General features: G+C 44.1%; 1 protein-coding gene and 1 long non-coding RNA gene across 2 annotated transcripts; both read right to left on the bottom strand.

Moving 5' to 3' along the window:
* Positions 1 to 4,883: 4,883 nt before the first annotated feature.
* Positions 4,884 to 10,703, bottom strand: LOC115207059 (uncharacterized). Its single transcript, XR_003880897.1, has 2 exons — positions 10,561 to 10,703; positions 4,884 to 5,264 (listed from the first exon to the last, which is right to left on the bottom strand). It is a non-coding gene; the product is annotated as an uncharacterized LOC115207059 (long non-coding RNA).
* A 27,078-nt stretch (positions 10,704 to 37,781) lies between these two features.
* On the bottom strand, positions 37,782 to 68,219 carry ecm2 (extracellular matrix protein 2, female organ and adipocyte specific). The gene is made up of 11 exons (XM_029774194.1): positions 68,005 to 68,219; positions 58,494 to 58,899; positions 52,960 to 53,148; positions 50,905 to 51,606; positions 46,023 to 46,138; positions 42,809 to 42,944; positions 42,417 to 42,574; positions 40,715 to 40,854; positions 40,439 to 40,551; positions 40,128 to 40,341; positions 37,782 to 38,736 (listed from the first exon to the last, which is right to left on the bottom strand). Exons 2-11 carry the CDS (start codon positions 58,870 to 58,872, stop codon positions 38,568 to 38,570), a joined length of 2,316 nt encoding a protein of 771 aa, XP_029630054.1. The 5' UTR covers positions 58,873 to 58,899; positions 68,005 to 68,219; the 3' UTR covers positions 37,782 to 38,567.
* Positions 68,220 to 72,089: the final 3,870 nt, after the last annotated feature.

Raw genomic sequence — 72,089 nt, 5'->3', positions numbered from 1 at the left:
GGGACATACAACAGATATGGTGCAACAATACAAGACAATGAAACAGATTGTCACTCAGTTTGTCGTCCAGCATCTCAGCTGTGATGAGACCACCCTATGGTGTCAGGGAGGATATTGGACAGATACGCGTGTGTGTGTGATCATGCATGTGGGTGTTACTTCCTGCTGTTGTTACCCAGCTGTACCCCGTGTGGAACACATATGGAATCATGTAGGAACCAAAAAGTATTTTAGATTCTCCGGGACAAGTGTCTGAATGTCCATGAATCGCCCAGCCAGAGCCTGGACTTGAACCTGATCTAACATCTCTGGAGAGACCTGAAAATAGCTGTGCAGCGACGCTCCCCATCCAACCTGACAGAGTTTGAGAGGATCTGCAGAGAAGAATGGTAGAAACTCCCCAAATACAGGTGTGCTAAGCTTGTAGCGTCATACCCAAGAAGACTCGAGGCTGTAATCGCTGCCAAAGGTGCTTCAACAAAGTACTGAGTAAAAGGTCTGAATACTTACGTAAATGTTTTTATAAATCTGCTAAAATTTCTAAAAACCTGTTTCTGCTTTGTCATTATGGGGTATTGTGTTTTAGATTGAGGGGGGAAAAACAATATCATCCATTTTGGAATAAGGCTGTAACCTAAAAGGCACTGCGTATTGTGAATCACCCATAAGGCCATATCGCCCAGCCCGAGACCCACACCATATACTGTAGCATGTCACATCCGAGAGACTCTATCACTTTGGTCTCTGTCACTAGACCAGAAGTCACCAGCGACTTGGCTGGCTTGTGGACCGTACCCAGAACATGCGGCCTCCTTCTGGACCTTGTTGATCTTGTTGTCATGGATCGGCAGCTCCAGGATGTTCCCGGGGCAGGTTGGCAGGTATCTGGGTCAGCTGGTTGTAGGAAACAGCAGCTGCAGCTGATCCATGTTAAGGAAGACCTTAGGATGGATTTTAGAGATCTTGTTGTTCAGCAGGAACAGGGCCTGGGAATGGGAAATATATTCAGCAACCCTTGGAAGACAATGGAGGTTGTTTAGGAAAAAACTTTGACCTAAGCTAAAAGGGTCCGTCTTTATTTTCAAGGCCGGGTGAAGCTATAAGGCCCTCAAAGCAACATCCAGAGTCATTTTTTTTTCTTGGGCAACATTGCTTGGCAATTACAATCATATAGCCTTCTACAGGGTGTTTTACAGAGCTTGTATAGACCGATGGATCTGAAGGTAAACGCTGGTTCAGTTTTTCATTCTGTCCGGAAGGAGACTGCGATAAAGCTATTACTTGGCTCAGGCATTCCTTCATTTGGTTAATCGCAAGTTGTGACCGCAAGCACATTCAAAAGTCTCCGTCTGAAGAACAGATGTTAGTGGTTTGTTTTCTCTGTTGTTCACACAGTCAATCACTCCCTCAGCTGTTACAGTGTTAGACTGGGTCATGTAGTACAGTGTCCATATCAGGACAGAGTCACACGGCCATGGAAGTTCTGATTCTGTCCTAATATGGACACTGTGTTTCATAGAGGCCTATGGGGGAAATGGGGGAAATGGGTGAAATGGGGGAAATGGAGGAAATGGGTGAAATGGGGGAAATGGGTGAAATGAGTCAGGTGAAAAAGTCTACGTATACACAGGCAACCCAATTCTGATCATTTATTGGCAAAAAGATCTGGGCCCGCCGGTTCACCAAAATCATTCTAATGATGAACTTTGCTTTTTAATAAGATGCTTTTGGGAAAAGCAAATTGGGCTGCCTGTGTAAATGCAACCAAAATCACTCTAGTCCATTGGGGCCTGCGGGGCAAACGTAGCAAGTGACAACAAATCATTTACAGAATATTCAAGCCTTATGAACATAGAAACTTGGTTACAGTTACGATTGGAACCATTTCCCTGTCTGACCGCTAGGTGTTATGGGTATTATGACACCTCCACTGTGGGGCTTTAGTGTGTAAACCTTTGTCCATGTAAAAGCTGAAATAAAAAAATATTCAAAGTTGAAATATCGAAAAATGGCAAAAAATGCATTTCTGCTTCTGGAAACAAATTATACTGAACAAAAATGTAAATGTGACATGCAACAATTTCAAAGAATTTACTGAGTTACAGTTCCTATAAGGAAATCAATCAATTGAAATAAATTCATTAGGCCCTAATCTATGGATTTCACATGACTGGGAATACATATGCATCTGTTGGTCACAGATACCTTAATAAAATGGGCCTCACAACATCTGTTCATTCAAAACGTCATCGTTAAAATGCAATTGTGTTCGTTGTCGGTAGCTTATTCCTGCCCATACCATAACCACACCGCCACCATAGGGCACTCTGTTCACAACGTTGACATCAGTAAACCGCTCGCCCACACGACGCCATAGACATGGTCTGCGGTTGTTTGGACACACCTATTCATTCAAAGGTTTTTCTTAATTTTTTACTATTTTCTACATTGTAGAATAATAATAGTGAAGAGTCAAAACTATTAAATAACACATATGGAATCATGTAGTAACCAAAAAAGTGTTAAACAAATCAAAATATATTTTAGATTTTTCAAAGTAGCCACCCTTTGCCTTGATGACAGCTTTGCACAATCTTTGCATTCTCTCAACCAGCTTTATGAGGAATGCTTTCCCAACAGTCTTGAAGGAGTTCCCACATATGCTGAGCACTTGTTGGCTGCTTTTCCTTCACATTCAATATTTTCTTTCCTTTGACAACTATTCTATGTTCCACCCATGTCATTCGACTGTCAAAGCAGACCCCCAGGAACCAAACCTCTCCAGATTCCTTCCAACTTCAGGTATATTTCCTCCTCAACCTTCCTTCTAGAAAAAAAACACAGTCTGTGTTTTCTCAACTGAAAACTTGAAGTCCCACCTGAGGGACCACTGCTCAACTTCACTGATTGAATCTTGAACTCTCCTGGCTGTATGGGTAATATTTGTCCCTCTTCCACAGTGCCCTTGTCTTCCGCAAACAATGACCTCCCAATATCAGGTCTCACCTGAGAGAATACGTCGCCAATCATAATGGAGAACAACAAAGGACTAATGACACTTCCCTGCGGGGTACCGTTATCTACCTCATACCTTTCTGACTATGAGCTCCCCAAAACCTCACTTGAATTGATCGCCCAAAAATAAAATCCTTTATCCAGTTAAAAATCCTTCCTTCCAACTCCCATGCTATCCACCTTGATAAGTAGGCCTTCCTTCCAACTCCCATGCTATCCACCTTGATAAGTAGGCCTTCCTTCCAACTCCCATGCTATCCACCTTGATAAGTAGGCCTTCCTTCCAACTCCCATGCTATCCACCTTGATAAGTAGGCCTTCCTTCCAACTCCCATGCTATCCACCTTGATAAGTAGGCCTTCCTTCCAACTCCCATGCTATCCACCTTGATAAGTAGGCCTTCCTTCCAACTCCCATGCTATCCACCTTGATAAGTAGACCTTCCTACCACAACATACCATAACCCTTCTCTACATCAAAGAAAAATGGCTACCACCACGTTATTTGCCTGTGCCTTCCGTATGACTGTGTTAATTAATTATCATAGGCTACCCATACAATTAAGGCAAACCAGGTCCATAGGGTACAGCTGTCAGACGACGTCGCGAACAGGTTGACCAGAAACCCTTTTTCATTTACACTTCATGTAAATCCCCAAAACAACAACATCAATCTATCAATCAAATGTATTTATAAAGCCCTTCTTACATCAGCTGATATCTCAAAGTGCTGTACAGAAACCCAGCCTAAAACCCCAAACAGCAAGAAATGTAGGTGTAGAAGCACGGTGGCTAGGAAAAACTCCCTAGAAACAACAGCCCTGTACAGTAATTAGAACATCAAATTCATAATATTAATATAATAAACATTTACATTTGGATATTGTCATCCATGTATAATATGAATAAAAGACCATATTCATTTTTTATATTTTTTATTCTAGGTGCTCTCTCTTTTATTTATGTTGATTGCATGGCGTTGAAAAAATGACATTGATTCAAACATGTACCATTTTACTATCAACGTTGAAATGAGGTCAAATAAATTGTGAAATACAACATAATTTCAACCATCCAATATACAGTATATTGAATATATGATGAAAAACAGACATTGGTTAAACAGTGAGAATATGCAAAAATGTCAACATCTAAAATGTGACGACGTGGATCTGATGCTGCATGTTCACCGTGTTTACAACACCTCGTGGGATTAAGTGTGTTACAACAGCCATTATAAGTAGAATATACATCGTTTTGAGGACTACATTGAAATGAGATTAATGTAGCAATTCTTCATTCTCTCTTCATTCAAAGACTCAATCATGGACAATTACTGACAGCTGCTTCGCGTGATGTATTGTTGTCTCTACCTTCTTGCCCTTTGTGCTGTTGTCTGTGCCCAATAATGTTTGTACCATGTTTTGTGCTCTTGCCATGTTGTGTTGCTACCATGTTGTTGTCTTAGGTCTCTCTTTATGTAGTGTTGTTTTCAAAGGTCTCTCTTTATGTAGTGTTGTTGTCATAGGTCTCTCTTTAAGTAGTGTTGTTGTCATAGGTCTCTCTTTATGTAGTGCTGTTGTCTTAGGTCTCTATGTAGTGTTGTTGTCATAGGTCTCTCTTTATGTAGTGTTGTTTTGTCTATCTTGTCGTGATGTGTGTTTGTCCTATATATTTATTGTTTTGTTATCCCAGCCCCAGTCCCCACAGGAGGCCTTTTGGTAGGCCGTCAGTGTAAATAATAAAGTCTAGAAAGGTTAAATAAAATGAACCTAACCCGTTAGGCAGGTTGTCATTGTATTTCAGTTGAAGTTTTACCCTAATTTCAACACTGGTGGAAATGATAATGAAACATTACCGGTTGATGACTTTTTCCAAATCCAAATGTGTTTCAAACATAGATTCAACATCACAATGCGTCGACAAATTACGATGAAACAACGTTGATTCAACCAGTTTGCGCACAGTGGGCCTGCTCTAGTCCAAACTGAGAGGAAACAGTCAAGGAATTTACAGTGTTGATCAAAGTAGGAGATGTTTATGTTTCTTACATAGAGTTTGTTCACAGGAAGAGGGATGTCAGTGTTTCTTACATAGAGCTTGTTCACAGGAAGAGGGATGTCAGTGTTTCTTACATAGAGCTTGTCCATTTGAAGTCGTCCTCCTTGATCTCAGTGAGGGTCGTTGTTCTGGAGGTCGATCATCATTAATGTGTCGGCCCGGGGACTCTCTCAGGCACGGAGAGTAACCCTGTGGATACGAGATGTCAGGAAACACATTTGAAATGTAAAATCCAATCTACCAGCTGTGTATCTCCACGTAGCAGTAAAGACGGACTCGGTGTTTACCAATAAGATCACAGAGAGATATCATGTGTAACAAGAAGTGAACTGACCCTTTGCCTTCAGCTGAATCTCAGGCAGTAGTAGGTCTTTAACATATCATAGACTCTGTCATACAAATTATTCACCGTCCAGACTCATGTAGCTACTGTACTACATTGCCGTTAAATGCAGTATGATGTAGGATAATTGAACCCTGTCTCATTTGATGGTTGATGAAGGGCTGTTCATGGTGTTGAGGTGAGTCGGTAATGGAGCATTAGGAGCCCCCAGCCCTCCCTCTGACCCTGACTGAACCTAGGAGTAGTGGCTGTGTAATAAAACGCCCTGAACCTTTAATCACTGTTACTAGCTGGCTACCACCCAGTACTCTACCCTGAACCTGTTACTAGCCGGCTACCACCCAGTACTCTACCCTGAACCTGTTACTAGCCGGCTACCACCCAGTACTCTACCCTGAACCTGTTACTAGCCGGCTACCACCCAGTACTCTACCCTGAACCTGTTACTAGCCGGCTACCACCCAGTACTCTACCCTGAACCTGTTACTAGCCGGCTACCACCCAGTACTCTACCCTGAACCTGTAACTAGCTGGCTACCACCCAGTACTCTACCCTGAACCTGTTACTAGCCGGCTACCACCCAGTACTCTACCCTGAACCTGTTACTAGCCGGCTACCACCCAGTACTCTACCCTGAACCTGTTACTAGCTGGCTACCACCCAGTACTCTACCCTGAACCTGTTACTAGCCGGCTACCACCCGGTACTCTACCCTGAACCTGTTACTAGCCGGCTACCACCCGGTACTCTACCCTGGACCTGTTACTAGCCGGCTACCACCCGGTACTCTACCCTGAACCTGTTACCAGCCGGCTACCACCCGGTACTCTACCCTGAACCTGTTACTACCCATCTACCACCCGGTACTCTACCCTGAACCTGTTACTAGCCAGCTACCACCCAGTACTCTACCCTGAACCTGTTACTAGCCGGCTACCACCCAGTACTCTACCCTGAACCTGTTACTAGCCGGCTACCACCCAGTACTCTACCCTGAACCTGTTACTAGCCAGCTACCACCCAGTACTCTACCCTGAACCTGTTACTAGCCGGCTACCACCCAGTACTCTACCCTGAAACTGTTACTAGCCGGCTACCACCCGGTACTCTACCCTGAACCTGTTACTAGCCGGCTACCACCCGGTACTCTACCCTGAACCTGTTACTAGCCGGCTACCACCCGGTACTCTACCCTGAACCTGTTACTACCCGGCTACCACCCGGAACCCTACCCTGAACCTGTTACTAGCCAGCTACCACCCAGTACTCTACCCTGAACTAGTTACTAGCCAGCTACCACCCGGTACTCTACCCTGAACCTGTTACTAGCCGGATACCACCCAGTACTCTACCCTGAACTTTAGTCACTGTTACTAGCCGGCTACCACCCGGTACTCTACCCTGAACCTGTTACTAGCCAGCTACCACCCAGTACTCTACCCTGAACCTGTTACTAGCCGGCTACCACCCAGTACTCTACCCTGAACCTGTTACTAGCCGGCTACCACCCAGTACTCTACCCTGAACCTGTTACTAGCCGGATACCACCCAGTACTCTACCCTGAACTTTAGTCACTGTTACTAGCCGGCTACCACCCGGTACTCTACCCTGAACCTTAGAGACTGTTACTAGCCGGCTACCACCCAGTACTCTACCCTGAACCTGTTACTAGCCAGCTACCACCCAGTACTCTACCCTGAACCTGTTACTAGCCGGCTACCACCCAGTACTCTACCCTGAACCTGTTACTAGCCGGCTACCACCCAGTACTCTACCCTGAACCTGTTACTAGCCGGCTACCACCCAGTACTCTACCCTGAACCTGTTACTAGCCGGCTACCACCCAGTACTCTACCCTGAACCTGTTACTAGCCGGCTACCACCCAGTACTCTACCCTGAACCTGTTACTAGCCAGCTACCACCCAGTACTCTACCCTGAACCTGTTACTAGCCAGCTACCACCCAGTACTCTACCCTGAACCTGTTACTAGCCAGCTACCACCCAGTACTCTACCCTGAACCTGTTACTAGCTGGCTACCACCCAGTACTCTACCCTGAACCTGTTACTAGCCAGCTACCACCCAGTACTCTACCCTGAACCTGTTACTAGCCGGCTACCACCCGGTACTCTACCCTGAACTTTAGTCACTGTTACTAGCCGGCTACCACCCAGTACTCTACCCTGAACCTGTTACTAGCCAGCTACCACCCAGTACTCTACCCTGAACCTGTTACTAGCCGGCTACCACCCAGTACTCTACCCTGAACCTGTTACTAGCCGGCTACCACCCGGTACTCTACCCTGAACTTTAGTCACTGTTACTAGCCGGCTACCACCCAGTACTCTACCCTGAACCTGTTACTAGCCGGCTACCACCCAGTACTCTACCCTGAACCTGTTACTAGCCGGCTACCACCCAGTACTCTACCCTGAACCTATTACTAGATGGCTACCACCCGGTATTCTACCCTGAACCTGTTACTAGCCGGTTACCACCCAGTACTCTACCCTGAACCTGTTACTAGCCGGCTACCACCCAGTACTCTACCCTGAACCTGTTACTAGCTGGCTACCACCCAGTACTCTACCCTGAACCTGTTACTAGCCGGCTACCACCCAGTACTCTACCCTGAACTTGTTACTAGCCGGCTACCGCCCGGTACTCTACCCTGAACCTTAGAGACTGTTATTAACCGGCTACCACCCAGTACTCTACCCTGAACCCGTTACTAGTCGGCTACCACCCAGTACTCTACCCTGAACCGTAGAGACTGTTACTAGCCGGCTACGACCCAGTACTTTACCCTGAACCTTAGAGACTACTTTGCCCCATGTACATAGTAGAGTCATTGAACACTAGTCACTTTAATAATGTTTGCATACTGTTTCACCCACTTCACATATACACTACATTTGGAAAGCATTCAGACCCCTGGACATTTTCCACATTTTGTTACTTTACAGCCTTATTCTAAAATGGATTAAATAATTTTTTCCCTAATAAATCTACACATAACACCTCATAATTACAACACAAAAACAGGTTTTTAGAAATGTCTGCAAATGTATAAATAAATAAAAACTGAAATATCACATTTACAGAAGTTTTCAGATGGGTATGATGCAACAAGCTTGGCAGATATGTATTTGGGGAGTTTCTCCCATTCTTCTCTGCAGATCCTCTCAAGCTCTGTCAGGTTGGATGGGGAGCGTCGCTGCACAGCTATTTCCAGGTCTCTCCAGAGATGTTTGAGCTCTGGCTGGGCCACTCAAGGACATTCAGAGACTTGTCCCGAAGCCACTCCTGCGTTGTCTTGGCTGTGTGCTTAGGGTTGTTGTCCTGTTGGAAGGTCCTGAGCGCTCTGGAACAAGTTTTCATCAAGGATCTCTCTGTACTTTGCTCTGTTCATCTTTCCCTCGATCCTGACTTGTCTCCCAGTCCCTGCTGCTGAAAAACATCCCCACAGCATGATGCCGCCACCACCATGCTTCACCGTAGGGATGGTGCCAGGTTCATCCAGACGTGACATTTGGCATTCAGGTCAAAGAGTTCAACCTTGGTTTCATCAGACCAGAGAATCTTGTTTCTCATGGTCTGAGAGTCCTTTAGGTGCCTTTTCACAAACTCCAAGTGGGCTGTCATGTGCCTTTTACTGAGGAGTAGCTTCCATCTGGCCACTCTACCATAAAGGCCTGATTGGTGGAGTGCTGCAGAGATGGTTGTCCTTCTGGAAGGTTCTCCCATCTCCACAGAAGAACTCTGGAGCTCTGTCAGAGTGTCCGGGCTCTTGGTTACCTCCCTGAGCAAGGTCCTTCTCCCCTGATCGCTGTTTGGCCGGGCGGCCAGCTCTAGGAAGAGTCTTGGTGGTTCCAAACTTCTTCCATTTTAGAATGATTTAGGTCACTGTGTTCTTGGGTACCCTTCAATGCTGCAGACATTTTTTGGTACCCTTCCCCAGATCTGTGCCTCGACACAATCCTGTCTCGGAGCTCTACTGACAATTCCTTAGACCTCATGACTTTTGCTCTGACATGCACTGTCAACTGTGGGACCTTATATAGACAGGTGTGTGTCTTTCCAAATCATGTCCAATCAATTGAATTTACCAGAGGTGGACTCCAATCAAGTTGTAGAAACATCTCAAGAATCATCAATGGAAACAGGATGCACCTGAGCTCAACTTAGAGTCTCATAGCAAAAGGTCTGACTACTTATGTAAACAAGGTATTTCTGTTTTAAATTTTTTATACATTTGCAACAATTTCTAAAAACCTGTTTTTCGCTTTGTCATTGTGGGGTATTATGTGCAGATAGATGAGGATTTAAAAAAAACATAATCCGTTTTAGAATAAGGCTGTAACGTAACAAAATGTGGGAAAATTCAAGGGGTCTGAATACTTTACAAATATATATATACATATATACACATACACACACATATATAAATACACATATACAGATATACAGTATATACAGTACATACATATACAGTACCAGTCAAAAGTTTGGACACACCTATTCATTCCAGGGTTTTTCTATATTTTTACTATTTTATATATTGTAGAATAATAGTGAAGACATGACAACTATGAAATAAAACATATGGAATCATGTAGTAACCAAAAAAAGTGTTCAACAAATTATTCTTCAAAATAGCCACCCTTTGGCTTGATGATAGCGTGGCACACTCTTGGCATTCTCTCAACCAGCTTCATGAGGTAGTCACCTGGAATGCATTTCAATTAACAGGTGTGCCTTGTTAAAAGTTAATTTGGGGAATTTCTTTCCTTCTTAATACGTTTGAGCCAATCAGTTGTGTTGTGACAAGGTAGGGGCAGAAGATAACCCTATTTGGTAAAAGACCAAGTCCATATTATGGCAAGAACAGCTCAAATAAGCAAAGATTATTTTATTTATTTTTTTACTTTTGGATTATGTTGGTATTGTTTTGCATTGCTACGTATTATTACTGTACTGTTGGAGCTAGAAACACACATTTCACCTGCAATAACATCTGTGAATCTGTGTATGTGATCAATAAACTTTTGATTTGATACCCAGATCAGAGCACTGCACCACCCTAAGGGCAGTGACAGCCAGTCGTCATCCACTTCCTGCATCATGATGTCATGTTACCTCATGAAGTCCAGGATGTCGATTGGCTGGTAAGGTTTGGCGTGGGAGAGCGCCAGAAGACAGCAGGAAGGCTCTCATGGTAGTGGGCCAATAGGAAACAAGAGGACACAAGGGTTTGAGAAAGACCAAAACACTAAAAGACCTCAATGATATGAGAAGAAATCTGTACTAAATTTGTTGGGGTGTTGCTTTGCTATCCTCTATGTGAAAGACATAGAGCCATGGCTATTAAACTGGCGGGCCGCGGGCCAGATCCGGGCCGTTTATTCATTTAGCCTGGCCTTTTGATCAATTCGGAAATCTGAACATGAGTAAAATACATGCACAAAACACTATTAGTGTGTTTTCTAGCGTTTTTTTTATCTAGATTTAGGTTTTTTAGAGCCTATGTGGCATGTTGACTCTTTTTTTTCTCCCTATGAAGATGGACGTAGCGTTTGAACGGTTTAAGTAGCAAAATATTATGGCCCCATCCCTGAAAGCTACAATTGTCTTCTGTTCTCTCTGCTACCGCACGGCAAGCGGTACCGGAGCGCCAAGTCTAGGACCAAAAGGCTCCTTAAACAGCTTAAGACTGCTGCTGAACAACTAATCAAATCGCCACCTGGACTATTTACATTAATGTCCCTCTTTGTTTTTACACTGCTGCTACTCGCTGTTTATTATCTATGCATAGTCACTGTACAAATTACCTCGACTAACCTGTGCCCCCGCACATTAACTCTGTACTGGTACCCCCTGTATATAGTCTCATTACTAACCGGTACCCCCTGTATATAGTCTCATTACTAACCGGTACCCCCTGTATATAGTCTCATTACTAACCGGTACCCCCTGTATATAGTCTCATTACTAACCGGTACCCCCTGTATATAGTCTCATTACTAACCGGTACCCCCTGTATATAGTCTCATTACTAACCGGTACCCCCCTGTATATAGTCTCATTACTAACCGGTACCCCCTGTATATAGTCTCATTACTAACCGGTACCCCCCTGTATATAGTCTCATTACTAACCGGTACCCCCTGTATAGTCTCATTACTAACCGGTACCCCCTGTATATAGTCTCATTACTAACCGGTACCCCCTGTATATAGTCTCATTACTAACCGGTACCCCCTGTATATAGTCTCATTACTAACCGGTACCCCCTGTATATAGTCTCATTACTAACCGGTACCCCCTGTATATAGTCTCATTACTAACCGGTACCCCCTGTATATAGTCTCATTACTAACCGGTACCCCCTGTATATAGTCTCATTACTAACCGGTACCCCCTGTATATAGTCTCATTACTAACCGGTACTCCCTGTATATAGTCTCATTACTAACCGGTACTCCCTGTATATAGCCTCATTACTAACCGGTACCCCCTGTATATAGTCTCATTACTAACCGGTACTCCCTGTATATAGTCTCATTACTAACCAGTACCCCCTGTATATAGTCTCATTACTAACCGGTACCCCCTGTATATAGTCTCATTACTAACCGGTACCCCCTGTATATAGTCTCATTACTAACCGGTACCCCCTGTATATAGTCTCATTACTAACCGGTACTCCCTGTATATAGTCTCATTACTAACCGGTACCCCCTGTATAGAGCCTCATTACTAACCGGTACTCCCTGTATAGAGCCTCCTTATTGTTATGTACTTTTCTTGTGTTACTTTTTGATTGATTTGATTTTTTACTTTTGTTTATTTAGTAAATATTTAATATAAAAGCTATTTCTTGAACTGCATTGTTGGTTAAGGGCATGTCAGTAAGCCTTTCACTGTAAGGTCTACTACACCTGTTGTATTCAGCATTTCACTGTGAGGTCTACTACACCTGTTGTATTCAGCATTTCACTGTAAGGTCTACTACACCTGTTGTATTAAGCCTTTCACTGTAAGGTCTACTGCACCTGTTGTATTCAGGATTTCACTGTAAGGTCTATCTATACCTGTTGTATTCAGCATTTCACTGTGAGGTCTACTACACCTGTTGTATTCAGCATTTCACTGTGAGGTCTACTACACCTGTTGTATTCGGCGCACGTGACAAATACAATTTGGTTTGATTTGATTTGAGTTCCATTTGTGATCCTCTCAAGCTGTGACCAAAACAAAGCAGCTAATGACTTAGGGAAATGAAAACACACTTCCTTCAGATTGGTTTGGCATATCTTTAAATGTGATTTTTTTTTTTTAAACGCTTTAGTTTTCAGACGACTTTAAAATTACATTGCTTTTAAGGATCTTTTGAATGGTGAACATTTTTCTTTTAATCATCAGATTTTTTGGTTGTACCTCGACTCACGTCTGTTGAGCACCTACCATTTCTTTCATAATTACTTTTAGCAACATTACATTTTAAGAAAAGTGCTTTATATGGTGTGTGTACGTTGCTTTTTATACAGTTCTTCTGAAGAATAATTGCGTGTGGAAAATGTTTTTTATTTTATTTTAATTAATTTTTAACATCTGTCCCCAGTTGAATATAGTTGAATAACCCTGACCAGAGGGTTCCACTGAGGATTGTGGGTGAGAAGAGAATAAAACAACTGATGCCTGAACACACACAGAGAGGATGTGCGGGGGTACAGGTTAGTCAAGGTAATTATGTTGGTGTTACAGGACAGCATTTCTCAGACTTTCCAACAGAGAGAAATGGAGCAGAACTGTGGGTGGGTTGGGTTGTGTGTGATCATGGTCAGGAATTGCTCCATTCTGCAACCCAATGCTGTTTCTACCCACAAATACTTGATGGTGGTGGTTCAGAGTCATTGGAAAATATTTAACATCACAGACAAATGCTATGAAATCTACTAAATCTTTTTAGAATCATATAAAGTACTTGTCAATACCCAAATACTATTTAGTAACAAATTAAGTGGGTTAAAAACATATTTATTGTATTTTGTGCAAGCATAAATTTTATATTGATCTTGATTTTTATAGTTTCCCTTTTGTGTTTGGCAAAGCTGAACCCCCCAGAGGCATGTTTAAATTGCAACCTGGACTCAGGGGTAAACGTAACATAGTGCACGTAAATCTGAGACTCTCCAATTGCTATGATGTTACGTTTCGTATGGTATGTATTCATTTGTGGATGTCCATCATCCATTTTGTATGATATGTTACGAATTCCAATTTGTTATGACTAACGTTAGCTAGGCTAGGGTTAAGGTTAGGAGTTACACTACCAGTCAAAAGTATTAGAACACCTACTTTTTCTTTATTTTTACTATTTTCTACATTGTAGAATTATAGTGAAGATATCAAAACTATGAAATAACACATATGGAATCATGTAGTAACCAAACAAGTATTTTATATTTGAGATTCTTCAAATAGCCACTCTTTGCCTTGATGACAGCTTTGCACCCTCTTGGAATTCTCTCAACCAACTTCACCTGGAATGCTTTTCCGACTGTCTTGAAGAAGTTCCCACATATGCTGGACACTTGTTGGCTGCTTTTCCTTCACTCTGCGGTCTGACTCATCCCAAACCATCTCAATTTGGTTGAGGGCGGGGGATTGTGGAGCTCAGGTCATCTGATGCAGCACTCCATCACTTTCATTCTTGGTCAAATAGCCCTTACAGAGCCTGGAGGTGTGTTTTGGGTCATTGTCCTATTGAAAAACAAATGACAGTCCCCATAATTCCAAACCAGATGGGATGGCGTATTGCTGCAGAATGCTGTGGTAGCCATGCTGGTGAAGTGTGCCTTGAATTCTAAATAAATTACAGACAGTGTCACCAGCAAAACACCCCAACACCATAACATCTCCACCTCCATGCTTCACGGTGGGAAATACACATGCAGAGATCATCCGTTCACCCACACCGCGTCTCACAAAGACACAGTAGTTGGAACCAAAAATTTCCAGTTTGGACTCCAGACCAAATGACAAATTTCCACCGGTCTAATGTCCATTGCTCGTGTTTCTTGGTCCAAGCAAGTCTCTTCTTAATATTGGTGTCCTTTAGTAGTGGTTTCTTTGCAACAATTTGACCATGAAGGCCTGATTCACACAGTCTCCTCTGAACAGTTGATGTTGAGATGTGTCTGTTACTTGTACTCTGTGAAGCATTTATTTGGGCTGCAATTGAGGCTGGTAAGTCAAATGAACCCTGACCTTAGATTGCCGTTTATTTTCTCTATTTTGGTTAGATCAGGGTATGATTTGGGTGGGCATTCTAGATTTTGTATTTCTATGTTCATTTCTATGTTTTCTATTTCTTTGTGTTGAGCCGAGTATGGTTCCTAATCAGAGGCAGCTGTTTATCGTTGTCTCTGATTAGGAATCATACTTAGGCAGCCTTTTTCCCCTCCTTCAGTTGTGGGTAATTATATTCTTTCTGTGTGTGTTTTGTGTGCTCCTCAGTTGCGTCACGGTCATTTCTGTTTATTGTGTACTGTAATACAGTAGAAAAATAAGTCTATATACAATGTGAGGAAATGAGGTGAGATAAGGGAGGTAAAGGCAAAAAAGGTCATGGTGGCAAAGTAAATACAATATAGCAACTGAAACACTGGAATGGTAGATTTGTAGTGGAAGAAAGTGCAAAGTAGAAATAGAAATAATGGGGTGCAAAGGAGCAAAATAAATAAATACAGTAGGGTAAGAGGTAGTTGTTTGGGCTAAATTATAGATGGTCTATGTACAGGTGCAGTGATATGTGAGCTGCTCTGACAGTTGGTGCTAAAAGCTAGTGAGGGAGATAAGTGTTTCCAGTTTCAGAGATTTTTGTAGTTCGTTCCAGTCATTGGCAGCGGAGAACTGGAAGGAGAGATGGCCAAAGGAGGAATAGGCTTTGGGGGTGACCAGAGAGATATACCTGCTGGAGCGCATGCTACAGGTAGGTGCTGGTATGGTGACCAGTGAGCTGAGATAAGGGGGGACTTTACCTAGCAGGGTCTTGTAGATGACCTGGAGCCAGTGGGTTTGGCGACGAGTATGAAGCGAGGGCCAGCCAATGAGAGCATACAGGTCGCATACAGGTTGGTGACAAAATGGATGACACTGTGACAGACTGCATCCAGTTTATTGAGTAGGGTATTGGAGGCTATTTTGTAAATGACATTGCCGAAGTCGAGGATCGGTAGGATGGTCAGTTTTACGAGGGTATGTTTGGCAGCATGAGTGAAGGATGCTTTGTTGCGAAATAGGAAGCCAATTCTAGATTTAACTTTGGATTGGAGATGTTTGATGTGAGTCTGGAAGGAGAGCTTACAGTCTAACCAGACACATAGGTATTTGTAGTTGTCCACATATTCTACGTAAGAACGTAGTGATGCTGGACGGGCGGGCAGGTGCGGGCAGCAATCGGTTGAAGAGCATGCATTTAGTTTTACTTGTATTTAAGAGCAGTTGGAGGCCACGGAAGGAGAGTTGTATGGCATTGAAGCTCGTCTGGAGGGTTGTTAACACAGTGTCCAAAGAAGGGCCAGAAGTATACAGAATGGTGTCATCTGCATAGAGGTGGATCAGAGACTCACCAGCAGCAAGAGCGACATCATTGATGTATACAGAGAAAAGAGTTGGCCCAAGAATTGAACCCTGTGGCACCCCCATAGAGACTACCAGAGGTCCGGACAACAGGCCCTCCGATTTGACACAATGAACTCTATCAGAGAAGTAGTTGGTGAACCAGGCGAGGCAATCATTTGAGAAACCAAGGCTATTGAGTCTGCCGATGAGGATGTGGTGATTGACAGAGTCGAAAGCCTTGGCCAGGTCAATGAATACGGCAGCACAGTATTGTTTCTTATCGATGGCGGTTACGATATCATTTAGGACCTTGAGCATGACTGAGGTGCACCCATGACCAGCTCTGAAACCAGATTGCATAGCGGAGAAGGTGCGGTGGGATTCGAAATGGTCGGTAATTTGTTTGCTGACTTGGCTTTCGAAGACCTTAGAAAGGCAGGGTAGGATAGATATAGGTCTGTAGCAGTTTGGGTCAAGAGTGTCCCCTCCTTTGAAGAGGGGGATGACAGCAGCTGCTTTCCAATCTTTTGGAATCTCAGACGACACGAAAGAGAGGTTGAACAGGCTAGTTATAGGGGTTGCAACAATTGCAGCAGATAATTTTAGAAAGAAAGGGTTCAGATTGTCTAGCCTGGCTGATTTGTAGGGGTCCAGATTTTGCAGCTCTTTCAGAACATCAGCTGACTGGATTTGGGAGAAGGAGAAATGGGGAAGGCTTGGGCGAGTAGCTGTGGGGGTGCAGTGCTGTTGACCGCGGTAGGGGTAGCCAGGTGGAAAGCATGGCCAGCCTTAGAAAAATGCTTATTGAAATTCTCAATTGTAGTGGATTTCTCGGAGGTGACAGAGTTTCCTATCCTCAGTGCAGAGGGCAGCTGGGAGGAGGTGTTCTTATTCTCCATGGATTTTACAGTGTCCCAGAACTTTTTTGAGTTTGTGTTGCAGGAAGCAAATTTCTGCTTGAAAAATCTAGCCTTGGCTTTTCTAACTGCCTGTGTATATTGGTTTCTAACTTCCCTGAAAAGTTGCATATCACGGGGGCTGTTCGATGCTAATGCAGAACGCCACAGGATGTTTTTGTGTTGGTTAAGGGCAGTCAGGTCTGGAGAGAACCAAGGGCTATATCTGTTCCTGGTTCTACATTTCTTGAATGGGGCATGCTTATTTAAGATGGTGAGGAAGGCATTTTTTTTAAATAACCAGGCATCCTCTACTGACGGGATGAGGTCAATATCCTTCCAGGATACCCGGGCCAGGTCGATTAGAAAGGCTTGCTCGCTGAAATGTTTCAGGGAGCGTTTGACAGTGATGAGGGGAGGTCGTTTGACCGCTGACCCATTACAGATGCAGGCAATGAGGCAGTGATCGCTGAGATCTTGGTTGAAAACAGCAGAGGTGTATTTAGAGGGCAAGTTGGTTAGGATGATATCTATGAGGGTGCCCGTGTTTACGGCTTTGAGGTGGTACCTGGTAGGTTCATTGATAATTTGTGTGAGATTGAGGGCATCAAGCTTAGATTGTAGGATGGCTGGGGTGTTAAGCATGTCCCAGTTTAGGTCACCTAGCAGCACAAGCTCTGAAGATAGATGGGGGGCAATCAGTTCACATATGGTGTCCAGAGCACAGCTGGGGGCAGAGGGTGGTCTAGAGCAGGCGGCAACGGTGAGAGACTTGTTTTTAGAGAGATGGATTTTTAAAAGTAGAAGTTCAAATTGTTTGGGTACAGACCTGGATAGTAAGCCTGCAGAGTTCTGTCCATCTCTGCAGTTGATTGCAACACCACCCCCTTTGGCCGTTCTATCTTGTCTGAAAATGTTGTAGTTAGGGATGGAAGATTTCAGAGTTTTTGGTAGACTTCCTAAGCCAGGATTCAGACACGGCTAGGACATCCGGGTTGGCAGCGTGTGCTAAAGCAGTGAATAAAACAAACTTAGGGAGAAGGCTTCTAATGTTAACATGCATGAAACCAAGGCTATTACGGTTACAGAAGTCATCAAAAGAGAGCGCCTGGGGAATAGGAGTGGAGCTAGGCACTGCAGGGCCTGGATTCACCTCTCCATCACCAGAGGAACAGAGGAGGAGTAGATTAAGGGTACGACTAAAAGTTATGAGAATTGGTCGTCTATGACGTCCAGAATAGAGAGTAAAAGGAACAGGTTTCTGGGGGTGATAAAATAGCTTCAAGGTAAAATGTACAGACAAAGGTATGGTAGGATGTGAATACAGTGGAGGTAAACTTAGGCATTGAGTGATGATGAGAGAGATACTGTCTCTAGAAACATAATTGAAACCAGAAGATGTCATAGCATGTGTGGGTGGTTGAACTGAAAGGTTGGATAAGGTATAATGAGCTGGACTAGAGGCTCTACAGTGAAATAAGCCAATAAACACTAACCAGAACAGCAATGGACAAGGCATATTGACATTAAGGAGAGGCATGCTTAGCCATGTGATCAAAAGGGTCCCGTGAGATTCAGACAGCTAGCAGGGCCATAGGTAGCAAGCTGGCAGAAGATGGAGGGAGGTCTGTTTTTAGCCACCTCGTGCGTTTCCGTCTGTAGATTAGTGGAGTTCCGTGTGGTAGAGGGGACCAATCCAATTGACAAAATAGTTATAGTGGCCCAAGAAAATTGTCCGATAGACCTATTCAGATAGCAGCCGATAAGACAGCTAACGATTAGCAGGCCGCAGATGGGCGTTCAGGTTACGTCGTGACGGAGGGGCCAGTTGGATAACTCTCTCGAGCAGATAACGTCGTTAATCCAGTCGTGAAGGCACGATGGGGCTCCGCATCGGCAGTAAAACGGGTCCGGATAGGTGATTGTAGCCCAGGAGTGGTTGATGGAACTCTTCAGCTGGCTAGCTCCGGAATAACTGATGTTAGCTCCGGGACCAACGTTAGCCAATAGTCACTCGGGTAGCAGCTAGCTAGCTGCAAGATCCAGGTGTAGATGTCCAGAGCCTGAGGTAGAAATCCGGGGACATGGAGATAAAATAGGTCCGGTATGGTCTGGTCTGAGTCGCGCTGTACAAAACTGGCGATAGCTTTTCGAGTTAAGGGATAGCTGATGATAGCCAACCGTGACTAGCTGAACTGCAACGTTAGCCAGTGAACTGGCCAACCTCTGGCTAACCTCTGGCTAGCTTCTGTTGAGGATTTCAGATTTCAGATTTGAGGTAAATAGTACTTTTTTTTATTGGTGAGGCGGGTTTCAGGAGAGTGTTTTGAGGTTGTTTTTAGAAAAAAATATATAAAAAGATATGCGAAGAAAATATGTAAATATACATGGGACACGACAAGACGAAGGACAAAGACGTCTGACTGCTACGCCATCTTGGATTGATCCAGGACTACAATATGAAGCTGGTTGAGAGAATGCCAAGAGTGCGCAAAGCTGTTATTAAGGCAAAGGGTGGCTATTTGAAGAATTTCTTTAACACTTTTTGGGTTACTACATGATTCCATATGTGTTACTGCATAGTTTGATGTCTTCACTATTATTCTACGATGTAGAAAATAGTAAAAATATAGAAAAACCCTTGAATGAGTAGGTGTTCTAAAACTTCTGACCAGTAGTGTAGGTTAAAGGGTTAAGGTTAGGGTTAGGGGAATGTTATTATTTTTATTTAACTAGGCAAGTCCGTTACGAACAAACATTTTTAAAAAATGGTAGCAACACAACATAACAACAACATGGTAGCAACACAACGTGGTAGCAGCAACAAAACATGGTACAAACATTATTGGGCACAGACAACAGCACAAAGGGCAAGAAGGTAGAGACAATACATCATGCAAAGCAGCCACAAATGTCAGTAAGTGTCACGTTCTGACCAATATGTAGGTATTATATTATTATATTTGTATTATATTTGGTCAGGACGTGGCAGAGGTATATTTGTTTTGTATTGTGGGGTTTTGTGTGTGGTGTAGTGGGGTGTGTTAGTTTTGGTATAGGTTCTAGGTTTGTTTTTCTATGTGTAGTTTTGGGTGCTGGACTCTCAATTGGAGGCAGGTGTTTCTAGTTGCCTCTGATTGGGAGTCCTATAAGTAGGTGTGTGTTTGTTAGGTAGGTTGTGGGTAGTTGTATTTTGCACTGCGTTTATTCTGCCTGTAAAACTGTCACTAGTCTTTATTCGTTTTCTTGTTTTTCCTCCGTGTTCACATTCATTTAATAAATTAAGATGATGAGCACTAACTCCTCTGCGTATTGGCCCACGTTCTCCGACGATGATTTTGCTATATCGTCTGACGACGAAGATTTCTGTGACAGTAAGAGTGTCCATGATTGAGTCTTTGAATAAAGAGATGGAGATAAAACTGTCCAGCTTGAGTGTTTGTTGCAGCTCGTTCCAGTCGCTAGCTGCAGCGAACTGAAAAAAGGAGCGACCCAGGGATGTGTGTGCTTTGGGGACATTTAACAGAATGTGACTGGCAGAACGGGTGTTGTATGTGGAGGATGAGGGCTGCAGTAGATATCTCAGATAGGGGGGAGTGAGGTCTAACAGGGTTTTATAAATAAGCATCAACCAGTGGGTCTTGTGATGGGTATACAGAGATGACCAGTTTACAGAGGAGTATAGAGTGCAGTGATGTGTTCTATAAGGAGCATTGGTGTCAAATCTGATGGCCAAATGGTAAAGAACATCTAGCCGCTCGAGAGCACCCTTACCTGCCGATCTATAAATTATGTCTCCGTAATCTAGCATGGGTTGGATGGTCATCTGAAACAGGGTTAGTTTAGCAGCTGGGGTGAAAGAGGAGCGATTACGATAGAGGAAACCAAGTCTAGATTTAACTTTAGCCTGCAGCTTTGATATGTGCACCATCTAGTCATACTCCCAAGTACTTGTATGGTTAGCTAACATGCTAAGTACAGTAGTTGTAAAGTAGCTAAAAAGTAGTAAGTCGTTACAGAGTTGCTAATTAGCTAAAGTTGCTAAGACAACTAAAGTTGTCCACGATGAGATTTGAACACGCAACTTTTGGGTTGCTAGACGTTCGTGTTCTACGCCCACCAATCCACCCCGCGTCAACCTTATGTAACCATACCAAACGTAACATATCGTACTCATTTCAGTGTCCCGGATTTACATTTACTATGTTACGTCTAGTCTATGAGACCAGGCTGTAAATTGAAGGAGAAAAAAATCTCAATATACAGTATATTCAAACATTTGTGAGGTGAGGAAGCATTAAATCAAGTTGATAAATTCCAAAACATCACACTGATCTCTGTCTGCACCTGTCAGTCAGTGGCTGTTTTCCCAAATTAAATGTATTACTTAATTGATCCCTTTTAGGGGCAATTGAAAAGACATTACCAGATCACATGTAACAGAACATATAATATCACCAATAATAATAATAACACCCTCCACATATAAGACAACTGCAACAACAGTACAGAGACATCACAGCCCCTTAAAATACTGTATATTTCTTGAACTCACCTCAGTCAGGCAGGTTGATAGCCTCCAGGGAGAACATGAACTAAAGCTTTTTACTATATCCAAAGAAGGAGTCTGCAGGATCAGGATCAAGAGTGGGTGTGCAGGATCCGGAGTCAGGGAGAGCAGGATCAGGATCAGGAGTCTGGGTCTGCAGGATCAGGATCAGGAGTCTGGGTGTGCAGGATCAGGATCAGGAGTCTGGGTGTGCAGGATCCGGAGTCAGGGTGAGCAGGATCAGGATCCGGAGTCTGGGTCTGCAGGATCAGGATCAGGAGTCTGGGTGTGCTCTGTTCCTATGGTGATGTAGAGGTTAATCCAGGCCCTGTGTGTCCCCAGGTGCTCTCATTTGTTGACTTCTGTAACCGTAAAAGCCTTGGTTTCATGCATGATAACATCAGAAGCCTCCTCCCTAAGTTTGTTTTATTCACTGCTTTAGCACACGCTGCCAACCCGGATGTCCTAGCCGTGTCAGAATCCTGGCTTAGGAAGGAATACACCTCTGCTGTTTTCAACCAGGATCTCAGTGATCACTGCCTCATTGCCTGCGTCCGTTATGGGTCCGCGGTCAAACGACCAACCCTCATCACTGTCAAACGCTCCCTAAAACACTTCTGTAAGCAGGCCTTTCTAATCGACCTGGCTGGGGTATCCTGGAAAGATACTGACCTCATCCCGTCAGTAGAGGATGTTGGTTATTCTTTAAAAGTGCTTTCCTCACCATCTTAAATAAGCATGCCCCATTAAAAATTGTAGAACTAAGAACAGATATAGCCCTTGGTTCACTCCAGACCTGACTGCTCTCGACCAGCAGAAAAACATCCTGTGGCGTACTGCTTTAGCATCGAATAGTCCCAGCGATATGCAACTTTTCAGGGAAGTCAGGAACCAATATACACAGTCAGTTAGGAAAGCAAAGGCTAGCTTTTTCAAATAGAAATTTGCTTCCTGCGGCACTAATTCCAAAAAGTTTTTGGACACTGTAAAGTCCATGGAGAATTAGAGCACCTCCTCCCAGCTGCCCACTGCACTGAGGCTAGGAAACACTGTCACCATCGATATTCCACGATAATCGACAATTTCAATAAGCATTTCTCTACGGCTGGCCATGCTTTCCACCTGGCTACCCCAACCCCAGTCAACAGCCCTGCACCCCCCACAGCAACTCGCCCAAACCTCCCCATTTCTCCTTCACCCAAATCCAGATAGCTGATGTTCTGAAAGAGCTGGAAAATCTGGACCCCTACTAATCAGCTGGACTAGACAATCTGGACCCTCTCTTTCTAAGATTATCGGTCGCAATTGTTGCAACCCCTACTACTAGCCTGTTCAATCTCTCTTTCGTATCTTCTGAGATTCCCAAAGATTGGAAAGCTGCCACGGTCATCCCCCTCTTCAAAGGGGGAGACACTCTAGACCCAAACTGCTACAGACCTATATCTATCCTACGCAGCCTTTCTAAGGTCTTTGAAAGCCAAGTTAACAAACAGATCACCGACCAATTTGAATCCCACCGTACCTTCTCCGCTATGGAGTCTGGTTTGGGTGCACCTCAGCCACGCTCAAGGTCCTAAATGATATCATAACCACCATCGACAAAAGTAAATACTGTGCAGCCATATTCATTGACCTGGCCAAGGCTTTCGAATCTGTCAATCACCACATTCTTATCGACAGACTCCACAGCCTTGGTTTCTCAAATGCCTGCCTCGCCTGGTTCACTAACTACTTCTCAGACAGAGTTCATTGTGTCAAATTGGAGGGCCTGTTGTCCGGACCTCTGGCAGTCTCTATGGGGGTGCCACAGGGTTCAATTCTTGGGCCAACTCTTTTCTCTGTATACATCAATGATGTCGCTCTTGCTGCTGGTGATTCTCTGATCCACCTCTACACAGACAACACCATTCTGTTTACTTCTGGCCCCTCTTTGGACACTGTGTTAACTAACTTCCAGACAAGCTTCAATGCCTTACAACTCTCCTTCCGTGGCCTCCATCTATATATTTCACTGGTCACCCCCAAAGCCAATTCCTACTTTGGCTGCCTTTCCTTCCACTTCTCTGCTGGCAATGACTGGAACGAATTGCAAAAATCGCCGGAGACTCATATCTCCCTCTCTAACTTTAAGCACCAGCTGTCAGAGCAGCTCACAGATCACTGCAGCTGTACATAGCCCATCTGTAAATAGCCCATCCAACTACCTCATCCCCATACTGCAAATTTTTTTTTACTCCTCATCACCCCAGTATCTCTACTTGCACATTCATCTTCTGCACATCTATCACTCCAGTGTTTAATTGCTAAATTGTAATTATTTCACCACTATGGCCTATTTATTGCCTTACCTCCCTTATCTTACCTCATTTGCACACACTGTATATAGACTTTTCTATTGTGTTATTGACTGTATGTTTGTTTATTCTATGTGTAACTCTGTGTTGTTGTGTCGCACTGCTTTGCTTTATCTTGGCCAGGTCGCAGTTGTAAATGAGAACTTGTTCTCAACTGGCCTACCTGGTTAAATAAAGGTGAAATGAAAACAAATATTTAAAAAATGGTTACAGTTTGAAGCTTTTTCTTGAGTGAGTAGCTTGATGAAAGCAACTCAATATTTAGGTCTCCTAGAAAATATACTTCTCCGTTGATATCAAATACATTATCAAGCATTTCACATATATTATCCAGATAATGACAGACAGAAAGCCAAAGGGTTTGTCTTATCCCATCCAGATCACAGTTACTCTAATTTGACCTGATGTCTCCCTACATTAGAGAATAAATAATGAAGTCAGTTACTCCACTATGACCTGTTGTCTCCCTACTCCCTAAATTAGAGAGGAAATAATGAGCCATTGTTATTATGGCAGGGGAAGGAGCAACCGCCAATAACACTAAGTCAGCAGAGAATGTAACATAGTGTGATCCAAGAACACATTTTAATAAGCAGATTGTAGTTATGGAATAAATGTGACAAGATACTATGATGTTAAATTACTAGATAATATATGTCTGAATGGAGGTCCTTAAAAAAGGGCCCACATTAACATATGCAGTCGAAGAAACAAATGTTCATGAAATCAATAACTTGCTATTAACAGATAATATTCATGTTATGCACTTAAAACTTCTTTGGGATAGGGGGCGGTATTTTCACGTCCGGACAAAAGGCGTGCCCAAAGTAAACTGCCTACTACTCAGGCCCAGAAGCTAGGATATGCATATAATGGTAGATTTGGATAGCAAATACTCTAACGTTTCTAAAACTGTTAAAATAATGTCTGTGAGTATAACAGAACTGAAATGGCAGGCAAAACCCCGAGGACAAACCATTAAAAAAAAAAGAATTCAGCACACCACTGATTTCAATGCCTGGCACTTTTATAATCGGGCGAAATCGTCCTCGATTGCAGTTCCTAGGGCTTCCACTAGATGTCAACAGTCTTTAGAAAGAGTTTCAGGCTGGTTTTTGGAAAAATGAGGGAGAAGTTGAAGTTTTTCTAAGTGGCTCCCATTTTGGCTGTAGTGTTTCCAAGCGCATGGCCGAGAGAGCGCGTTCTTTTTGTTTATCTACGGTTTTTCTCCGGTAAAGACAATAACGATTCTCCGTCTTAAATTTTATTGTTTATTTGTGTATTAGGTCCGGACAACAGGCCCTCCGATTTGACACAATGAACTCTGTCTGAGAAGTAGTTGGTGAACCAGGCAAGGCAGTCATTGATTAGCTTGTTTGGATAAGATTAGCTTGTTTGGATAAGTTTATTGGTAACGTTTGGGATTCATTTTGTATGCATTTTGACGGAGGGAAACCGAGTGGATTATTCACTGAAGCGCGCCAGCTAAACTGAGTTTTTATGGATATAAAGGAATTTATCGAACAAAAGGACCATTTGTAATGTAACTGAGACCTTTTGGAGTGCCAACAGAAGAAGGTCTTCAAAGGTAAGGCATATATTATATCGCTATTTCTGATTTTCGTGTCGCAACTCCCTGGTTGAAAATGATTTGTTATGCATTTGTGTGCTGGACGCTGTCCTCAAATAATCGCATGGTTTGCTTTCGCCGTCAAGCCTTTTTGAAATCTGACACATTGGCTGGATTAACAAAAAGTTAAGCTTTATTTTGATGTATTGCCCTTGTGATTTCATGAAAGTTTAATATTTATAGTAATTTAATTTGAATTTGGCGCTCTGCCATTTCACCGGATGTTGGCCAGGTGGGACACTACCGTCCCAGCTTTCCCAAAGAAGTTTTAAATAATATCTTTGATGATACAGTGGAAGCAATACATGGTTTTAACATCTTCACAAGATATGGGAATGCCAATGGTGGAGGTGTTGCCTTTTATGCTCAGAGTCATATTCCTGTAAAGCTACAAGAGGACCTCATGTTAATGGCTGTTGAAGTAATATGACTACAGGTTCACCTGCCTCACCTAAAGCCCAGTATTGTGGGAAGCTGCTATAAACCACTCAATGCTAACAGTCTGCCTGCCTGCTTGCCTGTCTGTATGTCTGTCCACCTGTCTGGTCCAGTCTCAGGTCGCTATGATGACAAATGTGTCTAACCATGATTATGTGCCCCTGTGGCTTATTTTATGTTGGGAAGACATATTTGAGCATGATAGCCTATTTGAAGTATAATCCATTTGCCAGGCAGCTTTTGTGTGCTGTTTAGCTGGAATTATTTGTTTCATGGAAGCATTAATGTATTCTATTATTTTTATCATTAGCCTCTACAGATCGCTGGGTCCCGATGTGAAAGAATACCATGCTATTGTTTGAGGAGAGTGCACAGTTATGAACCTGAAAAGTTATTAACAAACAAATTAGGCACATTTGGGCAGTCTTGATACAACATTTTAAACAGACATGCAATGGTTAATTGAATCAGTCTAAAACTTTGTACATGCACTGCTGCCATCTAGTGGCTAAATTCTAAATTGCAACTGGGCTGGAATAATATATTATGGCCTTCTCTTCCATTTCAAAGATGGTACAAAAAAAAATACTAATACAATTTTTGTTTGTATTTTCCCAGATCTAATGCGTTATATTCTCACAGTCATTGCACATTTCCACAAACTTCAAAGTGTTACCTTAAAAATGGTATCAAGAATATACATGTCCTTGCTTCAGGTCATGAGGTACGGGCAGTTAGATTTGCGTTTGTTATTTTAGGCTAAACATTTTTTTAAAAGGGGCAGATTCATAAGAGGTTTTTAAGTGCTCAAACTAAGTTTCTAACTATTAGGCTACTATATAATGAGCAGTGCCAATGGGAAAGTTTCTGTCTCTGCTGTGTAGCTTAAATGGCCCCCATAGCTAAGCTAGTTAATGCATCCCTAAAATGGCCCCTTTGCTAAGTTAGTTAATGTGTCTCTAAAATGGCCCCATAGCTAAGCTAGTTAGTGTGTCTCTAAAATGGCCCCATAGCAAAGTTAGTTAATGCATCTCTAAAATGGCCCCATAACTATGCTAGTTAATGTGTCTCTCATTCACACTCTTTAGCAGCAGCTGGGATTGCATTCTCACTTCCCAGTTTCACTTCTGAGTTCCGTTTTAGGAATGAGTCATGGCCAAAATAACCATTGAAAATAGGTTGGAATTACCAGAAATGTCGCTAACTCAACAAAAAGCACAGAATAGGTTTAAGTGCATGTTTCCTCCAGTGCTTCAAACATTTTTTGTGTCATCTGATATTTGCTTGCCACAGCACAAACTGCAATCTGAAGGGTATATTATGTGAAACCCAGAGGGTCCAACTAGGGTTTGGCTGAAACACCCAGCTATAATGGACAGGGAGGTTTAATCATGTTTCAGTATCGTCTCTATTGTATTGAGTTGGTGTGTAATATTTTCCTACAGAAGATCAGTCGCTAACATCATAGCTTAGTATTGTGTACATTAAATCCGGCTTCACTCTCTATCAATCAAAGTCTTTCAAGAATCAGTACGAATCATTTTCAGTTGATTTTTTCTGCATTGTTCAGATTCATTAGACTTTAGGGCCATCATTGTAAAACAGATTTGTTCTTTAACTGACCTGCACGAATAAATAAAGGTTAAATAAAATAGAAGCGAATTATGCATATTCACAACACAACCAGATGATTCGGTATCAAGCATAGAGCCTGCTTCACACTTCCTCTCACATTCCGCATGCTTAAAATATTGAAAAGATCCAAATCATTCAAGAATCAATACTATCATATTTACTATATTGAAACATGAATAAAGAGCCCTCTCCATTTCTATTCTATGACCATGATGTCAATCAGATATGTCTGTGCTCATGAGATCTATAGATAGTCGACGAGTTCCATTCAGTATAAACAGGATATGCCCTTATTAAAGTCCAATTAGCTTAGTACAAGACAGTTATTTCCATGGACACCAATAAACTGTGTCCTCCAGACCTCGGCTCAAATACTATTTGAAATAGTTTCAAATACATTAGCTGTGCTTGATTGAGCCTGAAACCCAGCCCATTTAGCACCCCAGGAAGGATGAAGCAAACACTCAAATTACTTGAAAGTTTTCAAATAGTTTTTGAACCCAGGTATGATGTTCTCATTGAAATTAGGGGAAAATATGACTCGGCAGCTTACGGTAAAGTGAATTTTCATACCTACTTACTGCATCATCAGAACAGAAGTCATGTGACAGGAAGAGACATGATCAGTGGTTCATGGCTGATTACTGGTGACTTTCTACACTCTAAATAATGGCACTTTAATAATGTTCACATATCTTACACTACTCATATCACATGTACACTACCATTCAAAAGTTTGGGGTCACTTAGAAATGTCTTTCTTTTTGAAAGAAAAGCTAATTTTTTGTCCATTAAAATAACATAAATTGATCAGAAATACAGTGTAGACATTGTTAATGTTGTAAATGACTATTGTAGCTGGAAACGGCTGATTTTTTATGGAATATCTACATAGGCGTACAGAGGCACATTATCAGCAACCATCACTCCTGTGTTCCAATGGCACATTGTGTTAGCTAATCCAAGTTTATAATTTTAAAAGGCTAATTGATCATTAGAAAACCCTTTTGCAATCATGTTAGCACAGCTGAAAACTGTTGTTCTGATTAAAGAATAAATAAAACTGGCTTTCTTTAGACTAGTTGCGTATCTGGAGCATCAGCATTTGTGGCTTCGATTACAGGCTCAAAATGGCAAGAAACAAAGAACTTTCTTCTGAAACTAGTCAGTCTATTCTTGTTCTGAGAAATGAAAGCTATTCCATGCGAAAAATTTCCAAGAAACTGAAGATTTCGAACAACGCTGTGTACTACTCCCTTCACAGGACAATGTAAACTGTCTCTAACCAGAATAGAAATAGTGGGAGGCCCCGGTGCACAACTGAGCAAGAGGACAAGTACATTAGAGTGTCTAGTTTGAGAAACAGATGCCTCTCAAGTCCTCAACTGGCAGCTTCCTTAAATAGCACCCGCAAAACACCAGTCTCAAGGTCAACAGTGAAGAGGCGACTCCGGGATGCTGGCCTTTTGCCAACATTTATTTTGTCAAAATAATAGGCATTTCGGTGTCAAGTTATCAAAATCTATCCTTCTTGGTTCATTCTACAGTCTGATCATCTGGTGGTGTTAGTAGGGTTGTGTCTTAAGGTACGTTCATTCTACAGTCTGATCACCTGGTGGTATTAGTAGGGGTGTGGTTTAAGTCACAGGTGGCAAAGCAATTCACTTTTTGGCTTAAATGCAAAGCATTTATATATATTTATATATATTTGGGGCAAATCCAACACAACACATCACTGAATAACTGCCTCCTTATTTTCAAGCATGGTGGTGGCTGCATCATGTTATGGGTATGCTTAACATCGGCAAATACTGGGGAGTTTTTCAGAATAAAAATAAACTGGACAAAATCCTAGAGGAAAGCCTGCTTCAGTCTGCTTTACACCAGAGACTGGGAGAGAAATTCACATTTCAGCAGAACAATAACCTACAACACAAGACCAAATCTACACTGCAAGTTAAAGTTTGGACTGAAATCTGCTTGAGAATCTATGGCAATACTTGATCTGCCGAGCCGTGATCCCCAACACTGACAGAGCTTGAAGAATTTCACTGTAATCGATGCCAAAAGTGTTTCTATCATGTATTGACTGAGGGAGTACTTAGAGGTCGACCGATTATGATTTTTCAACGCCGATACCGATGCCGATTATTGGAGGGCCAAAAACGGCCGCTATCGATTAATCAGCCCATTTCTTTTATTTATTTATTTGTAATAATGACAGTTACAACAATACTGAATAAACACTTTTATTTTAACTTAATATAATACATCAATTAAATCAATTTAGCCTCAAATAAATAATGAAACATGTTCAATTTGGTTTAAATAATGCAAAAACAAAGTGTTGGAGAAGAAAGTAAAAGTGCAATATGTGCCATGTAAAAAAGCTAACGTTTAAGTTCCTTGCTCAGAACATGAGAACATATGAAAGCTGGTGGTTCCTTTTTAACATGAGTCTTCAATATTCCCAGGTAAGAAGTTTTAGGTTGAGGTTATTATATTATTATAGGACTATTTCGCTCTATACCATTTGTATTTCATATACCTTTGACTATTGGATGTTCTTACAGGCACTTTAGTATTGCCAGTGTAACAGTATAGCTTCCGTCTCTCTCCTCACCCCTACCTGGGCTCGAACCAGGAACACATCGACAACAGCCACCCTCGAAGCAGCGCTACCCATGCAGAGCAAGGGGAACAACTATTCCAAGTCACAGAGCGAGTGACGTTTGAAACTCTATTAGCGCGCACCCCGCTAACTAGCTTGCCATTTCACATCGGTTACACCAGCCTCATCTTGGGAGTTGATAGGCTTGAAGTCATAAGCAGCGCAACGCTTGAAGGACAGCGAAGAGCTGCTGGCACGAAAGTGCTGTTTGAATGAATGCTTACGAGCCTGCTGCTGCCTACCACTGCTCAGTCAGACTGCTCTATCAAATAATAGACTTAATTATAACATAATAACACACAGAAATACAAGCCTTAGGTCATTAATATGGTCAAATCCAGAAACTATCATTTCGAAAATAAAAAGTTTATTCTTTCAGTGAAATACAGAACCGTTCCGTATTTTATCTAACGGGTGGCATCCCTAAGTCTAAATATTCCTGTTACATTGCACAACCTTCAATGTTATGTCATAATTACGTAAAATTCTGGCGAATTAGTTCGCAACGAGCCAGGCGGCCCAAACTGTTGCATATACCCTGACTCTGCGTGCAAGGAAAGCAAGAGAAGTGACAAAATTTCCCTAGTTAAAAGAAATTCATGTTAGCAGGCAATATTAACTAAATATGCAGGTTTAAATATATATACTTGTGTATTGATTTTAAGAAAGGCTTTGATGTTTATGGTTAGGTACACATTGGTGCAACGACAGTGCTGACAGTGCTTTTTTCGCGAATGTGCTTGTTAAATCACCCGTTTGGCGAAGTAGGCTATGATACAATGATAAATTAACAGGCACCGCATCGATTATATGCAACGCAGGACAAGCTAGATAAACTAGTAATATCATCAACCATGTGTAGTTAACTAGTGATTATGTGAAGATTCATAGTTTTTTATAAGATATGTTTAATGCTAGCTAGCACCTTACCTTGGCTTCTTGCTGCACTCGCATAACATGTTGTCAGCCTGCCACGCGGTTTCCTCGTGGAGTGCAATGTAATCGGCCATGATCGGTGTCCAAAAATGACGATTACCGATTGTTATGAAAACTTGAAATCAGCCCTAATTAATCGACCATTCCAATTAATCGGTCGACCTCTAGTACTTATGCAATTACTATATTTTAGTTATTGCATTTTTTATTAATCTTTCAAATATGTTCAACATTTTGTGTAGATTGTTGACAAAAAAAATGACATTTAAATACATTTTAATCCCACTTCACTATGTGTGACGTAAAAAAAGTAAGGAAATCCAAGGGGTCAGAATACTTTTGCAAGGCACTACATCAGTGGAGTCTTTCGCTATTGTAGATCATAACCTTCTATGGGCTACGTGGGACGTTAGCGTCCCACCTGCGGTATCCAGCCAGTGAAATATCAGGGCGGCAAATTCAAAACAACAAAATGTCATAATTCAACTTTATCAAACATATAACGATTTTACACCATTTTAAAGATACACTTCTCCTTGATGTAACCACATTGTCCGATTTCAAAAAGGCTTTACAGCGAAAGCAAAACATTAGATTATGTTAGGAGAGTACATAGACAAAAATAATCACACAGCCATTTTCCAAGCAAGGACATGTGTCACAAAAACCCAAAACACAGCTAAATGAAGCACTAACCTTTGACGATCTTCATCAGATGACACTCCTAGGACATTATGTTACACAATACATGTATGTTTTGTTCGATAAAGTTCATATTTATATCCAAAAACAGCATTTTACATTGACGCGTGATGTTCAGAAAATGTATTCCCACCAAAACGATCGGTGAATGTGCACATCAATTTACAAAAATACTCATCATAAATGTTGACAAAATATATATCAATTATTTAAAGAATTATAGATTGACTACTCCTGGATGCAACCGCTGTGTCAGATTTTAAAATAGCTTCACGGAGAAAGCACATTTTTCAATATTCTGAGTACATAGCTCGCCACCACAGCAAGCTATACAGACACCCGCCAAGTTCGGGGTCACTTAAACTCAGAATTAGTATTATAAATATTCTCTTACCTTTGCTGATCTTCGTCAGAATGTACTCCCAGGGCTGCTACTTCCACAAGAAATGTTTTTTTTTTTTGAAAAAATCCATATTTATGTCCAAATACCTCCGTTTTGTTCGTGCGTACAGAGCACAATCCAAAGGCATAATGCGCGAGTGCGGTACCAGAGACGAAAAGTCAAAATGTTCCATTACCGTACTTAGAAGCATGTCAAACGCTGTTTAAAATCAATCTTTATGGTATTTTTAACATAAAATTGCGATAAAATTCCAACCGGACAATAGCGTATACATTCAAGGAGAAAAAGACGGAACAGCGTGCTCGCGGGATCGCGCATATCCAATCCCTTTGTCCCCAGGCAGTCCACTGATTGACTGAGCTCCTATTATCTGCCCAGTGACAGGAGAATGCTGAAAGAACTTTCTGAAGCCTGTTGACAGCCAATGGTAGCCTTAGGAAGTGCAACGTGACCCCACAGAAACTGTAGTTTTGATAGAGAATCAAAAGAAGATCTACAATTCTCAGACTTTCCACTTCCTGGTTGGATTTCTCTCAGGTTTTTGCCTGCCAGTTCTGTTATACTCACAGACACCATTCAAACAGTTTTATAAACTTCAGAGTGTGGTCTATCCAAATCTACTAATAATATGCATATTCTAGTTTCTGGGCCAGAGTAGTAACCAGTTTAATTTGGGTACGTTTTTCATCCAGCCGTGAAAATTCTGCCCCCTACACCTCAACAGGTTTTAAGAGGTGTGGTAAATCAGTTAGATTTCTACGCTCATTGAGGAGCGTGGTATTAAGTTGATTCATCTGTTCTCTTAGTCGAGTGACAATGACCAAAATATGAAGATGCGCCAAAGGACATGGCTGATGTTTTACAACCCAATTGTGCTATTTTGTTAGGTTTTTTTTTGCATTTTGTGTAACTTATTTTATTACTTATTTTGTACATAATGTTGCTGCTACCGTCTCTTATGACCGAAAATAACTTCTGGACATCAGAACAGCGATTACTTTTTCCTTTAGCGAATAAAAGAGAAGAAGAACATGCTCACACAGAATCGGTGCTCCTAGTGGCCGGGGACCTTAATGCAGGCAAATTTAAATCAGATTTACCACATTTTTACCAGCATGTCACATGTGCAACCAGAGGAGAAAAAGGAAACTCTAGACCACCTTTACTCCACACACAGAGATGTATACAAAGCTTTCCCTTGCCCTCCATTTGGCAAATCTGACCATAATTCTATCCTCCTGATTCCTGCTTACAAGCAAAAACTAAAGCAGGAAGTACCAGGGACTCGCTCAATACGGAAGTGGTCTGATGACGCGGATGCTACTCTACAGGACTGTGTTGCTACCACAGACTGGAATATGTTCTGGGATTCATCCAGAAATACTCCACCTCAGTCATCGGCTTCATCAATAAGTGCATTGACGACGTCGTCCCCACAGTGACAGTACATACATAGCCCAACCAGAATCCATGTATTAGAGGCAACAGCCGCATCGAGCTAAAGACTAGAGCTGCCACTTTCACGGAGTGGGAGAGTAATCCGGACGCTTATAAGAAATCCCTCTATGCCCGCAGATGAACCATCAAACATGCAAGCGTCAAAACAGGACTAAGATTGAATCCTACTACACCGGCTCTGATGCTTGTCGGATGTGGCAGGGCTTGAAAACTATTACGGACTACAAAGGGAAACCCAGAAGTGAGCTGCCCAGTGACGCGAGCCTACCAGACGGGCTAAATGCCTTTTATGCTCACTTCGAGGCAAGCAACACTGAAGCATGCACGAGAGCACCAGCTGTTCTGGATGACTGCGTGATAACACTCTCGGTAACCAATGTGAACAAAACCTTTAAACAGGTCAACATTCACAAAGCTGCTGGGCCAGATGGATTACCAGGACGTGTACTCAAAGCATGCGCGGACCAACTGTCAAGTGTCTTCACTGACATTTTCAACCTCTCCCTGACCGAGTCTGTAATACCTACGTTTCAAGCGGATCACCATAGTCCCTGTGCCCAAGGAAGCGAAGGTAACCTGCCTAAATAATTACCGCTCCGTAGCACTCACATCGGTAGCCATTAAGCTCGAGATCCTGAGTCTCGACCCCTCCCTGTGCAACTGGGTCCTGGACTTTCTGACGGGCCGCCCCCAGATGGTAAGGGTAGGTAGCAACACATCCACCACGCTGTTTGAAAGGCTGGTAATGGCTCATATCAACTGCATCCTCCCGGACACCCTAGACCCACTCCAATTCGCATACCGTCCCAACAGATGATGCAATCTCAATCACACTCCACACTGCTCTTTCTCACCTGGACAAAAGGAACACCTATGTGAGAATGCTGTTCCATTGACTACAGCTCAGCGTTTAACACCATAGAGCCCTCAAAGCTCATCACTAAGCTAAGGACTCTGGGACTAAACAACTCCATCTGAGACTGGATCCTGGACTTCCTGACGGGCCGCCCACAGGTGGTAAGGGTAGGTAACAACACGTCTGCCACGTTGATCCTCAACACTGGGGCCCCTCAGGGTGTGTACTTAGTCCCCTTCTGTATTCCCTGTTCACCCACGACTGCGTGGCCAAACACGATTCCAACACCATCATTAAGTTTGCTGACGACACAACAGTGGTAGTCCTGATCACCTGATCACCGTGCTTCTACACCTGCATTGCTTGCTGTTTGGGGTTTTAGGCTGGGTTTCTGTACAGCACTTTGAGATATCAGCTGATGTACGAAGGGCTATATAAATAAATTAGATTTTGATTTGACAACAATGAGACAGCCTATAGAGAGGAAGTCAGAGAACTGGCAGTGTGGTGCCAGGACAACAACCTCTCCCTCAATGTGAGCAAGACAAAGGAGCTGATCGTGGACTACAGGAAAAGGAAGGCCGAACAGGCCCCCATTAACATCGATGAGGCTGTAGTGGAGCAGGTCGAGAGTTTCAAGTTCCTTGGTGTCAACATCACCAACGAACTATCATGGTCCAAACATACCAAGACAGTTGTGAAGCGGGCACGACAAAACCTTTTCCCCCTCAGGAGACTGAAAAGATTTGGCATGGGCCCCCTGATCCTCAAAAGGTTCTACAGCTGCACCATCGAGAGCATCCTGACCAGTTGCATCACCGCCTGGTATGGCAACTGCTCGGCATCCGACCGCAAGGCGTTACAGAGGGTTGTGCGAACGGCCCAGTACATCACTGGAGCCAAGCTTCCTGCCATCCAGGACCTATATACACTAGCCTGTGTCAGAGGAAAGCCCATAAAATTGTCAGAGACTATAGTCACCCAAGTTATAAACTGTTTTCTCTGCTACCGCACGGCAAGAGGTACTATAGCGCCAAGTTTAGGACCAAAAGGCTCCTTCCTCAACAGCTTCTACCCTCAAGCCATAAGACTGCTGAACAATTCCTCAAATGGCCACCGGACTATTTACACTTACAACCCCCTGCATTTGTTTTGTACACTGCTGCTACTCGCTGTTTATTATCTATGCATAGTCACTTCACCCCTACCTACATGTACAAATTACCTCAACTAACCTGTATTCCTGCACACTGACTCGGTACCGGTGCCCCTGTATATAGCCTCCACATTGACTCTGTACCGGTACCCCCTGTATATAGCCTCCACACTGACTCTGTACCGGTACCCCCTGTATATAGCCTCCACATTGACTCTGTACCGGTACCCCCTGTATATAGCCTCCACATTGACTCTGTACCGGTACCCCCTGTATATAGCCTCCACATTGACTCTGTACCAGTACCCCCTGTATATAGCCTCCACATTGACTCTGTACCAGTACCCCCTGTATATAGCCTCCACATTGACTCTGTACCAGTACCCCCTGTATATAGCCTCCACATTGACTCTGTACCGTAACACCCTGTATATAGCCTCCACATTGACTTTGTACCGGTACCACCTGTATATAGCCTCCACATTGACTTTGTACCGGTACCACCTGTATATAGCCTCCACATTGACTCTGTACCGGTACCCCCTGTATATAGCCTCCACATTGACTCTGTACCGTAATACCCTGTATATAGCCTCCACATTGACTCTGTACCGGTACCCCCTGTATATAGCCTCCACATTGACTCTGTACCGGTACCACCTGTATATAGCCTCCACATTGACTCTGTACCGGTACCCCCTGTATATAGCCTCCACATTGACTCTGTACCGTAATACCCTGTATATAGCCTCCACATTGACTCTGTACCGGTACCCCCTGTATATAGCCTCCACATTGACTCTGTACCGTAATACCCTGTATATAGCCTCCACATTGACTCTGTACCGGTACCCCTGTATATAGCCTCCACATTGACTCTGTACCGGTACCCCCTGTATATAGCCTCCACATTGACTCTGTACCAGTACCCCCTGTACATAGCCTCCACATTGACTCTGTACCGGTGCCCCCTGTATATAACCTCCACATTGACTCTGTACCGGTACCCCCTGTATATAGCCTCCACATTGACTCTGTACCGGTGCCCCCCTGTACATAACCTCCACATTGACTCTGTACCGGTACCCCCTGTATATAGCCTCCACATTGACTCTGTACCTGTACCCCCTGTACATAGCCTCCACATTGACTCTGTACCGGTGCCCCCTGTATATAGCCTCCACATTGACTCTGTACCGGTACCCCCTGTATATAGCCTCCACATTGACTCTGTACCGGTACCCCCTGTATATAGCCTCCATATTGACTCTGTACCGGTACCCCCTGTATATAGCCTCCACATTGACTCTGTACCGGTACCCCCTGTATATAGCCTCCACATTGACTCTGTACCGGTACCCCCTGTATATAGCCTCCACATTGACTCTGTACCGGTACCTCCTGTATATAGTCTCCACATTGACTCTGTACCGTTACCCCCTGTATATAGCCTCCACATTGACTCTGTACCGGTACACCCTGTATATAGCCTCCACATTGACTCTGTACCATAACACCCTGTATATAGCCTCCACATTGACTCTGTACCATAACACCCTGTATATAGCCTCCACATTGACTCTGTACCATAACACCCTGTATATAGCCTCCACATTGACTCTGTACCATAACACCCTGTATATAGCCTCCACATTGACTCTGTACCGGTACCCCCTGTATAGAGCCTCCACATTGACTCTGTACCGGTACCCCCTGTATAGAGCCTTGTTATTCTTCTTGTGTTACTTTTTATTATTATCTTTTACTTTAGTCTATTTGTTAAATATTTTCTTAACTCTTTCTTGAACTGCATTGTTGGTTAAAGGGCTTGTAAGTAAGCATTTCACGGTAAGGGCTACACTTTTTGTATTCGGCATATGTGACAAATAAAGTTTGATTTGATCTCTGGACATGTTACATCCTTATTTTAACCCTCCGTCACCAGGACTGCGTCTCACAGGGCACCCTATTCCCTATGTGGTCAAAATTAGTACACTATAAGCAGCCCAGATCCAACCTCAGAGCTTTTGATTGACTGAGGTTTCTCTCCATGGTAAAAACAGTTTAATAAAGATGAATAAAACAGAAAGAAATGGAAGGTACATACAGTGCGTTTACATTTTCATAGCAGACCTTTTACTTTACAGTATATTAACATGTGTAGCAGGTTGTAAGCATCACTCAGTAATATTGAGACACAGTCGGAGGCTGGTGATGGTGATTCAGGGACATTTTCTGGATATACTGCAACAACCCGTACTTGACAGATTTCGGGAAACGGCCAGTGACAGTTTCTTTGGTTTTGAACTTTTACTAGAATAACAGACAGAATACACAGGCTGAATTCCACGTGGACTTCCAGGCATTCCTGTTGATCTGACAGGATCATCGTAATTTATTCTTCTTCCTTTGAGACCCTTCGTTTCTAGTCCCGTGTGGCTCGCTTGGTAGAGCATGGCACTTGCAATGCCAGGGTTGTGGGTTCGATTCCCATGGGGGATCAGTATGAAAAATGTATGCATTCACTACTGTAAGTCGCTCTGGATAAGAGTGTCTGCTAAATGACTAAAAATGTAAAATGTTTGTGATTGGATGAACCAATATGGTAATTACTTGATCTTGCCTTCTGATTGGCTGTGTGGAAATGTAGCCATATTGTTTCCACCTTTCAGATCTACAGGAGTGCCTGAAGAGAAGTGGCTAAGGGGTCTGTTTGGAATTCAGCCACAACGTTAGAGGCATGTGACTTTATCCACTGAGGTTTCAACACAACTGGTGATTTTATTTACATTTTTTTTCCTGGACTTTTAGTAAATTAACAGCGTTATTAATGTTACTTGGTCCGCTGAGGTTTCAAGACGATGCTGGAATAAGAGCGTACGCAGGAGAAGGCGTCGGACGAGAGCATCCTGGGGTTGATGTAGTTGTTCTCCAGACGCAGCGTCAATATGTTAGCGTCCTCGTCGTTCTGGGGGTCACAGATGGCGTCGTCTGCAAACGTCCTGTAAGATGTTGAAAAGTTCATTGGTTGTACAGCATGAAGTGATTACCGATACTCTGTACTGGACTGGTTTTTGAGAAGAAAGTCAATATTCTTGAATTGATCAATCTTATGTGTTCTGTGAAGGCCTATTCAAATCATGCTCCTCTCCCAAAGCTACAAACTGATCAGAAAGGGTTAGCACTGAAGGTTCAGATCTGCACATATGGTTATGCCACTTGGTTATTACAGCCCTGCCACTTGGTTATTACAGCCCTGCCACTTGGTTATTACAGCCCTGCCGCTTGGTTATTACAGCCCTGCCGCTTGGTTATTACAGCCCTGCCGCCTGGTTATTACAGCCCTGCCGCCTGGTTATTACAGCCCTGCCGCCTGGTTATTACAGCCCTGCCGCCTGGTTATTACAGCCCTGCCGCCTGGTTATTACAGCCCTGCCGCCTGGTTATTACAGCCCTGCCGCCTGGTTATTACAGCCCTGCCGCCTGGTTATTACAGCCCTGCCGCCTGGTTATTACAGCCCTGCCACCTGGTTATTACAGCCCTGCCACTTGGTTATTACAGCCCTGCCACTTGGTTATTACAGCCCTGCCGCCTGGTTATTACAGCCCTGCCACTTGGTTATTACAGCCCTGCCACTTGGTTATTACAGCCCTGCCACCTGGTTATTACAGCCCTGCCACTTGGTTATTACAGCCCTGCCACCTGGTTATTACAGCCCTGCCACTTGGTTATTACAGCCCTGCCACTTGGTTATTACAGCCCTGCCACTTGGTTATTACAGCCCTGCCACCTGGTTATTACAGCCCTGCCACCTGGTTATTACAGCCCTGCCACCTGGTTATTACAGCCCTGCCACCTGGTTATTACAGCCCTGCCACTTGGTTATTACAGCCCTGCCACTTGGTTATTACAGCCCTGCCACTTGGTTATTACAGCCCTGCCACTTGGTTATTACAGCCCTGCCACCTGGTTATTACAGCCCTGCCACCTGGTTATTACAGCCCTGCCACCTGGTTATTACAGCCCTGCCACTTGGTTATTACAGCCCTGCCACTTGGTTATTACAGCCCTGCCACTTGGTTATTACAGCCCTGCCACTTGGTTATTACAGCCCTGCCACTTGGTTATTACAGCCCTGCCACCTGGTTATTACAGCCCTGCCACCTGGTTATTACAGCCCTGCCACTTGGTTATTACAGCCCTGCCACTTGGTTATTACAGCCCAATGATCAATCCCTTGAATTTTGTTACTTCGTCATCTTGGGATAAATAACTTTAGTTTGTTTTTACTGCAGTCAGTGTACTGTAGCTAGTGTACCTATTGAAATAGCACATGGTGAAATGTTGCATCTATAAATATTTAACATCAATGTACAGTAAACAATCCATTACCTAATTTTGTTGTTATTGAGGCGTAGGAAGTGCAGAGTGCTCATCTGGTTGATACCAGGGGGAACCGTAATCAGCTGGTTGTGGTCTAAACACAGCTCTGTCATGGAGGTATAGGTACCCAAGAAGGACTGTGGCTCCACTCCATCCCCATCCAGCTTGTTGTAGGACAGGTACAGGTACTCTATACCCGGCTCCATGTGGGCAAACACAAACCCTTAATTTAAAAAATATAGAACAAAATGAACATTGTATTCCCAGAGTATAGCACATAAGAAGTATTAATTAAAACACTTGTCCTCGACGGTAAATACCTGGGATCCTCTCGATCTGGTTCCCTACCAAGACCAGGTGGACCAGAGCTCTGGGCAGGTAGGATGGGACCAGGTACAGACGGTTGTAGGACAGGTCAATGGACTCCAGGTTCCTGATGGATGGAGAGTGTGTGTGTATGTGTGTGTGAGAGTGAGAGTGAGCGAGAGAGAGAGCGAGAGAGAGAGAGCCAACACATGAAAGAGACAAGAATGTTATTCCCTGTAAGATTTATTGATAAGAAAAATAAGCCTTGTGAAATATTACTGTTTTCTTACTTGTGATTGATCCATGCTAGAGGTGCAATCCTGGACTCATCCAGTCTGTTGTGTCTCAGTGAGATCACGTTCAGGTTAGTGGTTTCGTTGAAGACCGAGTCAGATATCTCTTCTATCAGGTTGTTCTCAAGATAAACCTCCTGCAAAGAAACAGAATGATACAATGAAGAATGGAGATGCTCTGATGAGACCCTTGGTTCCTCTCGGAGAGATGCTCTGTTGGGACCCTTCGTTCCTCTAGGAGAGACGCTCTGTTGGGACCCTTCGTTCCTCTAGGAGAGACGCTCTGTGGAGACCCCTCGTGCCTCTGGGAGACATGCTCTGATGAGGCCCTTCGTTCCTCTAGGAGAGACGCTCTGTGGAGACCCCTCGTTCCTCTGGGAGAGATGCTCTGTGGAGACCCCTCGTTCCTCTGGGAGAGATGCTCTGATGAGGCCCTTCGTTCCTCTAGGAGAGACGCTCTGTGGAGACCCCTCGTTCCTCTGGGAGAGATGCTCTGTGGAGACCCCTCGTTCCTCTGGGAGAGATGCTCTTTGGAGACCCTTCGTTCCTCTAGGAGAGATGCTCTGATGAGACCCCTCGTTCCTCTGGGAGAGATGCTCTGATGAGACCCTTCGTTCCTCTGGGAGAGATGCTCTGTTGGGACCCTTCGTTCCTCTGGGAGAGATGCTCTGTTGGGACCCTTCGTTCCTCTGGGAGAGATGCTCTGTTGGGACCCTTCGTTCCTCTAGGAGAGATGCTCTGATGAGACCCTTCGTTCCTCTGGGAGAGATGCTCTGATGAGACCCTTCGTTCCTCTGGGAGAGATGCTCTGATGAGACCCTTCGTTCCTCTGGGAGAGATGCTCTGATGAGACCCTTCGTTCCTCTGGGAGAGATGCTCTGATGAGACCCTTCGTTCCTCTGGGAGAGATGCTCTGATGAGACCCCTCGTTCCTCTGGGAGAGATGCTCTGATGAGACCCCTCGTTCCTCTGGGAGAGATGCTCTGATGAGACCCTTCGTTCCTCTGGGAGAGATATCTGATGCCCTTCGTTCCTCTAGGAGAGATGCTCTGATGAGACCCTTCGTTCCTCTGGGAGAGATGCTCTGATGAGACCCTTCGTTCCTCTGGGAGAGATGCTCTGATGAGACCCCTCGTACCTCTGGGAGAGATGCTCTGATGAGACCCTTCGTTCCTCTGGGAGAGATGCTCTGATGAGACCCTTCGTTCCTCTGGGAGAGATGCTCTGATGAGACCCCTCGTTCCTCTAGTGTATACACAACATACATAGCTGTTGTTATTGAACATGTTATACTGGATGTTAATTGAAGCAGGCCTCCATGTCTGTGGTCAGCCTGACTGTTTGGGTTAGCCATCGTTGGTATGTTTGTTCACATTGTTTCCCCCACAGGTAGACCTCAGTGGTAGTTTTAAGGAGAAAATGTCTGACAGAGCCACTCCTTCCTGGCCTGACATGGCGCCTTGCCTTTAACCAGAGCATGAGAGTGAGTCTTGTATAAGACTTTTTAAATCAAGAAAAAAGGCTGCAGTTGCTTCACCATGTTTCATCCCCTTAGCAGTGAAAATGTACACTGTGTCTATGACTAAAATTGCAGAGAGGTAGCAAAATAAATGTAGTGGTCAAGAACAGAGCCTTGAGGAACTACAAAATGTACCTTAGATTTATCCAAGGAATTTCCATAAAATGTATAAAAGCTCACCAGTAGAGATGGGGGCAAGCCCTGGGGGATGGTCCTGAAGTGGTTTCTGCCCAGACGGAGGTAGGAGAGCTGGGAGAGGGGTCTGAAAGCTAGAGGATCCACATTCCCTTCACTCAGGAGATTCCCCTCCAACTCCAAGGTCAACAGGTCGCTCAGACCTTCGAGAAATTACACAGAAATTAAAATATGTTCCTATCAAAGTCAAACCGTCTCCCTGAGTTTGTTTATAGTTTCATACTCTTCCAATAACAATTATGTATGTTTCTGTTGTCAAAGTATTTTAGATTGAAGCCTTATATGGCCTGAAATGCCCCCAAAAGAAGTTTGAAAAGTAAATTTGTATTTTTCTCCAGTAAGTAGCGGAAAGCAGATTAGTTATTTCTTTGTATTACCTTGGAAGCTGTTCTCTTCGATCCCTTTGAGGTGATTCTCGTTGATCTTCAGCTCCTGTAGTGTTGATGGGAAGTCTGGTAGGACCTTCTCTAGGAGGTTGTTGTCCAGGTAAAGACGGCTCAGGTACTTCAGGCCCTTAACAACAAACATTAACAACGTGTGTGTATGCTGGGGTGTTGCAAAAGTTAGAAGATACATGTCACTTGTTTCGTTGACATGTAATAGTAAGGGAAAATAAAGTTAACCTCTATGGGATTGGTGTCCGCCCAGCAGGACGGTTGAGCTAACGTGCGCTAATGTGATTAGCATGACGTTGTTACGTACAAGAACATTTCCCAGGACATATACATATCTGGGAGGAAGCTTACATTCTTGTTCATCTAACTGCACTGTCCAATTTACAGTAGCTATTACAGTGAAATAATACCATGCTATTGTTTGAGCAGAGTGCACAATTATGAACTTGAAAAGTTATTAATAAACCAATTAGGCACATTTGGGCAGACTTGATACAACATGTTGAACAGAAATGCAATGGTTCATTGGATCAGTTGAAAACTTTGCACATACACTGCTGCCGTCTAGTGGCCGAAGTCTAAATTGCACCTGGGCTGGAATAATACATTATGGCCTTTCTCTTGCATTTCAAAAATGGTACAGAAAAAATATAAAACAAGGCATGGTTTTTTCTTTGTATCATCTTTTACCAGATCTATTGTGTTACATTCTCATTCATTCATTTCACATTTCCACAAACTTCAAAGTGTTTCCTTTCAAATGGTACCAAGAATATGCATATCCTTGCTTCAGGGCCTGAGTTACCGACAGTTAGATTTGGGTATGTCATTTTAGTCAAAAATTGGGGGGAAAAAAGGCTCCGATCCTTCAATAAACATGTTGTATCATTGACATGTAATAGTATTGGCTAATAAAGTAGATCAATAAACATGTAATCATAATGGATAATAATCTGTCATTCTGTCAAAGTGGAAACAGTTAAATAAATTGAAATATTGTACATTGGAACGTAAACTACTCAGTATCAGACCTGGATTGAAATAGCAGGCCTATTTATTTTCTTTGAAATACTTTAGGTGGGAGTGCTTGGCCCGTAGCAGTGAGTGGCTGGGGTTTGGAAAGACAACTGTCGATGTTGGCACTCCTGTCACGATAGGGAGTTTCTTGTTAACATAATCAAGCTTTATTTTTATTATAGAAAAGTCCTGACTGTCTCTAGATTCTCACCTTAAGGGACCTTGGAAATAGAGAAGAAAAACATATCCCTAAACGGCACTTGGATTAAAACAGAGCCAAAAACCTGGTTGCCTCTGCCAGGAGGCTGAAACTTGGCCACAAGTGGATCTTCCAGCAAGATAATAACCTTAAGCACACATCAGAATCCACAAGGAAATATTTAAATGACCACAAAATCAACAGTCTCCGGATGTGATTCACATTGACCTTCAGTAGTTTGAAGAGGGCAGTCCATAAGAGCAGACAAGGGATATCAAGGATCTGGAAAGATTCTGTATGGATGAATGGTCTACGATCCCTCCTAATGTCTTTTCCAATCTCATAAAAACATTTTAGAAAAAGGCTGTGTTGTGATCCTCGTAAGGGCAGGGTGCTGGAGGGTGCTGGAGAAAAACAGGAGATCCAATAATTTGACCGGTCTATAAAAAAATATATATATACTTTAACAAAATATTTCTCTGAGCAAGTATATTAGTATAAAATAATATAATCTTCCCAAAAATGTTTAGCATACAAAACATTGTTAAAATGTTAAATCCTGAATTTAAAATTGATAAAAAAAATAGTCACTGGCCTACACACAATACCCCATAATGTGAAAGCGAAGTGTTTTTTGAAATTGCACTAATTAATAAAAACTGAAAAGATTAAATGTCTTGAGTCAATAAGCATTCAACCCTTTTGTTATGGCAAACCTAAATAAGTTCAGGAGTAAAAATGTTGCTTAACAAGTCCCATAATAAGTTGAATAGACTCTGTTCAATAGTGTTTAATATGTTTTTTAAATAAATGACTACCTCTTCTCTGTACCCAGACATACAATTATCTGTAAGGTCCCTCAGTCGAGCAGTATATTTAAAAAACAGATTCAACCACAAAGACCAAAGAGGTTTTCCAATGCCTCACAAAGAAGAGCACAGATTGGTAGATGGGTAAAAATACAAAAAGCAGACATTGAAAATCCATTTGAGCATGGTGAAGTTATTTTCAACACACCCAGTCACTAGATACATCCTTCCTAACTCAGTTGCCAGAGAGGAAGGAAACTTCTCAGGGATTTCACCATGAGGCTAATGGTGACTTAAACAGTTAGAGTTTAATGGCAGTGATAGGAGAAAAATGAGGATGGATCAACAACATTGTAGTTACTCCACAATACTAACCTAAATAACAGAGCGAAAAGAAGGAAGCCTATACAGAATAAAAATATTCCAAAACATGCGTCCTCTTTGCAACAAGGCACCAATGCAAAAAATGTGGCAAAAGCAATTTACTTTTTGTCCTGAATACAGTATGTACATGCAGATAAAATTACTTGGATAATAAACAAAGAGCAGCAGCAGTGTTTGCGTGTCTGGCGTCAATACGTGTGTTTTGTGTGTGTATTGGAGAGTCAGTGTTGTATGTGTGTGTATTGGAGAGTCAGTGTAGTATGTGTGTGTGTGGTTAGAGTCCAGTGAGTGAGTCAATTCAAGAGAGTCAGTGCAAAACATATGAATAAATAGTAATAAAGTAAGGGGGTCAATACAAATAGTCCAGGTAGCCATTTAGTCTTATGGCTTGGGGACAGAAGCTGTTCAGGAGCCTGTTGGTGTCAGACTTGATAAACTGGTACCACTTGCCGTGTAGAAGCAGAGAGAACAGTCTATGGCTTGGGTGGTTGGAGTTATTAATTATTTTCCAGGCCTTCACACAGCCTGATATTGATGTCCTGCATGGCAGGGAGCTCGGTTCCAGTGATGTACTGCGCGGTCCGCACCACCCTCTGTAGCACCATGCGATCGAGGGTGGTGCTATTAACATACCTAGCATTGATGCAGCCGGTGTGACTCTTACTTTGAAAGCGTGCGGGCTGATGCCAAAAGAGAAAGACTATTGTATTATGAAGGTGAGACTCTTACTTTCAAGACGTGTGGAACTGCTTGTGAAGCACTCTTATTTTGAAGGAAAGATTCTTACTTTGAAGGTGTGTGGGGCGATGCCAGCAGTTGTCAACTTGTTCTTTCCCAGGTTGATCGACTCCAGGTTGGGGATGCCGTTGAACGCCCCCACTGGGATGGTTGTGATGGAGTTACCTGGTGGTTCACAAACATTCACATTATTCACATTATTATCCTCAATGCTTAGATCGTCTAGATCAGGGTTGTCCAATCCTCTCCCTGGAGATCTACTGTCCTGTAGGCTTTCAGTCCAATCCTCTCCCTGGAGATCTACAGTCCTGTGGGTTTTCAGTCCAATCCTCTCCCTGGAGATCTACAGTCCTGTGGGTTTTGACAGGTGTATAAAATTGAGCATACAGCTATGCAATCTCCATATGCAAGATGGCCACCTCGCTTCGAGTTCTTAGGAAACTATGCAATATTACTACTTTATGGATTATTTCTTACATTCTTACCCCAGGAAATCTTAAGTGTTATTAAATACAACCGGGAAGAACTATTGGATATAAGAGCGACGTCAACTTACCAACATTACGACCAGGAATACGACTTTCCCGAAGTGGATCCTCTGTTCGGACCACCACCTAGGACATTGGATCTAATACCTGAAGTCGACCCAAAACAACGGCGCCGCAGAAGGGGCTGACGGAGCGGCCTTCTGGTCAGGCTCCGTAGACGTGCACATCGCCCACTGCTCCCGAGTATACTACTCGCCAATGTCCAGTCTCTTGACATCAAGGTAGACAAAATGCGAGCAAGGGTTTCCTTCCAGAGAGACATCAAAGACTGTAATATGCTCTGTTTCATGGAAACATGGCTCTCTCGCAATATGTTGTCGGAATCGGTTCAGCCACCGGGTTTCTTCATGAATCGTGCTGACAGAGATAAACACCTCTCTGGGAAGAGGAAGGGCGGGGGTGTATGCTTTATGATTAACGACTCATGGTTTAATCATAACATACAGAACTCATGTCCTTCTGCTCATCCGACCTAGAATTCCTTACAATCAAATGCCGGCCAATTTACCTACAAAGAGAATTCTCGTCAGTTATATTCACTGCTGTGTACATCCCCCTTCCAGCAGACACCAAGACGGCCCTCAAGGAACTTCACTGGACTCTATGTAAACTGGAAACTATATATCCTGAGGCTGCATTTATTGAAGCTGGGGATTTTAACAAAGCAAATTTGAGAACAAGGCTACCTAAATTCTATCAGCACATTGATTACACTACGCGCAGGGGTAATACACTCGACCACTGCTACTCTTACTTCAGCGATGCATACAAAGCCCTCCTCCTCACTCCCTTCGGCAAATCCGACCACGACGGCATCTTGCTCCTACCGTCCTATAGGCAGAATCTCAAGCAGGATGTACCAGTGAAGAGAACCATTGAACACTGGTCTGACCAATCGGATGCCACGCTTCAAGATTGTTTTGATCATGCGGACTGGAATATGTTCCAGTCAGCTTCTGAGAACGACATTGATCTATACGCTGACTCCGTGAGTTTATAAAGTCCATTAGAGATGTTGTACCCACTGTGACTAATCAAATCTAACCTGTGGATGGATGGCGTCATTCACGCAAAACTGAAAGCGCAAACCAACGCATTTAACCATGGAAAGAGGTCTGGAGATATGGCTGAATATAAACAGTGTAGTTATTCCCTCCGCAAGGCAATCAAACAAGCGAAATGCCAGTACAGGGACAAAGTGGAGTCGCAATTCAACGGCTCAGACACGAGACGAATGTGGCAGGGACTACAGGAAATCACGGACTATAAAAGGAAAACCAGCCACGTCACGGACACCGACGTCTTGCTTCCAGATAAACTAAACACCTTCTTTGCCCGCTTTGAGGATTATTCAGTGCCACTGTCGCAGCCCGCTAACAATGACCACGCCCTACCCCTCTCCTTCGCCGTGGCCGACGTGAGTAAAACTCTTGCACGGCTGCTAGCCCAGACGACATGCCTAGCCATGTCCTCAGGTCATGCGCAGACCAGCTGGCTTTTTTGTTTACGGACATATTCAATCGCTCCATATCCCAGTCTGTTGTCCCAAAATGCTTCAAGATGGCTACCATTGTTCTTGTACCCAAGAAGGTAAAGATAACTGAACTAAATGACTACCGGCCCGTAACACTCACTTGTCATCATGAAGTGCTTTGAGAGACTAGTCAAGGATCATATCACCTCCACCCCCCCTGCCACCCTAGACCCACTTCAGTTTGCATACCGCCCAACAAGTCCACAGACGATGAATTCGCCATCACACTACCCTATTCCATCTGGACAAAAGGGATACCTATGTAGGAAAGCTTTTCATTGACCTCAGCTCAGCATGCAACACCATAGTACCCTCCAAGCTCATCATCAAGTTGGAGGCCCTGGGTCTCACCCCGTGCAGCTGGGTCCTGGACTTTCTGACGGGCCGCCCCCCGGGTGGTGAAGGTAGGAAACACCATCTCCACTTCGCTGACCCTTAACACTGGGGCCCCACAAGGGTGCGTGCTCAGCCCCCTCCTGTACTCCCTGTTCACCTACGACTGCGTGGCCATGCATGCCTCCAACTCAATCATCAAGTTTTGCAGACGACACAGCAGTAGTAGGCTTGATTACTAAGAACAACGAGAGCCTACAGGGAGGAGGTGAGGGCCCTCGGAGTGTGGTGTCAGGAAAACAACCTCTCACTCAACGTCAACAAAGCAAAGGAGATGATCGTGGACTTCAGGAAACCGCAGAGGGAGCACTCCCCTCTATCCACATCGAAGGGACATTAGTGGAGAAGGTGGAAAGTTAAGTTCCTCAGAGTACACATCACTGACAAACTGAAATGGTGCACCCACACAGACAGCGTGGTGAAGAAGGCGCAACAGCGCCTGTTCAACCTCAGGAGGCCGAAGAAATGTGTCTTGTCAACCAAAACCCTGACAAACTTTTACAGAAGCAAAATCAAGAGCATCCTGTCGGGCTGTATCACAGCCTGGTACGGCAACTGCACAGCCCTCAACCGCAAGGCTATCCAGAGGGTGGTGTAGTCTGCACAAAACATCACTGGGGGCAAACTTTCTGCCCTCCATGACACCTACTACACCCAATGTCACAGGAAGGCAAAAAGATCAAAGACAACAACCACCTGAGCCACTGCCTGTTCACGCCGTTACCATCCAGAAGGCGAGGTCAGTACAGGTGCATCAAATCTGGGACCGAGAGACTGAGAAACAGCTTCTATCTCAAGGACATCAGACTGCTAAACAGCTATCATTAACTCAGAAAGGCTGCTGCCTACATTGAGACCCAATAGCTGGCCACTTTAATAAATGGATCACTAGTCACTATGCAGTTGCAAAGAAAAAGCCATATCTCAGACTGGCCAATTAAAATAAAAGATTATGATGGGCAAAAGAACACTGACACTGGACAGAGGAACTCTGCCTAGAAGGCCAACATCCCGGAGTCGCCACTTCACTGTTGACGTTGAGACTGGTGTTTTGTGAGTACTATTTAATGAAGCTGCCAGTTGAGGATTTGTGAGGCATCTGTTTCTCAAACTAGACACTCTAATGTACTTTCCTCTTGCTCAGTTGTGCACCGGGGCCACTCACTTCCGAGTTCCAAACTGCCTCGAAGCAACGTCACACAAGAACTGTTAGTAGGGAGCATCATGAAATGCTTTTCTATGGGTGAGCAGCCACACACAAGTCTAAGATCACCATTTGCAATGCCAAGCGTCGGCTGGAGTGGTGTAAAGCTCGCCGCTATTGGACTCTGGAGCAGTGGAAACGCGTTCTCTAGAGTGATAATTCACACTTCACCATCTGGCAGTCCGATGGACGAATCTGGGTTTGGCAGGTGCCAAGAGAATGCAGGAAGCACTAAAGTTCGGTGGAGGAGGAATAATGGTCTTGGGCTCTTTTTTATGGTTCGGGGCCCTTAGTTCCAGTGAAGGCAAATATTAATGCTATAGCATACAACGACATTCTAGACGAGTCTATGCTTCCAACTGTGTGACAAAAGTGTGGGGAATGCCCTTTCCTGTTTCAGCATGACAATGCCCCCAAAATTGATTGGCCTGCACAGAGTCCTGATCTCGACCTCATCGAACACCTTTGGGATGAATTGGAACGCCGACTGTGAGCCAGGCCTAAGTCCCCGCAGCAATGTTCCAACATCCTAGTGGAAAGCCTTCCCAGAAGAGTGGAAGCTGGTACAGCAGTAAAGGGGGTGACCAACTCCATATTAATGACTTCCCAGAAGAGTGGAGGCTGTTATAGCAGCAAAGGGGGGGACCAACTCCATTTTAATGACTTCCCAGAAGAGTGGAGGCTGTTATAGCAGCAAAAGGGGGGGGGGCAACTACATATTAATGCCCATGATTTTGTAATGAGATATTCGACAAGAAGGTGTCCACATACTATTGGTCATGTAGTGTACGTTTAGCAGAGGTCTTCTGTGTATAAAACGACACGGAAGGGTAAAAAAGCCACTAGCGACACACTCAGAGGTTCATCCAACAACACAGAGGTTCATCCAACAACACAGAGGTTCATCCAACAACACAGAGGTTCATCCAACAACACAGAGGTTCATCCAACAACACAGAGGTTCGTCCAACAACACAGAGGTTCGTCCAACAACACAGAGGTTCGTCCAACAACACAGAGGTTCGTCCAACAACACACTCAGAGATTCTACGAGTGGTCTGAGGCAGTAGGTAAATAACAAGTGACTTTCAAGTTGCAACTTTATAACTTTATGTAATATTTTGGGAAACAACTCAGTTTTAAAACTACAACATTTTTCAGAGACTAAATAGAAGTTGATGACCTATAATCTCTTACTGTATGGTCTATGCCTGTAACAACGTTCAGGGAAGGGTAACATACACAGACTTACCCTCCAGACTTAGGGACTTGAGCTCAGGGATGTTGAGAGGAGGGAAGTTGGTCAGTTTAGCGTTCTCACACGTCACAGTGACATCAGAGATATCACAGCCTAGCGGGAGGGTGATCCCAGGTCTACGTACCACCACTCCTTTTCCATCCTCCTCTTCTCTGTCCGTGGGCTTAGCTAGGGGAGGAGGAAGGAGGTCCTCTTCGGTCGGCTCATCTGGAAACATTTGGAAAACGTCTCCTCTCAGCAGCCACTCCATCTCCTCTTCCTCCTCCTCTTCTTCCTCCTCTTCCAGCTCTGCTAGTTCCCTCAGTTTCTCCTTCAGCTCGTCCTCATGTCTTCTCCTCTCCTCCTCCAGCTTCCTCTCCCGCTCCTTCATGGCCACCTCCTCCTTTAGTCTCCTTGCCTCCTCCTGCCTCCTCTCTTCCTTCTCCATTCGCAGCCTCTCCTCCTCGTGGCTCCTCTCCTCCTGCCGCCGCCTCTTCTCCTCCTGCCTCCTCCGCTGTCTCTCCGCCTCCTCCTTCTGTTTCTTCCTCCTCTTTTCCTTCTTGACGAGGCGCTCCTCCTCTCTATTCAGGAGCTCGATCTCGGCCTTGGTGCGGGTCACCACGGGGTCAAGGATTGGGTCAAGGTCAGGGGCCACAGAGTCAGGGTTGTTGGCTACTGGGAAATCGCCAGAGAAGTCAAGGTCATCACCACGGGAAGCTGGCCCAGCCAATCAGAACCACAGAGTGTTAGAGAGGAGGACGGAGAGAGGGGAAAGAGGGAAGCAGAAATGGCCCAGTGAGAATTCATGTCTCCATCAATGATCATTTAAAAAGGTATTAACTGCTATTTCAGATGAGTTCTTTGTAAGATCTGATGCTGATGATAGGACAAGGACAGTGAAGACATTTCCAATCTGATGATAGGACAAGGTCAGTGAAGACATTTCCAATCTGATGATAGGACAAGGTCAGTGAAGACATTTCCAATCTGATGATAGGACAAGGTCAGTGAAGACAGAACTACCATAGTTAAAGGCCCAGTGCAGTCAAAAAACGAATTATCCTGTGTTTTAATTAGTCATGTGTACGGGATACGCATATTATGCATCGTCCAATGAAATGCTTACTGGGAGGTTCCATCTCGACAATGCAACAACAATAAGAAACAAAAAGAAGAAGAATAAAGTAAAATGGCAGTAGAACAGAATAAACATTATAGCATCAGCAGCATTTATAGAACAATATTTACACATGTATTGGAGAAGGGGATGGGGGGTTGTGTATAAACTGAGCAGTATATTAAGGGCCTGGTAGCGGCAGTTGTGATGTGTGTAGCATTGAGTGTGTGTGTGTGTGTGTGTGTGTGTGTGTGTGTGTGTGTGTGTGTGTGTGTGTGTGTGTGTGTGTGTGTGTGTGTGTGTGTGTGTGTGTGTGTGTGCGCGTGTGTGTGTGTACTAAGGTGCAGAGAGTCAGTACAAATGTCCAGTTCAAGTGTTCAGCGGTCTGATGTCTGCTGAAAACAGTCTGAATAATACTGTGAAAATTATGATAATGTCCTTTTAGTGTAAAAGCTGTTTGAAAAGTCTTCCTGAAACTTCAGCCTGTTTTGGTGGGATGGTGTTTTGGCCTACCTGGTGTTTTGGCCTACCTGGTGTTTTGGCCTACCTGGTGTTTTGGCCTGTCTGGTTAAATCACAAGGTGTTAAATTAGTGAATAAACCAATAAGAAAGAGAGTTACAAACCTCAGTGCCAATAACAGATAGTTTTGTAAATAAGAATTTGTTCCTAACTGACTTGCCTAGTTAAATTTAAAAAATACGTTTTCAGTTTTCCCCTCCGCCACTCAGAAAGTCGTAGCAAAATTCTTGCTTGAGAAATTGTTCTTTGCGAAGAAGCAATTTTTATTTATTTTTGACTTTTTAATTTAAAAACAATCACAGTGAGGTACTTAATTGTTACCTAGAAATGATTGGATATTGAGATTTTTTAAAAAGAACTGCATTGGACCTTTAAGCTAAGCTAAGCTAGATAATGATACCCTTTAACACAGTCACATCATTAAGACACCTACCTGTGTCCATGCAGACAGGGCAGCATTCGCCAGGCGGGGTGTAGGGGAAGTGACATCGTAGAGGAGGACATGTGACCTCGTCACACAGCACCTGCCCTCCACTACACAGACAGGTAACACACGGCTTGGGGGACCAGACGGCCTGCTCAAACATGGTGATGCCCTGGTACACACACTGGCCTTTTTTACCTGCGGGAGAGATGGGGAAGGGAAGGTGACACATGGCTTGGGGGACCGGCGGCCTGCTCCAACCATAGAAATGTATAGAGATCTCGTGTGGCTCAGTTGGTAGAGCATGGTGTTTGCAACGCCAGGGTGGTGGGTTCGATTCCCACGGGGGACCAGTACGGGAAAAAAATTTATGAAATGTATGCATTCACTACTGTAAGTCGCTCTGGATAAGAGCGTCTGCTAAATGACTAAAATGTAAATGTAATCCCTACTTGGAAATACCCTTTTTTTTAGCACGAACATTGCCATCAAAGATATTAATAACTATACCCAAGATAATTCATACGTGTCGTTTCCAATGGGAGTAAATGAAGCATAGTTGGCAAAACAATCAAGTCGGTTAAGGAATGCCTGCTCTGTGAAGTGCACGTGTGCCATAACTATAGTCACCTTTGAACTCCTTGTAAACAATGCCATTTTTTTTCAACTTTGGCAAAGGGTCAATCTACAAAACTTTTTGCACTTTGTGTGTAAAAGATCCTAGTTTTGGGAACAGAAAACTGTGAGAAAAATCATCAGAATGTCGGCCCAATTCCATCTCGCTCCACTGCCCGCCACTGGGCTTCCTGGAAAATCCAACCAGCTGTTTCAGATTTATACATTCATTGAAACATCTGGCTCCTTGTTCTGTCTGTGTTCCCATTGAGGGCTTCCACCATTTTAAAGTAGTTAACTGGGTAGGGATTCCTATTGGTTGGGAGGCATCAGCCAATGATCAAAGCATTGTCTTCTGTAAGTAAGCATGACAAATAACATTTGATTTGATTCTAATTGGTTTGCCTAGTTTGGAAATGGCTTTAAACTATATCCTGCCATCTAGTGGTCACAATAAATACATGACAAAATACCTGGTTCAATATATCCTCAATGGAGCTGCCCATGCTGTCACACATGCCATAATGGCACAGATACAAAATGTTGAGACCTCTTTCCTTCTCTACGACTCCAACATGCTGAGGCCTTGGCATACATATGCCCTTCTTACCTGCTGGAGGTAAAGAAAGAGAAGGGGGAAAAGGGAGAGAAAAAGAGAGGAGAGAGAAACATGGTGATGCTCTGGTACACACTTTGGCCCTTAGTTCTGGAGGGAGAGACGGGGCAGAGGGGCTGATACCTGGAGGGAGAGACGGGGCAGATACCTGGAGGGAGAGACGGGGCAGATACCTGGAGGGAGAGACGGGGCAGAGGGGCAGATACCTGGAGGGAGAGACGGGGCAGATACCTGGAGGGAGAGACGGGGCAGATACCTGGAGGGAGAGACGGGGCAGAGGGGCAGATACCTGGAGGGAGAGACGGGGCAGATACCTGGAGGGAGAGACGGGGCAGAGGGGCTGATACCTGGAGGGAGAGACGGGGCAGATACCTGGAGGGAGAGATGGGGCAGATACCTGGAGGGAGAGATGGGGCAGATACCTGGAGGGAGAGACGGGGCAGATACCTGGAGGGAGAGACGGGGCAGATACCTGGAGGGAGAGACGGGGCAGATACCTGGAGGGAGAGACGGGGCAGAGGGGCAGATACCTGGAGGGAGAGACGGGGCAGATACCTTGGCGGAGAGACGGGGCAGATACCTGGAGGGAGAGACGGGGCAGAGGGGCAGATACCTGGAGGGAGAGACGGGGCAGATACCTGGAGGGAGAGACGGGGCAGAGGGGCTGATACCTGGAGGGAGAGACGGGGCAGATACCTGGAGGGAGAGACGGGGCAGATACCTGGAGGGAGAGACGGGGCAGAGGGGCAGATACCTGGAGGGAGAGACGGGGCAGATACCTTGGCGGAGAGACGGGGCAGATACCTGGAGGGAGAGACGGGGCAGAGGGGCAGATACCTGGAGGGAGAGACGGGGCAGATACCTGGAGGGAGAGACGGGGCAGAGGGGCTGATACCTGGAGGGAGAGACGGGGCAGATACCTGGAGGGAGAGACGGGGCAGATACCTGGAGGGAGAGATGGGGCAGATACCTGGAGGGAGAGACGGGGCAGATACCTGGAGGGAGAGACGGGGCAGATACCTGGAGGGAGAGACGGGGCAGATACCTGGAGGGAGAGACGGGGCAGATACCTGGAGGGAGAGACGGGGCAGATACCTGGAGGGAGAGACGGGGCAGAGGGGCTGATACCTGGAGGGAGAGACGGGGCAGAGGGGCAGATACCTGGAGGGAGAGACGGGGCAGAGGGGCTGATACCTGGAGGGAGAGACGGGGCAGAGGGGCTGATACCTGGAGGGAGAGACGGGGCAGAGGGGCAGATACCTGGAGGGAGAGATGGGGCAGAGGGGCAGATACCTGGAGGGAGAGACGGGCAGAGGGGCTGATACCTGGAGGGAGAGACGGGGCAGAGGGGCTGAAATCATCCTGAAATGCATGACATGACCAGGATGGAATTCAAAGGTTGTGGTAGAAGAACCACCCACTGGGCACACCATGTAATTTCAACATGGGAAGTTGGGTAATATTTGTTAGAGATGTTGTTAAGCCCTGGACACCTCCACTAAATCTGTCGATGCCCTGGACACCTCCACTAAATCTGTCGATGCCCTGGACACCTCCACTAAATCTGTCGATGCCCTGGACACCTCCACTAAATCTGTCGATGCCCTGGACACCTCCACTAAATCTGTCGGTGCCCTGGACACCTCCATTAAATCTGTCGGTGCCCTGGACACCTCCATTGCTGTCAATTTCAAGTCAAACATGACAATGAGTTACAAGGAGTTGGTATGATAGCACAGGCAGACTGGCACTCCTGTTAGATTCATTCATACAGCACCCTGTAAGCCACTGACTAGGTCAGTGTTAAATACAAGGTCTACTAGTGTTAAATACAAGATAATTCTTTCAGTACATTACCTACTAGTCTAATACAGGACACTGTTCCCTGTTGAACAAATCCACTGCCTCTTTCAGTTCCACAACTGTACTGACACACCAATCCTAATCAAACTGCTTAAATGTTTGATTGTGTAGGAAATAAAAAAGGACTGTGAGCATAAGTCTTGGTGCGTAATATCAACAACCATCTAGTACAACCGACAGAGAATCAGGGAGAGAACAGCCATCTAGTACACGAGAGAGAGAAAAAAAATCAGGGAGAGAGGCAGATGGAAGACAGACAGAGAGAGAGAGAGGGCCAGAGCGAGAGAGGGCCAGAGAGAGAGAGAGAGAGAGGGCCAGAGAGAGAGAGAGAGAGGGCCAGAGAGAGAGAGAGAGGGAGGGCCAGAGAGAGAGAGAGAGGGAGGGCCAGAGAGAGAGAGAGAGGGAGGGCCAGAGAGAGAGAGAGAGGGAGGGCCAGAGAGAGAGAGAGAGAGGGAGGGCCAGAGAGAGAGAGAGAGGGAGGGCCAGAGAGAGAGAGAGAGGGAGGGCCAGAGAGAGAGAGAGAGAGAGAGGGCCAGAGAGAGAGAGAGAGAGAGGGAGGGGCCAGAGAGAGAGAGAGAGAGAGGGAGGGCCAGAGAGAGAGAGAGAGGGAGAGCCAGAGAGAGAGAGAGAGGGAGAGCCAGAGAGAGAGAGCGAGAGAGCGAGAGAGCCAGAGAGCGAGAGAGCCAGAGAGCCAGAGAGCCAGAGAGCCAGAGAGCCAGAGAGCCAGAGAGCCAGAGAGCCAGAGAGCCAGAGAGCGAGACAGCGAGAGAGACAGCGAGAGAGAGAGCGAGAGAGAGAGGTCTACTCTTCGCAGATGACCTATGCCTGCTGTCACCCACAGCACATGGCCTACAGCAGAGCCTGGACCTGCTAGAGCAGTACTGCCAGACCTGGGCCCTGGCAGTAAACCCCAAAAAGACTAAAATAATGATTTTCCAGAGAAGATCCAGATCTCAGGGAATTAGACCAAAGTTCTCAATTTGGTACAAAATATATAGAGTACTGTACACACTACAATTACTTAGGTTTAAAAATAAGCTCAACTGGACACCTTAATGAGGCAGTGAATGAACTGAGAGAGAAAGCACGCAGGGCATTCTACGGCATTAAAAAGCAAATTCAAATTGAAATACCTATTAAAATTTGGCTAAAACTAATTGAATATGTCATTGAACCAATTGCACTTTATGGCAGTGAGGTGTGGGGTCCACTTGCAAAACAAGATTTCATGAAATGGGACAAACACCCCATTGAAACCCTACATGCAGAGTTCTGTAAGATTCTCTTACGTGTCCAGAGGAAAACTACAAACAATGCATGCAGGGCAGAATTAGGCCAATATCCACTAATAATAAAAAACTCAAAAAAGAGCAATTAAGTTTTGGAAACATCTAAAATACAGTGACCCCCTCTCATATCATTACCAAGCCCTGCAATGCCAAGAGCTGAGCAAAGAAAAGAGTCCCCTCATCCAGCTGGTCCTGGGGCTGAGTTCACAAACCTGTTCTACTAACACACTGAAGCCTCAGGACCAGAACATCCAATCAATCAGAATAAACCAAATTACAACACAGTCAAAACAAAACTACATTGCTTATTGGGAAACACAAGCTCAAACACAAAGCAAAATGCAGTGCTATCTGGCCCTAAATCGACAGTACACCATGGCTAAATATTTGACCATGGTTACTGATCAAAACCTTAGAAAAACTTTGACAAAGTACAGGCTCAGTGAGCACAGCCTTGCCATTGAGAAGGGTAGACACAGGAAAACCTGGCTCCCTGTAGAGGAAAGGCTGTGCAACCACTGCACCACAGCAGAACCTGAGACGGAGCTGCATTTCCTGACAAAATGTCAAAAATATAAAACAATTAGAGAGTGTCATTTCCCCAAATTTGAAACCCTTATTCAAGGTTTCAAAGACCTCTCAGATGAGGATAGGCTACCCGTCCTGTTGGGGGAGGACGCAGAGAGCTGTGGGTTGGCAGCGCACTACATTGCTGCCTGCCATAAGTTGAGGGACAGTGTCTGACAGACCAATAAACCTGCACATGTCCTCAACTGTATGATTATTGTTATTGTTGAATGTATGGTTATATTGACCGTTGGTTATTGTTGTTACTGTTGTCCCGTTGACAATTTTTGATTCTCATTTTTATTTATTTTTATATTGTAAATATCCAAAATAAGCTTTGGCAATATGTATATTGTTACGTCATGCCAATAAAGCAAATTGAATTGAGAGAGAAAGAGAGAGAGAAAGAGAGAGAAAGAGAGAAGAGAGAGAGAGAAAGAGAGAGAGAGAGAGAGAGAGAGAGAGAGAAGAGAGAGAGAGAGAGAGAGAGAGAGAGAGAGAGAGAGAGAGAAAGAGAAGAGAGAGAGAGAAAGAGAAAGAGAAAGAGAAAGAGAGAGGAAGACAGGGAGAGAGAGGTGTGGTGGTGAACCAACCCGGGATGACATTGTAGTTAGTCTGTCTCTCATCAACACTCTTGTATGACTCAATGAAAATAGACGCTCCATCGTCTCCTCTGGCGTTGGCTGGAAGGCTCCCCAGCCTTGTCAGACCCAGGGGGGTTTGAGATCGCTGATTATCCCTGTTCCCCCTGGCTCTCCCCTGCCCAGGCCCTCCTGCCTTCCTCCTCTTCCCCCATTCTAGCTCTCCTCGCTGGGGCTGGTTCAACTCCGGGCCCCCTGGTTCCCCTGGCCCTCTCCTCTTCCTCCTCTGGCCAGCCAGCGCTCTCTGGTCCTGGGCCCCAGCTTTAGTTCCAGACACCTCCAAATACAGGTAGACCAGGAGCGATAGAGAGAAGAGAATCCAGCGCTCCATAGAGGCTCAGGAGAAAGTCAGGCTAGTCTGTAGAGTAGAGACAGTAGAGTATTACTTTATTATGTCCAACTTGGGAAATTGTTTTAATCCCAGCATGCATCGTCAACGAATTACAATGACAAGACATGCAACAATGACCAACACATGATTAAAAAATACAAATCATATGAAGACACACAAAGGCACATGCACCATAGTATCCCTAAAATAATAGGGATATTTTCTATCCTACTCTGTGGAAAACTGGCAACATCTTCCAATAGGAAGACCTCATAAAACAGTATATCAATTACACTCATTAAAAAGCTTCATGGGTAAAACACTGGAACGAGGGGTTTAGATGCCGGTAAAGCCCTTGATATAGAGAGTTATCGGACACTGCGTAGCAAAATGACACCCTATTCCCTATATAGTCCTATTCCCCATAGGGCTCTGGTCAAAAGTAGTGCACTATATAGGGAATAGGGTGCCATTTGGGATGCATCCATAATGTGCAGTTTTCACACGCTATACCGCCATAATAACACGCCTCTGGTCTCTAGTCCCAGTCAGACAGACAGTAGAATATGTGGACAACTACAAATACCTGGGTGTCTGGTTAGACTGTAAAACTCTCCTTCCAGACTCACATTAACCATCTCCAATCCAAAATTAAATCTAGAATCAGCTTCTCATTTCGCAACAAAGCATCCTTCACTCATGCTGCTAAACATACCCTCGTAAAACTGACCATCCTACCGATCCTCGACTTCGGTGATGTCATTTACAAAATAGCCTCCAACACACTACTCAGCAAATTGGATGCAGTCTATCACAGTGCCATCCATTTTGTCACCAAAGCCATATATACTACCCACCACTGTGACCTGTATGCTCTCGTTGGCTGGCCCTCGCTTCATATTCGTCGCCAAACTCACTGGCTCCAGGTCATCTATAAGTCTTTGCTAGGTAAAGCCCTGCCTTATCTCAGCTCACTGGTCACTATAGCAGCACCCACCCGTAGCACGCGCTCCAGCAGGTATATCTCACTGGTCATACCCAAAGCCAACACCTCCTTTGGCCACCTTTCCATCCAGTTCTCTACTGCCAATGGCTGGAACGAATTGCAAAAGTCACTGAACCTGGAGACTCATATCTCCCTCTCTAACTTTAAGCACCAGCTGTCAGAGCAGCTTACTGATCATTGCACCTGTACATAGCCCATCTATAATTAGCCCACCCGACTACCTCATCCCCATATTGTAATTAATTTTTTTGCTCCTTTGCACCCCAGTATCTCTACTTGCACATTCATCTTCTGCACATCTATCACTCCAGTGTTAATGCTAAATTGTAATTATTTCACAGCTATGGCCTATTTATTGCCTTACCTCCCTAATCTTACTACATTTTCACACACTGCATATAGATGTTTCTATTGTGTTATTGACTGTACGTTTGTTTATTCCATGTGTAACTCTGTGTTGTTTGTGTTGCACTGCTTTATCTTGGCCAGGTCGCAGTTGTAAATGAGAACTTGTTCTTAACTGTCCGACCTGGTTAAATAAAGGTCAAATAAATAAAAGATGAGGGAGATCGCATCATCAAAGCAAGACGTATGTTTGTTGTTGAATGCTGAAACCTGAACTAAAGACCTCAGTTTAAAAGCTAACAGAGTTTTAATATACTTGTATTTTATTTTGGATCCTCTGTTGGGCTAAATTGCTGTGAGCGCTGCTATCTGTCCTGGGATCCTGACAGATTCCGCAGGGGGAGAGACATGAAAGCCCAGCTAGCCTAGCTGGCTCGGCGATCTCAAATAAATGCCGCTATTGAACATTTCCAGTGCTGCAAGAGCTGTGTTTACTTTGCTTTGTTCCGGGACGATGTGGACCTCGCTGACTTTAAATGTAGCAACTACTTGCTTGCAGAGTGGCTACTCTTAGCAAGCAAGTAGCAAACCTACACAAGCTACTGGGGAACCCACGCCCGCATACTTTTTATTTTACCCCAGTAGCCGGACGCCGCACTGGTGGAAGTTTAGCTGCAGTGTCGGGTCTTCACAGCCAACTGGCCGGTGCTCAGCAGGGTTCCTTCCATGAAGGGGTCTCTCCCTTCCCTGGAGAACTCGACCAAACCAACCAGCCATGGAGGTACGTCACTTGCTGTGGAAGTCGAAGGTGTCCTCTGGTAACGGGGGTCTCCATGGAGATGTTGAGCCCGGATCTGACACAGACCAGAAACAGCTTTGCTGCCCTGGATCCAGAAGTTCCGGTGCCTTCTTCCTTGGGTGCTTCCCATTCAAGATCGGATCCGGAGGTACCTGCGTCTTCGTCCTCGGTTCTGTCTCCTTCTCCGGTGGCTTCTACCTCGGGTTCAGATCCTCGGAGCTCCCAGCCTCACCAGACCAGGAGGGCCTGAGAGACCGTCCCATTCAACATCACCAGCTGTCATCATAGGCAGCTCTATGGTGAGAAACATCTCGGTTCCCAAGGTAAAAACACTGTGCTTTCCAGGAGCACGAGTACAGGACATAACAAGGCTGATTCTGATGCCGGGAGATGACACTGTTGTAGTTCATGTGAGGTCAAACGACATCAGGAGGGCTAGCTCTGAACATTTGAAAAAGGATTTTAAAGAAGGGATTTTAGCTTTAAAAGAACAAGAAAAAAAACGGCCAATAATTTCAGGTCCGGTACCATCGTTGGGCCGCGGATGTGAAAGATTCAGCAGACTGCTGGCATTACACATCTAGCTCTGCTAGAGTCAATATTCTAGATAACTTTGACACCTTCTGGAAACAGAAGATACTCTACAGTATTGAGAGTCCATCCAAATCATCTTGGCTCCTGGATATTTCAAGGCTGCGTTGAAACAATGACCGTTCAATGATCCAAGACCAGCTCAGTTAATCCATACAGCTGTGACAATGAGTTGTCATAATGCTGCATCAAATTTACATGATCGTAGGGGCATTGACAAACACAATGGAAGTAACTTATGTCCCCCTAAATGCACCGAATACTTCTGTTGATCCTACAGCTATTGTAGTCATTAATCATGTGCCTATGAACCAGAGTTACACTGTTAACACTGAGGTGGTGTGTCCTAGAAGGAAGACCACTGTTAACACTGAGGTGGTGTGTCCTAGTAGGAAGACCACTGTTAACACTGAGGTGGTGTGTCCTAGTAGGAAGACCACTGTTAACACTGAGGTGGTGTGTCCTAGTAGGAAGACCACTGTTAACACTGAGGTGGTGTGTCCTATAGGAAGACCACTGTTAACACTGAGGTGGTGTGTCCTAGTAGGAAGACCACTGTTAACACTGAGGTGGTGTACCCTAGTAGGAAGACCACTGTTAACACTGAGGTGGTGTGTCCTAGTAGGAAGACCACTGTTAACACTGAGGTGGTGTGTCCTAGTAGGAAGACCACTGTTAACACTGAGGTGGTGTGTCCTATAGGAAGACCACTGTTAACACTGAGGTGGTGTGTCCTAGTAGGAAGACCACTTTATGCAGCTCACCCTGCACTATCAGCTCCAATATAAATAACATGAGTACGTCTACTTCTGATCAGCTGCCCAGTAAAGCATTAAAAACAATCAACAACTCAGAAAACTGCTAAAAATAGCTCATATTAACACCTGCAGCCTGAGAAACAAGGTTCATGAAGTCAATAACATTCATATTCTGATTATCTCTGAAACTCACTTAGATAAAACCTTTGATGATACAGTGGTAGCAATACATGGTTATAACATCTACAGAACAGACAGAAATGCCAATGGGGGTGATGTTGCGGTCTATATTCAGAACCACATTCCTGTAACGCTTAGAGAGGATCTCATGTTAAACACTGTTGAAGTAATATAGCTGCAGGTTCATCTGCCTCACCTAAAGCCCATTCTGGTGGGAAGCTGCTATAGACCACCAAGTGCTAACAGTCAGTATCTGGATAACGTGTGAAATGCTTGATAATGTATGCGATATCAACAGAGAAGTATATTTTCTGGGTGATTTAAATATTGACTGACTATCATCAAGCTGCCCACTCAGGGAAACACTTCAAACTGTAACCAGAGCCTGCAACCTGGTTCAGGTTGTCAGTCAACCTACCAGGGTAGTTACAAACAGTACATAAATTAAATCATCAACATGTATTGATAACATCTTTGTGATCAGACAAATTATTCTACCCTCTGTCTGTTGGCTACTTAGCTTCATGCCTGTCTCAAAATACAACACTGCCCCTTTAAGACAAAAATATATATTTTTACCTGACTTGCTTATTTTTTCTTCTTACAAGAGCATGTTTTGTGCTCTTGTAAGAAGCAGTCACTCCCCTATTGCTGACTACAAATGATCTATAACTGGGCTAATAACTCACTAACTAGCAACGCTATGAACAAAATCTACACACATGGCTACATGCAGCTCTCACTTTGATCTAAAAACAAGCTCATCTAATCACGACCGCTCATGCTGTAAACACAGTCCAGTTCAAAGTAAATGGCACAGATCCATACATAGCAATGGCCTATTTGCATATAGGTCTACTGCAGCTCTGATTGGTTATATGGCACGGGTCTGTGTAGAGTATGGGCTGAGTCGTGCATGTCAATGCAATATAATCCTACTCCGATGCGTTCTGCCCACAACAAAATCTCTTGCATAGTTTGTTTTGTTTCGTTATGTTGCATTGAAAGTGGCTAATATTGCATTGATTCGATCACAATTTCCACAGTAAAGGGAAACATTGATAGAGTTAACAGAGAAAACTCTAGAACAGTGAAAACTCTAGAACAGTGAAAACTCTAGAACAGTGGTCATCAACCTTTTCTGATGATTTAGAAAACGGAAGCCTATGCAACATTAACCAATTAAAAACAGTACTGTAAGCAACGAGGTTTGTGCAGTACGCTATAGGCCCAATACATTATCTCCGCATATTGGCTTTGCTTGATATGCCCTGCCAAAGCATTGTTGTTCAGGCCATTTTTTTAAATTATATTTCAAAATTTGAGGAAGGCTATGCTATATGATCCCACCGGTAATAGATCCGTTGTTGTATTACTTGTGAAGCACGGCTGACTGAGCATACATTTAAATATTAAAAAAGATCCAATAAAAACAACGAAAGCCTATAGATAACCTTTCCTACTCATTCATCATTACTGCTGCAGTGCTTGTTGTAGCACTGAGTGGAAATAGGAAGAACGCTCATTTTATGGATTATAAAAGTGTTGAATACAAAGTGTTGACAGTGCTGAGTAAGAACTGAAACATGAACTCACTCATTAAAACAGCATCTCTTTGCTGTATTCGTTGACAGTCTCTCTCTAGTCGTGGTTTAAAATCCCACAGCAGCTCTTTGCTGTATTCGTTGACAGTCTCTCTAGTCATGGTTTTAAACATTATGAAATCTCACAGCAGCTCTTTGCTGTATCTTTCGTTATGCTGCTACATTACAGCAGACACGGTCATCTGAGCCATCCGATTGGCCAGCGGTAGGGCTATAGTGCACCTAGACAACAGCTGTTAATACAGTTCTACATCCATCCGGTCACCTAGACAACAGCTGTTAATAAAATCTACATCCATCCCGTCACCTAGACAACAGCTGTTAATACAGAATCTACATCCATCCCGTCACCTAGACAACAGCTGTTAATACAGAATTTACAGAAGGCTTTTATTGACAAATACATATAGTTGATGCATAGAGTCAATATTTGCAGTGACCCTTCTTTTTCAAGACCTTTGCAATCCGCCCTGGCAAGCTGTCAATTAACTTCTGGGCCACATCCTGACTGATGGCAACCCATTCTTGCATAATCAATGCTTGGAGTTTGTTAGAATTTGTGGGGTTTTGTTTGTCCACCCACCTCTTGAGGATTGACCACAAGTTCTCAATGGGATTAAGGTCTGGGGAGTTTCTTGGTCATGGACCCAAAATATCAATGTTTTGTTCCCCGAGCCACTTAGTTATTGATTTTGCCTTATGGCAAGGTGCTCCATCATGCTGGAAAAGGCATTGTTTGTCACCAAACTGTTCCTGGATGGTTGGGAGAAGTTGCTCTCAGAGGATGTGTTGGTACCATTCTTTATTCATGGCTGTGTTCTTAGGCAAAACTGTGAGTGAGCCCACTCCCTTGGCTGAGAAGCAACCCCACACATGAATGGTCTCAGGATGCTTTACTGTTGGCATGACACAGGACTGATGGTAGCGCTCACCTTGTCTTCTCCGGACAAGCTTTTTTCCAGATGCCCCAAACAATCGGAAAGGGGATTCATCAGAGAAAATTATTTTACCCCAGTCCTCAGCAGTCCAATCCCTGTACCTTTTGCAGAATGTCAGCCTGTTCCTGATGTTTTTCCTGGAGAGAAGTGGCTTCTTTGCTGCCCTTCTTGACACCAGGCCATCCTCCAAAAGTCTTCACCTCACTGTGCGTCCAGATGCACTCACACCTGCCTGCTGCCATTCCTGTGCAAGCTCTGTACTGGTGGTACCCAGATCCCGCAGCTGAATCAACTTTAGGAGACGGTCCTGGCGCTTGCTGGACTTTCTTGGGCGCCCTGAAGCCTTCTTCACAACAATTGAACCGCTCTCCTTGAAGTTCTTGATGATCTGATAAATGGTTGATTTAGGTGCAATCTTACTGGCAGCAATATCCTTGCCTGTGAAGCCCTTTTTGCTCAAAGCAATGATGACGGCACGTGTTTCCTTGCAGGTAACCATGGTTGACAGCGGAAGAACAATGATTCCAAGCACCACCCTCCTTTTTGAAGCTTCCAGTCTGTTATTCGAACTCAATCAGCATGACAGAGTGATCTCCAGCCTTGTCCTCGTCAACACTCACACCTGTGTTAACGAGAGAATCACTGACATGATGTCAGCTGGTCCTTTTGTAGCAGGGCTGAAATGCAGTGGATATGTTTCTTTGGGATTCAGTTCATTTGCATGGCAAAGAGGGACTTGGCAATTAATTTCAATTCATCTGATCACTCTTCATAACATTCTGGAGTATATGCAAATTGCCATCATACAAACTGAGGCAGCAGACTGAAAATTAATATTTGTGTCATTCTCAAAACTTTTGGCCACGACTGCACATCCATCCTGTCACCTAGACAACAGCTGTCAATACAGGATCTACAGGCATCCTGTCACCTAGACAACAGCTGTCAATACAGGATCTACAGGCATTCCGTCACCTAGACAACAGCTGTTAATACAGAATCTACATCCATCCCGTCACCTAGACAACAGCTGTTAATACAGAATCTACATCCATCCCGTCACCTAGACAACAGCTGTGTAACGATCGTCAAAAGGAATAGACCAAGGTGCAGTGTGGTACGTGTTCATCTTGATATTTATTTTAACTCAGAACACTTAAAACAAAATAATAAACAATGGAACACGACCGTCACGTCTTGCAGGCTTTACACAGCAGTACAAAAATAAGATCCCACAACTCATGGAGGGAAAGGGCTGCCTAAGTATGGTTCCCAATCAGAGACAACGAATAGCAGCTGCCTCTGATTGGAAACCATACCTGGCCAAAACATAGAAATATAAACCATAGAATGCCCACCCCACACCCTGACCTAACAACATAGAGAAATAAACCGTCTCTCTCAGGTCAGGGCGTGACAAGCTGTTAATACAGGATCTACCTCAACCCTGTCACCTAGACAACAGCTGTTAGTCATTACAGATCTACAACCATCCCGTCACCTAGACAATAGCTGTTAGTTAATACAGGATCTACCTCCACCCTGTCACCTAGACAACAGCTGTTAGTTAATACAGGGTCTACAACCATCCCGTCACCTAGACAACAGCTGTTAGTCATTACAGATCTACAACCATCCTGTCACCTAGACAACAGCTGTTAGTCATTACAGATCTACAACCATCCTGTCACCTAGACAACAGCTGTTAATACAGAGTCTACAACCATCCCGTCACCTAGACAACAGCTGTTAGTTAATACAGGATCTACAACCATCCTGTTTTTGAATACATCTTCTAGAGAAAACAAAGACCTGTATTCCTTGAACAAGCAGAATGGTTTCAGCTGTTTAACGTACATGTTTGATTTCGTCAGCTCTTGCCTCAATGAAGCGGTGGTCTCTGCCAAAAAGCAATGTGTCGAGCTTTAGCTCTGAGGCAGAGGAGAATCAGTCCTGTTGAGGATTGGGTTTTATTTACTCCAAACTAGTTTCTATTGTAAACAGATACTGGGATATGTGAACTGTTTCCTCAACCTTCCCAGGAGACCATCCTTAAACACAACGCCAGTACTGTTGACTCAGTGTTTAGTCATAAATTGTCCCTGGAATTGAAGCATTAAAAGCCTTTCTTTGTCCAAAATGCCACCATATTCCCTATATAGTGTACTACTTTTGAAGGGAATAGAGTGCCCTTTGGGACACTACCTTCATCCACTCAGAGGGGAGAAGAGAGGAGGGGAAAGAGAGGGAGAAGAGAGGAGGGGAAAGAGAGGAAAACATTGTGATTAACGTGACCCTCTGGATGACTAGGCTCACATGGAGGAACTCAATACAAACAGAAGAGGGAGGGAGGGAGGGAGGGAGGGAGGGAGGGAGGGAGGGAGGGAGGGAGGGAGGGAGGGATACAGAGCTGACTAAAATAGAAAATAACCTAGAGGAGAGGATGAGACATTGAATGACACCATTTTTATACTGTAATAATGAAATCCACGATACAGTTTGCCTCTGGAACAGTCTTTTTCAAGGCTGTAACAACTATCTTAACTAAAACATTTACAAGTAAATCTTTTTTTAATTTTTTTTAAGTCTTACGAAATAGTTGGATGTGATGTAATGCTGACAGGATTTGTTGACAAAATCAGAAGGAAAAAGACTTGAAGTTCTTTGATTTAAAACAGCTTCTAAACAGAAAAAAAAAACAGAAGTGACTTTTAAAGCCGGTTTACTAACATTGCAGTAAACTAAAAGTTGATGCTCATCACTTACATGAAAACAGGATACATTTGCAGACAGGACAAAGATCAATACTAGCCTCACAACACAGAACACAACCCTCACTGCAGCCCCATCAAAACTCCAACACAGTAAACTTAATGATAAAAGAGCAGTGAGACGACCCAGTATACTTTACCGGAGGTTCGCAGGCAGGCTGTCTGTACGGTGCAAGGCCAAGTTATTTCTTCCCTCTCCCAAGACAGTTGTATGACCGTGTGCTCTACACTGCCAAGCAAATGCAAGTTTTAAAACAGACGGAGAGACAGAGGAGGAGAGGAGCCTGCTCTGCTACGCTCCGCTCATAGAAGCCTGGGGAAGGAAAGGCTGCCGAGCCGCAGTCAGAGTCTGAAAGATAAAAGAACGGAGAGGTTACTAGACAGTGTAATGGGTTAGAGAGAGAGAGAGGTTACTAGACAGTGTAATGGGTTAGAGAGAGAGAGGTTACTGACTAGACAGTGTAATGGGTTAGAGAGAGAGAGGTTACTGACTAGACAGTGTAATGGGTTAGAGAGAGAGAGGTTACTGACTAGACAGTGTAATGGGTTAGAGAGAGAGGTTACTGACTAGACAGTGTAATGGGTTAGAGAGAGAGAGGTTTACTGACTAGACAGGTGTAATGGGTTAGAGAGAGAGAGAGAGGTTACTGACTAGACAATGTAATGGGTTAGAGAGAGAGAGGTTACTGACTAGACCGTGTAATGGGTAGGAGAGAGAGGTTACTGACTAGACAGTGTAATGGGTTAGAGAGAGAGGTTTACTGACTAGACAGTGAATGGGTTAGAGAGAGAGGTTACTGACTAGACAGTGTAATGGGTTAGAAGAGAGAGGTTACTGACTAGACAGTGTAATGGGTTAGAGAGAGAGAGGTTACTGCATAAGACAGTGTAATGGGTTAGAGAAGAGAGAGGTTACTGCTACGAACAGTGTAATGGGGTTAGAAGAGAAGAGGTTTACTGACTAGACAGTGTAATGGGTTAGAAGTGAGAGAGAGAGGTTACTGAACTAGACAGTGTACTGGGTTAGAGAGAAGAGGTTACTGACTAGACAGTTGAATGGGTTATAGAGAGAGAGAGGTGTACTGACTAGACAGTGTAATGGGTTAGAGAGAGAGAGGTTACTGACTAGACATGGTAATTGGTTTAGAGAGGAGAGTAATTACTGACCTAGACATGTATGGTTCGAGACAGTGTAATGGGTTAGAGAGAGGTTACTGACTAGACAGTGTAATGGGTTAGAGAGAGAGGGTTACTGACTAGACAGTGTAATGGGTTAGAGAGAGAGAGGTTACTGACTAGACAGTGTAGGGGTTAGAGGAGAGAGAGGTTACTGACTATACAGTGTAATGGGTTAGAGAGAGAGGTTACTGACTAGACAGTGTAATGGGTTAGAGAGAGAGGTTTACTGACTAGACAGTGTAATGGGTTAGAGAGAGAGAGGTTACTGACTAACGTGTAATTGGTTAGAGAGAGAGGTTACTGACTAGACAGTGTAAAGGGTTAGAGAGAGGTTACTGACTAGACAGTGTAATGGGTTAGAGAGAGAGGTTACTGACTAGACAGTGTAATGGGTTAGAGAGAGAGAGGTTACTGACTAGACAGTGTAATGGGTTAGAGAGAGAGAGAGAGAGGTTACTGACTAGACAGTGTACTGGGTTGAGTAGAGAGAGAGAGTTTACTGACATAGACAGTGTAATGGGTTAGAGAGAGAGGTTACTGACTAGACAGTGTAATGGGTTAGAAGAGAGAGGTTACTGACTAGACAGTTGTAATGGGCTAGAGAGAGAGGTTACTGACTAGACAGTGTAATGGGTTAGAGAGAGAGGTTACTGACTAGACAGTGTAATGGGTTAGAGAGAGAGAGGTTACTGACTAGACAGTGTAATTGGGTTAGAGAGAGAGAGGTGTACTGACTAGACAGTGTAATGGGTTAGAGAGAGAGAGGTTACTTGACAGACAGTGTAAGGGTTAGAGAGAGTAGAGGTTACTGACTAGACAGTGTAATGGGTTAGAGAGAGAGAGGTTACTGACTAGACAGTGTAAGTGGGTTAGAGAGAGAGAGGTTACTGACTAGACATGTAATGGGTAGATAGTAGAGAGAGGTTACTGACTAGACAGTGTAATGGTTAGAAGAGAGGTTACTGACTAGACAGTGTAATGGGTTAGAGAGATAGAGGTTTACTGACTAGACAGTGTAATGGGTTAGAGAGAGAGAGAGGTTACTGACTAGACAGTGTAATGGGTTGAGAGAGAGAGGTTACTGACTAGACAGTGTATGGGTTAGAGAGAGAGAGGTTTACTGACTAGACAGTGTAATGGGTTAGGATAGACGAAGAGGTTACTGACTAGACAGTGTAATTGGTTAGAGAGAGAAGAGGTTACTGCTAGACAGTGTAGATGGTTAGAGAGAGAGAGGTTACTGACTAGACAGTGTATGGGTTAGAGGAGAGAGAGGTTACTGACTAGACAGTGTAATGGGTTAGAGAGAGAGGTTACTGACTAGACATGTAATGGGTTAGAGAGAGAGAGGTTTACTGACTAGACAGTGTAATGGGTTAGAGGAGAGAGGTTACTGACTAGACAGTGTAATGGTTAGAGAGAGAGAGAGGTTACTCACGAGACAGTGTAATGGGTTAGAGAGAGAGGTTTACTGACTAGACAGTGTAATGGGTTAGAGAGAGAGAGAGAGGTTACTGACTAGACAGTGTAATGGGTTAGAGAGAGAGGTTACTGACTAGACAGTGTAATGGGTTAGAGAGAGAGGTTACTGACTAGACAGTGTAATGAGTTAGAGAGAGAGAGGTTACTGACTAGACAGTGTAATGGGTTAGAGAGAGAGAGGTTACTGACTAGACAGTGTAATGGGTTAGAGAGAGAGGTTACTGACTAGACAGTGTAATGGGTTAGAGAGAGAGGTTACTGACTAGACAGTGTAATGGGTTAGAGAGAGAGAGTTTACTGACTAGACAGTGTAATGGGTTAGAGAGAGAGGTTACTGACTAGACAGTGTAATGGGTTAGAGAGAGAGAGGTTACTGACGACAGTGTAATGGGTTAGAGAGAGAGAGGTTACTGACTAGACAGTGTAATGGGTTAGAGAGAGAGAGGTTACTGACTAGACAGTGTAATGGGTTAGAGAGAGAGAGGTTACTGACTAGACAGTGTAATGGGTTAGAGAGAGAGGTTACTGACTAGACAGTGTAATGGGTTAGAGAGAGAGTTACTGACTAGACAGTGTAATGGGTTAGAGAGAGAGGTTACTGACTAGACAGTGTAATGGGTTAGAGAGAGGTTACTGACTAGACAGTGTAATGGGTTAGAGAGAGAGGTTACTGACTAGACAGTGTAATGGGTTAGAGAGAGAGAGGTTACTGACTAGACAGTGTAATGGGTTAGAGAGAGAGGTTACTGACTAGACAGTGTAATGGGTTAGAGAGAGAGAGAGGTTACTGACTAGACAGTGTAATGGGTTAGAGAGAGAGAGAGGTTACTGACTAGACAGTGTAATGGGTTAGAGAGAGAGGTTACTGACTAGACAGTGTAATGGGTTAGAGAGAGAGAGGTTACTGACTAGACAGTGTAATGGGTTAGAGAGAGGTTACTGACTAGACAGTGTAATGGGTTAGAGAGAGAGGTTACTGACTAGACAGTGTAATGGGTTAGAGAGAGAGGTTACTGACTAGACAGTGTAATGGGTTAGAGAGAGAGAGGTTACTGACTAGACAGTGTAATGGGTTAGAGAGAGGTTACTGACTAGACAGTGTAATGGGTTAGAGAGAGAGGTTACTGACTAGACAGTGTAATGGGTTAGAGAGAGGTTACTGACTAGACAGTGTAATGGGTTAGAGAGAGAGAGAGAGAGGTTACTGACTAGACAGTGTAATGGGTTAGAGAGAGAGGTTACTGACTAGACAGTGTAATGGGTTAGAGAGAGAGAGAGAGGTTACTGACTAGACAGTGTAATGGGTTAGAGAGAGAGAGAGGTTACTGACTAGACAGTGTAATGGGTTAGAGAGAGAGAGGTTACTGACTAGACAGTGTAATGGTTAGAGAGAGAGAGAGGTTACTGACTAGACAGTGTAATGGGTTAGAGAGAGGTTACTGACTAGACAGTGTAATGGGTTAGAGAGAGAGAGAGAGGTTACTGACTAGACAGTGTAATGGGTTAGAGAGAGGTTACTGACTAGACAGTGTATGGGGTTAGAGAGAGAGAGAGGTTACTGACT

Source organism: Salmo trutta, chromosome 14 (genome assembly GCF_901001165.1).
Source record: "Salmo trutta chromosome 14, fSalTru1.1, whole genome shotgun sequence".
Classification (NCBI taxonomy): domain Eukaryota; kingdom Metazoa; phylum Chordata; class Actinopteri; order Salmoniformes; family Salmonidae; genus Salmo; species Salmo trutta.
This window is presented reverse-complemented; position numbering and strand designations above follow the sequence as displayed.

Coding starts and splice junctions, on each gene's coding strand:
- ecm2 (XM_029774194.1), bottom strand. CDS start 58,872: ATGGAGCGCTGGATTCTCTTCTCTCTATCGCTCCTGGTCTACCTGTAT. Junction 53,149..58,493: donor TAACTACAATGTCATCCCGG/GTTGGTTCACCA, acceptor TCTCTCCCGCAG/GTAAAAAAGGCCAGTGTGTG. Junction 51,607..52,959: donor CCCTGTCTGCATGGACACAG/GTAGGTGTCTTA, acceptor TGGCTGGGCCAG/CTTCCCGTGGTGATGACCTT.